The 72089-nt window shown below is 31.8% G+C and overlaps 1 protein-coding gene across 2 annotated transcripts; it reads right to left on the bottom strand.

Moving 5' to 3' along the window:
- Positions 1-5028: 5028 nt before the first annotated feature.
- LOC120205798 (ACT domain-containing protein ACR6-like) lies at positions 5029-17886 on the bottom strand. Of its 2 annotated transcripts, XM_039205601.1 has the most exons (9): positions 17875-17886; positions 10608-10778; positions 10234-10279; positions 9854-9968; positions 9683-9750; positions 8958-9554; positions 8557-8661; positions 7932-8399; positions 5029-5039 (listed from the first exon to the last, which is right to left on the bottom strand). In XM_039205601.1, exons 2-8 carry the CDS (start codon positions 10652-10654, stop codon positions 8055-8057), a joined length of 1323 nt encoding a protein of 440 aa, XP_039061532.1. In that variant the 5' UTR covers positions 10655-10778; positions 17875-17886; the 3' UTR covers positions 5029-5039; positions 7932-8054. The 2 variants fall into 2 exon arrangements, with proteins under 2 accessions (XP_039061532.1, XP_039061531.1); XM_039205600.1 differs by lacking the exon at positions 17875-17886 and having other exon boundaries at positions 10608-10870.
- Between the last annotated feature and the right edge of the window lie 54203 nt (positions 17887-72089).

Below are 72089 nucleotides of genomic sequence, written 5' to 3' on the forward strand. Positions count from 1 at the left end.
AAGTAGAACTAGAAGAATTGTCTTATATAGTTAGACTTATATTTTAGTGCTTAGTTTCCATTGGTATAAACATAATACTTTTTAAATGTGTATATTAATACAGAATAATACTTCTTCGAGGGTAGAGCAAACTGCTAGTATACAAAGTTTTTCATAAATGATGCTTGTTATGCTACTCTTATGTTATATGTCATCATAAATATTTGAAATGAGTCTATTCTATTATATTGGCATAATAGTTATGATAGTAATCATATGATGAGAAATGATTTTCATACGCCAAAAAGGAAAGTGATAAGTGATGTTTCCATGATATACATATGTTATGTGAAAAATGGAATATTTAGGGTATGAATTGTCCAATGCACTGTTATATGATATTTGGTATGTTAGTATCTAAGAATAATCCTGATAAGTGAATGGTATATGATTCTGATATAAAATCCCCTTGTATGTGCATTGAGAGTCTTTGATGCATTGTGCATGCCATGAGGTAGAGTTTTACCGATCGATTATGTTTAGTGCATTCGTGCATTCCAGTTCTAATACACTTGTTGCACTCTTGTTTTAGTGCCTTGGTGCACTTCAATAATAGTGAATTTGTGCACTCCTATATTAGTACCTATGTGTACTCCTGTATAAGTGCCTTTGAGCACTCTTGAATCGATGCAATTGTGCACTCGTGTACTAGTGCGAATATGCACTCCTGTATTAGTGCATTTGTTGCACTCCAGTATTAGTGCCTTTGCTGCACTCCTATAGTAGTACATATGGGCACTCCTGTATTAATACCTTTTGGTGCTCCTATGTTAGTACATTCATATACTCCTGGCACTATATGTGCAATTATGGTGCTCATGACGTTTTTATCCTGTGAACTACCATCCTGATTATTAGTACAGTGATATTGTGTTCTACAGTACCTATGCTCTTGTGTAGCACTTAATTTGCATATGACCGATGTGGCAGTTTAACTACATATTGTGTACACTTGATTGACTCACATACCATGCATTCTTATTTTATATACATTGGGCTATGATTGGAATAAGTGAAATGTGCAAGTTATGTATTGATGGAAAGACTTTAAAAAGCTTGTTGTGCATGTCATATGTATTTTATATGATATCTAGGGTTCCTTGATTATTAAGATGTTTCATATTTTTAATATGACATACTTTATTCTATATTGTTATGATATTATCTGACTATGTGTATACTTAGTGTGTTATGATTTTCATGCGAAGGTAAAAGAAACGAGTACAATAAGGAGCTGAGCTTGGCATCAATCATCGAAGACTACTTACCGATATCAGTAATGACATCCTACTATTGTTTTAAATTTCTAGTTGGAACGTATCATGTAAAAACAATTTGTATTATTTTAATGTGTTTTGACACATGTTATAGTAGGAATATATTTTATTATTAAGTTGTGTTATTTAAGAAAAAAAATTTTACTGGTTTCATTTTAGTACAAAAAATGTTTTAAAAAGCATCTGACATCTCTGACTCATATACGGGATAGGGTTTTACAATCGGGTATATAGTAAGTCAGGTCGGTTCGAGTATCGGGTCGGGTCATATCGGATCGTTTTATTTCAGGTAGGGTCAAATCGAATCAGTTGATTTTCGGGTTAGGTTATAATTCAATCAATTATTTTTGATTGGGGTAAACTTTGGATCTTCAGGTCAATTCAAGTTGAGTTTGGTATAAGTCAAATCTAGTATATATAGAATTGATATATTTTTGTAAAAAAAATTGGGTTTGGGTAAATTAAATTCGGCTTAATTTTGGTTAAGGTTATTTTTGGTTCAGTTACTTTCAGTTTGGGTTAATTTCAGATTGGTTAAATTCAGTTTGATTTTGGTTTGGTTTGGTTTGGTTCGGTTTACTTTCGGTTTGGCTAAAATTCAGGTCAGTTTCGGTTCGATTCGGTTTTTTGAGTTTTGGGTCAAATTTGGGTCACCATGTTTGGATCTATTTTGGGTATCGATTCGGATAATCAAGTTCGGGTCAAGTTTGCTAGGTCTATTTGAAGGAAAGGTCGATTACCAATCCACTATTGGCAAAAATCAAGAAATAAATATGAAGATATTAAGCACTCTTTCAACTCTCACGAAACGGATTAAGTTGTCTCTCAGCTATCAGTTAAATAAAGTTTAGCTAAGCATGATGAAAATCGTACTTAGCATGTAGAAGAAAGAAAATAAAATAAAGAAGATAAAGAAAAAAAATCTTTGTAAAAATCCCAAAACTAATTTAAGCCAAGAAAATAGTACATCTGACAAGCTTCACCCTTGTGGGTATTTATAGTTTGAGAAAACCTAAAGAAAATAAAATATCAACTCTTAAGAACATTAAAAACACTTAATTCCTAATAAACTAAAAGTCTTAATAATAAAAAATTAAAATCCTAAGCAAACTAGAATCCTAATTAATAAATAATAAAATCTCAAATGTTTTAATTTAATTACAACTTTTAATTCCTAAAGAATTATGGTTCGCTCGGCTTTCCTCCGTTGATCTTGAAGTTCACACTGGCTAGCTCATAGAAAATATGAAAATCTGTTTAATTTTATTTTTAATTGTTGTTTCCTAGAAAATAGAGTCCTACACAAATGTGAACATTAATAACCCAAATTAGCACTATTAAAGAGGTAACACGGATTAATTAATCATAAAATATTAACAAAATAAAACACTCATCGGTGATGAATTGATTGCCTCAACCAAGTTCGTTGTCATGCGACCATACCGTCTGGCCCCATCAAATGACCAAAGCCATTTCTCATTTGGGGTTTTAGCAAGGTAGTTGTAGCCTTCTTGATTCATGTGTCTCAATTATTCAAACAAATCCTTAACCTCGCATACAGAATGTGAATGACCTATCCATTAAAAAAATGAGAAGATATTTGAATCCAAAAAAATGAAAAATGTATCCATTCAAAGCACCATTACGCGTTTATCTTCGTTCTTAAACTTTTGTAAATAATTTACAACAATATGGCTTAAACAATACCGGTGATAAATATGCCGAGGCTTCCAAGTATGTCTCATACACTCGATTGTCTATCTAATCCCTAAGACTATGTAAGAAATAAGACATATCCCACCAGTACGCTCACGCAAAACTTGTGATAGAACATATTTGTGCAAGTACTTAAAGAAGAATTCTCAATAGTCTATATCTTCCTTTTTGACTATTGCAAATACGATGTGAATTCTTTTCCTATTGCCGTCTTGTGCCATTACCAACAACGAAGTTTTCCTTTCTGTTTCTCCAGCGCATTGGTATGCATTTATTATAGAAGGCAACATCTACTTCTCCTCCTGTGTGCTAAAATTAAAATGTACACACCCATAGCTTAAGATAAATTTTATAGTTGTTTACACCACATTAAGTCATTTACATAAATTGTACCCCACTTATAATTTCTGAAATCTGTCTATATCAGTTTCAATTGAAATATAAATTGCAATATTACGCTTCTAACCTCAAACATTTTCACAAATGTTTTGTTTAACTTCCTGAAATTACTCAACGAAAAATGTATATCAACCCATTTTGGTTTTTAAAATTATAACGCCATATTTTTTTATAAATTGATTGATTTTATGGCTTTTTTAAAAATAAATAATGCGATTATATCTATAATTAAGACCTTGCGTTTTGCAACCAACGAGGTCAATTATGTGACGTTGGATTTTATTCGATTCAGATTTAACACATCTCGCATCATGTGTAACGCGAGTTCTTGTTTGAACCTTTAGATATTATTCGATTTAAAGCGTTCTTTTCAATATACCTCGCATCCTGGGAAACGTGAGGTCCGTCGAATCCTCGCTTTGGGATGGGTGCCAGGACTGTTATAAATAGGAACCCATTTTGGAAGGTTTCCTAAACATGTTTCAAAGCAAAATGCCAAAAACTGTATTTTAATATTGTCGAATTATTCCTGAGAGAAGTGTTAACAAAAATTCTTCTTCATGTTGCTTCTAACTCCATCATCGATTTCTTCTACACGCAGTTAAGTTGCAAGAGTTTTCATAAAGTTGCGGATCAGAATAACATTTTTCGAAACATTTCGATGAAATATTGTAGCATGATACCATGGTATCGACTCGAGAAGAGGTTTCATGAAAAATGTCTTGCTGCTAATAATCCTAAAGCTTTATATAGAGAAGGCATGTAAAATTATTTTAGTAGAATAAATTCAGAGTTCGGTCTACATTGTTTGAAGCATGAAGCAAGCAACTGATAAAGGTAACATCATCGCCATGTATGTCTACGTCTTATTCTAATTTGTTCTGGGGGCGAATTAAGGAATGAAGGACTTCGAATCGTGAGGCTCTCGATCTCACAAAAATAAATTTAGAAGTTATTCGTCCGGAGATAAATATGTTTTTACATTTAAAGTCGTGGCATCGTCACAAAATTGCCTTCCTAGAACAAATCAAAGTCTGCAATTGCCTACTAACTGTGGGTGTAATTCATACCATCAACATTGGCAAAGATATTATAACAATCTATGTACTTATGCTTCTTGTTTTTGGAATCATTAAGCAAGTTTGTTTTGTGACGTTGTATATAGAGGTCATGTTGACCATTAGTATTGTCTATTTATTACAATCTACTTTTTACGTTATTTTACTAAATATTATGTAATAAAAATATTATGTTCAAATTTTACGTAACATAGATGTTATGTTATTTTATTAAATATTATGTAATAAAAATAAAATGATTAAATTTAACAATAAAAACAAAATTATTAAATTTAATTCGAAAAGGAATACATACCTCAATTTTGGAAAATGTGAGGTATGTTGAAAACCACTCGCAATAATTTTTTCCAGACAGTTCAATATCTCCGAAACCTCGCGTTCTGCATAACGCGAGGTAATTAAGTCTAATATTAAATTGCATCATCTGAAAAGTAGGTCCACGTAGGACATACCATGCGCCTTAAACGAAGCGAGGTTTTCATGCCTGTTTCGTAGGATGCGAGTTAGTCCTACATAGAAGGATATTTTTCTAACAATCTAGTTTGGGGTATTTAAAAAAATGAATTATTGGAGTTTTTTTTATATAATAACGCCAAATAATGTCCCAAACGGGAGCGATCAGGTCATCTTCGTTAAACCATCGGTAACCCTGTTACTATTCTGTGGTACATGTACGAATCTTAGATTCCAGTCCCGTTAGAGAAAAAGAACAAATATTTATTAATTTTGATAAAAATAATATTTTAATAAAATATTTAAAATATATTATTAATAAAATTTAAAATATAATATAATAATATTATTTTAATTTTTAATATAATAATAATAATAATGTTTTTAAACAAATATTTAATATAATAAATAATACTCATTATTTTAATAATATATTATATTTGTTTTAATAAATAATTGGTATAATTCATAATATTTTTATTTTAATAGAATATTATAATATTAATATTTTTTATTTATAAAAATATAGAAATAATATTTTTAATAATAATATAAATATAAATAATATTAAATAAACTATTCAAATATTTTAAAAATAATTATATTGAGTTTTATAATAAATAACATTATTTAGTATATTTAATTTTTATAATAAATATTTTTAAAAAATATATCAATTATTGGAAAATGATTTATACAATATCATTCAAACTTTATAAAAATATTTTTTAAATATAATTCATTTTACGAAAAAAATAGAAAATATTTTTTGTGAACATATGACCTTTAAATACTATTAAATAAACTATTCTAATATTTTAAAAATAATTATACTGAGATTTATAATAAATATTATTATTTAGTATATTTAATTTGTGTAATAAATATTTTTAAAAAAATTATCAATTATTGAAAAATGATTTAAACAATATCATTCAAACATTATAAAAATATTTTTTTAAATGTAATTCATTTTACAAAAAAAAATTTAAAAAAATAGTTTTTGTGAACATACGACCTTTAAATACGTGTAGTAGTAATATGGTAATTATTTTGTGTATGTATGTGTACGTACAATTTAAACTTGATTTTTTATATTTTTTTTAAATAGTACAATATTAAACGAAACCTTAATCAAGTTAGTTTAATTATTGATTTGATATGAACCTATGAATGGAGATAGCTTTAGCTGTTGCATCATGGTACCCATTTATTTCACCTCATTGGCTCAGACAGTGCAGATTTAAACTTTATTTGCATATGAAACACATTCAAGTCCACAAAATTCTCTGCAACCAAGTTTCCATCTTACTCTATATATAAACTCAACCATGAGTTCCCATGGACCGAAGCAAACACAACTCCAAAAGTTAGTGTTAACTATTCAAGATTAGCCACCTAAAACACTACTCCATAAGGCGGCAGTGGACCCTAGTTAGAATCAGAGCCGTAAACGAGTCGAGTCGAGTCGAGTTTGAGTATTGTTGAGCTCGATTCGACTCGGCTCGACAACTCGCGAGCCTAAAACTTTTAAATTCGACTCGAACTCGAAACTATGAATTAAAGCTCGTAAGAACTTGAATGAAAAAAAAATCTTAAACTTAACTCAATTGAAGTCTCAAACTCAAACCCGAATCTAAACCTTAAATACATGAAAGCCTTATATTGTATTTAAAAAAAAGAAATCAACATATAAATGTTACTCCTTGTGTCCCACTAAAAATGTCTCTTTTTGTTTTGAAAATTATCTCATTTAAAATATATTATTAAAAAATCAACAAAAAACAACATTTATATTTCATTTTTTACCCTTATATGTCCCTCTTTAACACTTATCAAAATAAATCTATCAATCACCTTTTAAGATAATTTTGTCATTTCCCTTGATCAAAAATATCTCCTAAAACTATGTGCATAGTCAACATCAAACACAAACTATAGGACACAGAGTGTAATATTATTAATAATTTATTTTTTTTAAAAATAAAATTTTAATATATTATATTTTCGAGTTGCTCATGAGTTTTTCAAGTTTAGAATCAAGTAGCTCATTTTGGCATGTTAAGAACTCGAACTCAAGTCGACTCGATCTGAGTAGAGTATTTATCGAGCTTGAATATGCGTGCTCACATTATATCAACTTGGAAAATGGATTTTATTTAGGATAATTCTGGCGTACGACAGCTTAATTTAAGGCTAAGAAACGACAGAGAATGAACGTAACTGAATATATTATAAAAAATATTTTTTTTATTGAACGCAATCTAAAGTGTTAATTTTATTCTAATTTTTTTAACATTTTCGATATGAAGAATGTAACATTTTCGATTGTCAACAAAAAAGTACGAAGAATTTAGCATTTTCGGTCTAACAAAAAAGTTAGAAAAAATCAATATTTTAGGTTACGTTGAACTGAAAATATTATGATTTTAATAACATTTTTAGTTGCGTTTATTTCATGTCGTTCCTTAGTCTTAAATTAGGCTACCTCTATAGGGTTTTATTATATATAAAAAACCTCCATAAATTCATTTATTGGACCAGTACCACTCAAACAGGTTTTTAAAAAGTATATATACTCTCAAACTACGCATGTAAGATAACTTGTCGCACGTTTAATGAACCTCGTGTTTTTTGGACGCGAGATCCATCAACTTTTCAGATAAAGTAACTTTTTTTTGGATGAGATAACAAATAAATATATGAAACTCACTTTCATAAAACGCGAGATATGATCTCACTTTTTGCAGAATGCAAGATCATTCTACTTCCCTTGAAAGAGATTATTCAGTTTGTTTTTCATCTTCATTTCAGTCTACTTCCTATACAAACTTGTAGCTATGTTTATTATTAAACTGTACAGATAATTACTTTCAAGAGATACAGTGAAGATATACAAGTAGCAGCAGCAGCTTCTACATTATAGTGACTGGCCAATGCCTTTTCTTTTCCTTTATATTATCACAACATTCGTAACCAAGCAAGGGAGAAGGAAGCTAAATATTTACAGAGTTTTCTCCCCATGTATATCTTTCAGGTTGATATCCCATATTCATGTACAAGTATAGCCTACTTAAATGAGGAAGTGATATCAAGAGTAAGATCTGATTAACTTGAAATTCTGAAAAGTTCGAGCTTTGAATATGCTTCCAAAGAAATGACCCACTGTTGTCTCTTCATGAGGTTGTTTTGGTGCAAGACTCGACTTATGCTTCACCTGCAATGCAGTATGTCCAATCTGTGCACGGATCGAATCGATGATCTTTGCATCAACTGGATTCCCTGTCATGTCCGTGACATAGAAGGTATCATTGGCCTTGCCACCTTTTGTTGAAATTAATGCTCTCTTGATGCACAAGCTGTTTTCGCGGAATATACGAGTGATGTCGGACAAGAGTCCAAATCTGTCTTCTGTGCACAATTCTAGTTCTATCCCCTGCATCACAAAATGGTTCAGGCAGGGTATTGTATCATGAAAGCATGCTTATCATCCATGATCACATTTCAACATTCCTTTTGGTTTTATTTGTTCCGTGCATGTGCATGTGAACCTGTGTGTGCATGTGGAGTGTTGGAGAGATGGTTTCTTATACCTCAGACCCCCTCCTCTCAATGGCTGCTTCAAGACATTGAATAACACGGACACGCTCGGCTTCCGAGCTAATGGGGAGCCCATCTAAATGTCTGATATAAAATTCCTAAAACAAAATACAAGTTCTGTTTAGCAGGAAAGAGGAGAAAACAAGAAGTTACAGTCAAGCAAATATCAAATTGTGCTCGACTGAGTAGAATTCCAATACAAATTGGATTACACCGTCAGCATCAATCTTACACTAGTGGTTTCAAATTTTCAAGCACCAACTTGTCAACTTTTTAAAATTGAACAATGTGTCGTATGAACTGGCTAGTAAAACTGCAATACAAATGTTCTGGTTTTGTCAAAAAGGGTTTGCGATTGTCATTTTATCAGGCTACTTTACCAGAACTAACTAACCTGATAAGCTTCGATCCTTCCTGTGTTAACCATTCCATGAAAAACAACATATTGCATATCTGTGAGGGTGCAGACTATATCAAACAATAATTTTGGCCGATCTTTTGACCTCATGGTAATAACAGTGTAATCTTTTTCGATATTCAACAGAGTGACTTGGGGTCTTGAGCTCCCCTCCCCCACTTCCCTAACTCCTCCCCTCTCGTAGTCCCTGTCCGCAAACATGATTTGATGCAACCTTCTCTCCCTGTGCATAACACCTGGAGCTGAAAGCATTGTTTTCGCTGTTTTCAAGTCATCACTTCCTTTGAGAACATTACAGAGTAATTCCTTTATCGTTGAGAGACGTTTCGGATCATTGATTGCACAGTTTGTTGAATCATCTGTCACATGAACTACAGCAGCAGCCCTAGTATTATGGGTCCATATCTCAGCATTTACAACATTGCAACGGAGGTCCGCAAGAACCGCACATACTTCTGATAGTAGACCAGGCCTATCAGTGCCAGCAAGTTCAATTGATGTATGCTCCTCCGAAGGCATCACACCTACAGTGCCTCTCCGGGAAGACACGAAGCCAGCACCAATTTCGATTCTCTGCACAATTCAAGGAGCAAGATGAAAAGTTCCACCCAAACATTTAAGCTTTATGAAGAAATAAGATAAGCCAGTAGTTGAACGAATTGAACAACAAAGATGAGGTAATCAATGATGTAAGCGCTTACACTCTGAATATAGTCAATAGCTTCCTTATCTCTGATTTTGTTGCCATCATTGTCAACAACATTAAAGACTGAAACATGTCAATATATTAGAAGAAAGAAAGATAAGTAAACTGGTTAAGCTTGGATTTAACATATCATTCAAACAGTTTTAAGAAGAAGAAAAGAACTTACCATCCATAAACCATCCACCATCGGATGATATGTATGCCTTTGTTATTGCAAGATTCATATCAGTAAGCACTTGGACAACTTCAAGGAGAATTCCATGTTTGTTGACGCTGTCAACCTAACCAGAAAAATGATATGTAAACCATTATATATCTTGAACAAATAAACAAACGAAAAGCATCAAATCGTCGATTCAACCGATAGAAAGGGCTCGATAACTGATGGAACATTGGCTTGACCAATCCCTTCCCATTTTTCTTTATTCCCAATTCAGTTTTAAGGAACTGAATCCATATCCACATTAAAGCTTTTTAACCGAGATCTAAGGAACTAATTAGTCGCATATGTTAATTTACAGTAAAGCCAGAGCCATGAAGCTATACCTGTATAACAGTGGCATCCTCACAAGCATCGTTGTCAATCACAACTCTGCAACAAATATAAGCATGCATCTCAAACTAATTCTACTTTTTCCCAAACTTATCAAAGAAAGGCAAACAAAAAAAAAATAACAGAAAATTTAAGAAGATATTAACCTTCGAACCGCTGAAGCACCAAGGGAAAAAAATAAGATTTGTTTTTTTTATAAAAAAATAACGAGAAAGGATAACTGCCCAAAAAAACGAAAACATTATTTTTCAAAATAAAAAAAAAGAAACTTGAAGGGAAAAAAAAAAATTGGCGGACCTTTCAAAAAATTACAATAATGCAACCCAGAAAACAAATTTCATAAAACAAGAAGAAGAAGAGACAATACCTAGGCTGGTTCACCCTTCTGATAAGCTTATCAAATTCATCATCCATCTCTCAGAAAAAGAGGGGGTGGAAGCCAACTTTCTCCAAACAAAAACCTACCCAAGTTACCCTAGAAAAAACGGATTGGATCACAAACAAGCAGAACCCAGAATTCCCAAGGCGCCTTTTATATCTTCTCTTCTGGTACTATTGGAATTATGAAAGAAAGGGCTTTTCCAATATTGAAGGAAAACACAAGAGAAAGAATACAAAATTAAAAAAAAATAGAACTACTATAAAAAGTAAAGTAGAACCTTAGCCATTTAATATTTTAACAGACACAAACAACATAATTAATCCGAACTTGAGATATATATGTAATGAAGCAATAAAAAAATAAAAAAAAAAGAGCATGTTACCTTTTTGCCAGTGAAGATGTATTATTATTGTGACGTGGCAGTAACTTATTCGTTGGACGGACGGTTAGTTATGCCCCTGGTCAGTGGTCAGGCTCGTGGGAGTCTTAAAATCATTTTTCTTGTAACTTTTACTCAAAGTGCTAAATTAATTTACGGCGCTACCTGAGATTTATGGGCACAGCATGTGAGGGAGAAATTAGGGTATTAGAGTTTTCAGTAAACTATAATATTGGTCATCAAACTATTATCCTTTTTCTACTTTGGTGATTGAATTAATTTCTTTTTGCAAACTTGATTAGTAATAATATAATATCACCTTTTTTATTTTTGTCATTAATTATTAAAAAATTAATGAAAATCTGGTATAATAATTTTAATCTTCAAAACATGCATTCTATCAATTTTAATTTTAATTTTAGAAAAATAATAAATTTAATTATTGATAATTTAAATTTTATCAATTTAATTTTTATCTTAATTCTAAATTATTTAATAAATATAAATTTCTAATAATATAAAAATATGTGTCATCGCTTTAATAAAAAAATAAAAATATGTGTCATCGCTCGGCTTTTTTAACCCATTAATCCAGGTGGGTGGATTATTTGGCCCAATAGGGTAACATGATATTTATTTTGGATCTACGGCAAATACCATAGTACCCATTTAACTCGTCATGCTGACATGACCCGTTCCATCGGAGATATTTTTTAATGAGCCGTGTCACGTGGGTCCCATAACCCGAATTAATTTATTGTTGATGGCCGATGTGACGAGTTCCCACATGTATAATTTTGAATTTGTTGACCGTTGTTTAACGGGCAAATTTTTTTTATAAAAAAAATTCAATAGAACTTGTCATGTCGGTGTGACGAGTTCCAACGGCTATTTTCAATTTGAAAAAAACTAGTCGTTTATAGTCGTTAGATAGAGTAGTATATATAGAAGTTTGGGCTGGATTGATTTTTCACTTGGAATCAAACATTCCATTGAGAGTAAAAACTTTTGTTTTGAAGATTTTGTGTTGAAATGGCCTCAAAAGAAGAAATGTTACGTCTTGATGATGTTCATATTTCGTCGACCGAGTTGAATACAGTAAATTTAATTTGTTTTATTTCATTTTAGTTTTGAAAAAATTATAGTATTAATAATAATTATTTATGTAATTGTATTAAATAATTTATATTTCAAATTGTAGCGAGAAGAACGAGCCATTCGTCATCGAGAAATGACGAATGAAGAGCCACATGAGCGGATGGTGATATATCTTTCACAATCCGGATTATATGGAACAACGTTTCTTCGTGAATTTAAGGTGATGTCAGCACTGATATCGGTGTTGATTAAGCATTGGAGGCCCGAAATGCATACATTTCATTTTCCTTGTGGTGAAGTGACGATAACATTGGAAGATGTCGTGTATCAACTTGGCGTTCCCATTAATGATATGCCATTGGTGCTTCGCAACACTTATTCGCTAAATTATGTTATTTCAAATTTATTGGGAAATGAGGCTTTAGCCGATGTCATTAATGGGTTGCAGATACGGATGAAGTGGTTGGAAAGAGAATTTAGAGTAGATGAACATTCAAAGGAGCAAGAGGTGATATATGCAGCTCGAGCATATCTTATGACGTTGATTGGAGGGATCTTTCTACCGGATAAATCGGGCAATTTGGTGCACACCCAATATAGTTGGGGTTCTACAATTTTGACTTTTTTGCATCGTGAACTCTGCAAGGCGACCATAGTAGTTAGAGGGAAAAAAACGGATGTAGCGGGTTGTTTAGTTTTGCTCCAATCATAGGTATGGTATCGTCTCTCATTTACGATGCCTATTACATCTACTCCTATGGAGTTTCCTCTCGCTGTAAGGTAAATTCATATATTTAAAGTTTTGATATTTTATCATATTAATTTAAATATTTTTTAAGATGACAATAAATAATGTAAATATTTTTAGATGGCGACACCGAATAACCGATACAAAGTTGTCGGGCACAACCAAGATAGATATTCGGATGAGGATTGATATCGCCGGTAGACATGCGGTAAATTTTAATATTTTTTGCATTAACTTTGAAATTGTAATATTAATTATTTAATTATACTAACATAATACTTTTGAGAGTTTAATTGGATGCCTTATTATGAGTCGGATAAGCAACGGTGTCTACCGCCAATATTCTTTGAAGGAACGGAGACATGGTGTGTCGTAACACCATTGATCCATTTCGTAATTGTTGAGATTCATGCCGTCGATAGAGTTTTGTGACAATTTGGGTTTCACCAACCGATATAAATGTCCATATTTAACATTGATGATTTGCATAAAATAGATGCGCGTGGGAATCATAGTGAAGATTGGACGAGGAAGCATGCTATATTCATACAACAATGGCAAAATAGTCATTTACGATTGTCTAATCATTCCAAGCTACAACCCGAAGATTTTGATTTCAATGATTCTCCCTACCTTCAAAAATATGAAGCAAATGGGAAACCATACTTGACAACGACGGAGGAGCGATCCGAGTGAGAAATAATGAAGGAAAAATATGGAAAAAAATCATTATCTTCATTAACATCTTCATCTTATGCTTCCACAAATTATTATCCATCGCAAGAAAGTTATGGTGGATATGGTGCATATCAACCATTGATGGAGAGTCGAGCAACTTGGGAATGAAGTGGTGTGATCAAGTGTCACCTTCACAACAATTTTTCTCAGAACCGAAAGAAAGAGGTCCATGGGATCATCTTCTTCATCACGAACAATCTCAATTTGAGGCGATGACGTCAATGATGACGTCAAATACCTTGAATACTCCATCGTTTTCACCCGAAGATGTAAATCAAATTGGTGGAGTATGTTAATTACACCGGAACTAGAAGAAGACAAAAATGACGAAGGTGGATGACCTCTACGAAATCGACAAGCACCACGTCATTACTATTCTACCACTCCTCAACATCGGCAAAAATTTCTCAAATATAAGTAATAAATTTGTTTATTTAAGTTTTTGTACTCAATATTTAATTGTATAAAAAATCATTGATAAGTAATAAATTTGTTTATTCGTTTTCACCCTTAAAAATGTTTAAAATTTGTCAATAATTTTAGTTTTATTTAAAAAAACTTTGAAAAATATGTAAACAAAAATAAAAAAAATATTTAATTAAAAAATAAATTTTAATTTAAATAAAATTTAATTACAAAAAATCCATTCATATTTAGTGTAGTTTATAAAAGTACAAGGAGCATCGGTACTCCTTTTATGGGTATCAGTACTTCCATTATTATTTTAAATAAAACTAGTCGTTACTACCTGTTGGCGCTGACGATATCGATACTGTGACCATGGTATCGATACGACTATGAACATCCAAATCTAAATGTTTGTGGTCTTGTGTCAAGGAGGTCATTGTACATGCGTGTTGTGCATTGAACCTTGTGACTTCACAACATTTGGAGCATTCTGCAATCCATGACATCTTGAAAGAGCTACCTCCTATACATCAGCCTCAACATCCACACCTTGTCCCTTTGAAGCAGCCTCAAAAACATCAGACTCGTCAACTAATGGTGTGTCGTCATCGTCTAGCAATGGAACAATATCTTCATCATCCTCCCTAAATTCAGCAAGGCTTTCACCGAAACCTCCAACAAGGTTATCATCAGCATCACTTGCATGTGGTTCATAGGGTCATATTTCTTCTATTCTTCTAGTTGGTACTGATGAGGTCAGAATAACAGTTTCAATTATGGTTTCGGCATAAATCTCCACCATATTATTAATTTGATTATTGATGAAGTCCAACCATAACAGCGACATCGTCGTCATCATCAAGCTGGACTTTTCTATATGTGATTGGATTTGAGGAGATCAGGTGCCGATAACTTAAACATGAAACAATAGCTCCAAGTTTTCTCTCAATTTTTTGCTTCATTTGGTGATGAGATACATCTACATGGAATATCATATTGATGGGCCTATGTGACTTAAACACAACACCAAATCAGTTTGTAGAATTTCACTATTATAATGGACAACTGTGAAGAATTTATTGCTCATTGTTTGAAATGTAGTTGGTTAGAAGCAATGAGTTTGTTGTGTAAGAGATTGAAGATGAAAGGAGTGTTTTGTGTGTGTAAGAGATGAAAGGAGTGTGTTATGTATGTTAAATTTTTAGCAATTGAAACTCGTCACACCGGCGTGGCGAGTTCCATTGAATTTTTTTAAAAAAATGTCCATTCAACAACGGTCAATCCAACGATTAACAAATTCAAAAAATTATACCCGTTGGAACTCGTCACACTGGCGTAACAAGTTCCATCAGTAATAAAATAATATTTTTTACAATACTTTTAAAAATTTCAACAAAAAATTATTTTTTTATTGAGACTCGTCAAGCTCGCGTGATGAGTCCCTTTGACGAGTCCCTTAGGATATATTAAATTAATTCAGGTTGTGGGACCCACGTGACACGTCCCATTAAAAATATATATCCCATTGAACTCATCACGCCAGCATGACGAGTTCCATGGGCACTGTAGCATTTATCGTAGATCCCAAAATAATCTTCATGTTGCCCTGTTGGGCCAAATAATCCACCCGCCTGGATTATTTGCCCAATTCCCCCGTCATCGCTCCTCATCTTATTAGTGAAAATTAAGAAAATATAGATGAGCTTGCAGGGATCAAATTCATGACCTAAAATTATATTGTAATACCTCAAATTTCGATACTCAAACTTAATCGATCGAATTTAAGATTCTGAATTAAATATTAAATATTTGTTATGTTTAAAGGTATTTGATTGATTTTTAGGAAATCTAATTTTTAAATAAAATATCAAATATTTTTATGAATTATTGTATATTGAATACCTCGTAATAAATTTAAATATCAAGTGAATATTTCAAAAATTATTCAAATATTGAGTAAAGATTAAAGTGATTTATTATTATATTTTCGTGTATTCAATTTTAAAATGAAGTGATTTTGCATGTATTTATATTTATGTTTGATTTTATAATGTAAATGTATTATATTTGTGTGATAGACATATAGATGTGATTTGTAACACCCATAACCTGTATAATTATACCTATACAGATTATAGATGTCACTCGAATTACTAAAATCATTTCCACTTATTCAAGTGATTTAAAATTTATTTTCTTAAAATAGTAATTGATATTATAAAAACATCATATCATATAATTTATATTTTGTTATAACAAGTTTAATTCAAAAGGTTTTTTATGAATAGTGATGAGCAGTGACTTGAACAGTGCATCGATGCACCAAAACATCAAATTAATATTGTGCATCGATACGCTACAGTAATTGCTACAGTGCAATGATACACTACAGTAACTGCTACAGTAATTTCCGAAATTACATATAAATTCATAAAAATTTACCATTTATCACTATAAAAATTTCCAAAATTTATTCAACAAATAAATTGAACATTTTCAAATTACATGCCACTATCTAAAATCAAATTCCATCGTAGGATGTCTTACTGATATTGAAATATACCTCTCGATGCTTGATGCCACTTTGAACTCTTTATTCTATTATTGGCTTTTTACCTACGCGTGAAAATCATCACACACTAAGTATATACTTAGTGAGAAATTAAAACAATAAACAGTGTAATACAATTCATGCATGATTTTCAATGTCAAAATCAAATTTCCATAAAATCATTTTACTAATATATCCAATATTTTACCATGATCAATATAATATAAAATCTTTTTCCATTTATTCCATAAGCTCGTAAGCTTATTTTACCAAAATACTTACCATTTAAATTCCATAAGCTCATAAGCTTATTTTATACAAAATACTTACCATTTAATCTCATAAGCTCGTAAGCTTATTTTACCCATATACTTGTCATTATTCCAAAAGGTCATAAGCTTATTTGTATACTTACCATTTATTAAGCAATAAACCATAAACCATAGCCTAAAGCCCAATATACAACCCTGAGGACCCTGGGTGTTCGAGTACTATTTGCACCGTAGTGCTACACATAAGGTCTTGCCCATCATATACACCGAAGTGTATTACACACAAGTTCGTGCCCACCATATACACCGAAGTGTATTACACATAAGGTCGTGCCCACCATATACACCGAAGTGTATTATAAACCTGCAGCTACTATACTCTATGACATGCCAACTATACCATGTCACTCAATGACTTACTTGGGCATATAGTCTATTTTATTCAATCCATCCATGGCAAAGTATATTATCAAATTTAACATTGGGTAGTTCATACCCGAAAACATTCATGGTAAAATATCACATTTTCCATAATCAATGCATTATAATTTCATACTATGACATATCAATGTCATGTCAGTTTATAAAAATATGACATAATATCATGCTCATATAAACAAGGTAGACTTATCGCAAGTCTTCCTTATGATGTATAAAACATCCATGTATAATTTCATGCATGTATTGCACTCACCTTGACACTTTATAATTTTCCAAATTTGTGCCTCACTATTGTCCACAATAAACCCACTTGACTTGCTTCAATCGCAAATCAATCATAATCTGTATAATTCATAATTTCATAACGATACATATGTTAGTATTTTACTAACATAAACATATCCCAAAATAACTCCATAATATATATTTGATACTCATTATCTATTAAAATACTCAACTCTTAATAATTCCTATTAACATTGGAGCCAACTTTTCCAATTTACCCAAAATCGTCATTCACCATTTTACAACTTAAATTCTTAATACCAGAATTCCAGCATTGTAATTACTATCATAAAAATTCTTTACAAAGGCATAATTACAATAACATTCCCAACAATTCAAAATTTGTATTACAATCACCAAACCTTCTAAAATTTCCATATTTTGACAACTTGTACTACCTTTAAAGAATCAGTATTATGTACTGATATACAAACTGTAATTTAATTCTGTTACTTCCATTGAAAACTAAACTCGAATACGAATATCTCCATATAAAGAACTCCTTCTAATTCATTCTGTACAATTTATGGTGAATTTTCAAATTTGATCAACAGAATCTGTTTTGCAGAATCTGCTGTCCGATTTTTCTGACATTTCCTTGGTTAAAAATTCATATCTTTTTATATACACCTTGAAATTGATCCTCGTTTATTTTAAACAAAACTAGATAGATATATGAACACAATATATAAAAATTACCTCCAAATTATTTTATATAATTTCTGGTGAATTTTTGAACCTACTGCCAGATTCAAACTCCAAACTGTTTTCTTTAACTTCATTTTTAGGTTCTTCATCAATTCTTACAACCAATTCTTTAAAATCACTTAACTCTTTAAAACCCATAAAACACAAGAATCAACATCCCTTTTCATAAACTCATGATGAACTTGAACATGAACCCTAATAATATTCATGTCAAGACGTAGAGAATTGAATGTAGAACATTTTTCCTATTCACATCGAAGTCTAATTCTCAACAAGATTGCTTCAAAATTCAAAACAAGAATACCTACCTTGCAAGCTTGGGGGTGTCGGTCTTGGATGAAGAAGAAGCTGAAATGTTCCCCCAATATTGTTATTCTAATATTAATTATATCTATCACATGCTTAATATAATAACATAATGGAATATTTTATTCCATTCCATAAGAATTTCCAGTTTTGCCCTTAATGAATCTCCATAATCACCATAAAACCAAGCCATCTGATCCTTATCATATTACAAAGTCAAATATAAATTAATTTGACTTTGACTTACGAAAATGCCATGAAATTTTCAGAACTTACGTTTTAGTCACTAAATTCCACTGTTTCGGTTAAATCTAAAAAATTGCACAATTCCAAACCAAATTTCTCTGATCCAAAATATTAAAATAATATTTCCAACCATTTTATAACATCCTTCAAATTTTTGTAAAATTCCAATTCGATCGGAATTACCGATTCCTTATCAGACTTTGACTCTTTCTAGTTTTTTTCTTTACTAAAATTCCAAATCCAAAAAATATGATTTCCATAAAACTCCACTCTCAAGAGTAAACTATCCATTTATGGAATAAAATTATTTTTAGGAAATTATCACTTAATTCCCTAATTTTTTTTCCAAATTTGCTACTTTGACCATCAAACTTTCCAAATTTTCATTTTGGTCATTGTCTAGATTTTTGGGGTATTACAATTCTCCCCTCCTTAAGAAAATTCATCCTCGAATTTTAAAACCTTCTATGAAAACCCTAACTCCTTTTTCTAAGGATTACCCTTTCCATTGTAAATTCATAACCCTAATCTAGTGTTACATTGACTGGTAAGACGTGCTCACACCTTAACTGATACTTCTTCTTGTCTTGCCAACTTCTTGAATTCCAATTTTTCCACCTTAATTTGAGAATTTTGTGAAGATCATGCTAATCATTAGATCTGGAAGCTATTTAATCCAAATCCTCAATCTGATATGAAGATGTGAAGATATTATTTCTTCATATCATCCTCTCTTTCCCAAGTAACGTTCTCGACATTATGATTTTGCTAAATCACTTTGACTAGAGAAATCATCTTGTTACACAGTTCTTTAATTTCTCAAGCTAATATCTGAATAGTTCTTCTTCATAATTCAAATCTGGTTGGATTTCCTCTGATGAAATGACATATGAAAGATCCATTTGATAGTTTCTAAGCATCGACACATGAAAAATATGTATACTTTATCCAACTCTGGATCTCAATTACCTCCAGAGTTAATACTAATTGATAAACCATCAGTCTAACTCTTTTTAATATCTCATAAAGTCCAATGAATCTTAGACTTAATGTTTCTTTGCGTTTTGGTGCAAAATCTTTTTCCAATGTAATACTTTAAGAAAAACTTTATCACATTCATGAAATTCAATCTCTTTTTCGCTTCAAGTCTGCATAAGTCTTTTGCCGATCCAATATCATCTTGAGATTATCTTTACTTTATCCTTAACCATTTTCAATAAATCTGAGCCAACAAAATTTCGATCTTTAACTCGAACCAATTTAATGGTGTTCGACATATTCTCCCATATAAAGCTTCATACGGATCTATCTTGTTACTCAATTGATAATTGTTATTATAGGAAAATTCTACTAAAAGTAAATACTTTTCTTTTCTGATGAATCCTTGAAATCAATCACACATGCACTCAATATATCTTCTAATATATGAATAGTACTTTTTGACATACCATCCGTCTATGGATGAAAGATCGTACTGAAATTCAATCAAGTACCTAAAACTTTATGCAAATATTTCCAAAATCTTACAGTGAACCTTGGATCCCTGTCTGATATAACTGACATTAATATTCCATGTAACTGAACTATCTCTTTGATATATAACTCTGTATATTTATCCAACGCATAGTCCATTTGCATCGAAATGAAATGTTTCGATTTAATTAACCGGTCACTATCACCCAAATGGAATCCTTTTTATTTGATATCAAAGGTAATCCATTAACGAAATCCATTGTGACTCTTTACCACTTCCACTTTGGAATAAAAATCAGTTGCAACAATTACGAAAGCACTTTATGCTCAGCTTTTACTTGTTGACATGTCAAACATGTAACAACAAACTCAGTATTGTTTCTTATCATACCTGGCCGCCAAAATGACTCTTTACAACCTGATACATTTTGTTCCCACCTTGATGCATAGTCCGTAGACTATAATGTGCATCAGAAAGAATATCTTTCTTCAACTTATCATAATGAGGAATACAAATTCTTCCTCGATAAAATAGACACCCATCAGACTTGACTTCAAAGTCTTTAGTCTCGCGGTGTTTTTTTAAAGCATCTCTCATTTCATTTTTTTTCTTTTTCTTTTTCTTTTTTTCTTTCTTTTTTCTTTCTTTTTCTTTTTCTTTTTTTTTCTTCTTTCTTTTTCTGTTTCCTTTTTCTTCTTCTTCTATTATTTTTTTATGTCATCTGTCGAGACTACATGACTAAGAAAAATAACTTCTGATAGCCAAAACTCACACTTTGACAGTTTAGCATATAACTTTTTATCCTTAAATATTTCAAGTACAATACGAAGATAAGCATCTTGCTCTATCTTTGTATTCGAGTATACCCGAATGTCATCAATACAACCACCTCAAATTAATCCAAGTAAAATTGAAATACTTGATTCATCAAGTCTATGAATATTTCCAGAGCATTTTTCAAACCAAACGGTATTACTACGAACTCGTAGTGTCTATACAGTATTATGAAAACTATCCTTAGAACATCTTCCTTTTTAATAATTAACTGATGATATCCCGAATTAAGATCAATCTTAGAGAAAATAGATTCTCCTATAAGTTGATCAAACAAGTTATCAATCCTCAAAATAGAATATTTGTTCTTGATAGTTACTCTATTTAACTATCGATAATTTATGCATGATCGCACATATCCATTTTTTTTATAAACAACACCGGTTCACCCAAAGGTAAAATATTCGGTCTAATGCATTCTCAATTTAGCAGTTCTTGCTATTGGTTCTTTATTCTCTTAACCCAATTGTAACCATTCAATACGAAACCATAGATACATGATTAATGCCTTGATAACCCTCAATATTGAATTCCACCTCTCAATCTGACGGAAACCCAAATAATAAATCTAAAAAGACATAAAAATTCCCGAGTTATGGAAATATCATATGATCTTACTTCAGATACTTGAGTATCTATCACTTTAGCTACAAAAGCTATTCATCCTTTTTACATCATCTTAATCATACCCATTGATCGCAACCATTGTTGATCTCACTTATTGATGATTTTAATTTTTCATCAATCATTAAAATTTTAATTTCTCCGTATTTTTCTAAATTAATCACTTCTTGCGACCATTAGCCCAACCTTAATGCAGAGGCAACCAACTCATGATCAAAATGATCTAAAACTCTTTAATGATAATCTTATAAGATTCACATGTAACATAAGCTCCTAAATCTTTATTGGACATTTACTATTTGTCCAACTAACACTTGTATTATGACCGTGACCTATGGGTATTCCGCTATAATATCACTCGATATCAAGTAGAATTGAATATTTCTACTTTGGAATTCCTTATTTCATCTTAAGGAAATCTGTATAACTTATCCAGATCATAGATAATATTTTCAAACAGTTGAAACATTTTTCATCTCAACTGAAAGTCTCAATGTTGACATCTTTCAATAAGAAAACTTGATAACTTTTTGTAGCAATAACTTCATAGTAGTTAATGCTAAAATCACACTAGTAAACAAATTTACTCTTTTTCCTTATCATTACAAACTTGACTTTTTTCAAGTTCTTGAGAATCCATCTCAATCTAAGCAATAATTCATTGTAGCTTGGAATGATTAAACAATCCATTTTCGCATATTTACCTTCACAAGGTAACTCTATCCAGTTTTATGGATTTGATATCTATTCTCAATCCAACCCATAACCATTTGATTCACTAATAACTCAACTTTCTTTAAACTTTTATCGAAAATCATATTTACCGCTTACTCAAATTATCTTACTTAAATCAACAATGATTTAAACACTTTAATGCTTAGCTTAAATATTTCTCAATTATTTAAGCTTACCTGGAGAACCTCATAATCATCACTAGATTCAAAAATCTCCCCTGAATCCTCATCCGATTCGACTTTTGTTGTAATCCATTAATTTTTTTAATCAATTCTTCCAATTCAGAATCTTCATTAAAAACTGGGCATTTCTTCCACAAACTGGAGAAAATCCTTTATAACATCCACCCTTCTAAGGTGTTTTACATAAGTCATATCGGGTCCCATTTTGGTTGATTTCAATCTCGATCTTCTTTTCAACAATTTCGACTTTCTTACCTTTGTCTTTAATTCCAACATCTGAACATAGTCAGAATCATCATACATTAGTAAAGATTAACTTTACTCCCAATACGCATCATCACAGTATATATACAACTATCAGTAACTTTAGACATCCTAATGGCATGTATACAGTTTTTAACTCAAAATAACCTCGGTTTAGTCCTAGAATCGGCTAAACCTGTAGCTCTGATACCAATAAATGTAACACCCATAACCTATATAATTATACCTATACAGATTATAGATGTCACCCGAATTACTAAAATCATTTCCACTTATTCAAGTGATTTAAAATTTATTTTCTTAAAATAGTAATTGATATTATAAAAATATCATATCATATAATTTATATTTTGTTATAACAAATTTAATTCAAAAGATTTTTTATGAATAGTGATGAACAGTACCGTGAACAGTGATGAACAATACCCATGAACAGTGAACAATGTACCGATGCGATACAGTGACTTGAACAGTGCATCGATGTACCAAAACATCGAATTAATATTGTGCATCGATACGCTACAGTAACTACTATAGTAATTTCTGAAATTACATATAAATTCATAAAAATTTACCTTTTATCACTATAAAAATTTGCAAAATTTATTCAACAAATAAATTGAACATTTTCAAATTACATGCCACTATCTAAAATCAAATTCCATCGTAGGATGTCTTACTGATATTGAAATATACCTCTCGATGCTTGATGCCACTTTGAACTCTTTATTCTATTATTGGCTTTTTACCTACGCGTGAAAATCATGACACGCTAAGTATATACTTAGTGAGGCAATTAAAACAATAAACAATGCAATACAATTAATGCATGATTTTCAATGTCAAAATCAAATTTTTATAAAATCATTTTACTAATATATCCAATATTTTACCATGATCAATATAATATAAAATATTTTACCATTTATCCCATAAGCTCGTAAGCTTATTTTACCAAAATACTTACCATTTAAATTCCATAAGCTCATAAGCTTATTTTATACAAAATACTTACCATTTAATCTCATAAGCTCGTAAGCTTATTTTACCCATATACTTGCCATTATTCCAAAAGCTCGTAAGCTTATTTGTATGCTTACCATTTATTAAGCAATAAACCATAAACCATAGCCTATAGCCCAATATACAACCCTGAGGACCCTGGGTATTCGAGTACTATTTGCACCGTAGTGCTACACATAAGGTCGTGCCCACCATATACACCAAAGTGTATTACACATAAGGTTGTGCCCACCATATACACCGAAGTGTATTACACATAATTTCGTGCCCACCATATACACCGAAGTGTATTATAAACCTGCAGCTGCTATACTCTATGGCATGCCAACTATACCATGTCCCTCAATGACTTACTTGAGCATATAGTCTATTTTATTCAATCTATCCATGGCAAAGTATATTATCAAATTTAACATTGGGCAGTTCATACCCGAAAACATTCATGGTAAAATATCACATTTTCCATAATCAATGCATTATAATTTCATACTATGACATATCAATGTCATGTCAATTTATAAAAATATGACATAATATCATGCTCATATAAACAAGGTAGACTTATTGCAAGTCTTTCTTATGATGTATAAAACATCCATGTATAATTTCATGCATGTATTGCACTCACCTTGACAATTTATAATTTTCCAAATTTGTGTCTCACTATTGTTCTCGAGAAACCCACTTGACTTGCTTCAATCGCAAATCAGTCATAATCTTTATAATTCATAATTTCATAACGATACATATGTTAGTATTTTACTAACATAAACATATCCCAAAATAATTCCATAATATATATTTGATACTCATTATCTATCAAAATACTCAACTCTTAATAATTCCTATTAACATTGGAGCCAACTTTTCCAATTTACCCAAAATCGTCATTCACCATTTTACCACTTAAATTCTTAATACCAGAATTCCAGACTTGTAATTACTATCATACAAATTCTTTACAAAGGCATAATTATAATAACATTCCCAACAATTTGAAATTTGTATTACAATCACCAAACTTTCTAAAATTTCCATATTTTGACAACTTGCATTACCTTTAAAGAATTAGTATTCTGTACTGATATACATATTGTAATTTAATTCCGCTTCTTCAATTGAAAACTTCACTTGAATACAAATCTATCCATATAAAGAAATCCTTCTAATTCATTCTGTACAATTTATGGTGAATTTTCAAATTTGATCAACAGAATCTGTTTTGCAGAATTTGCTGTCCGATTTTTCTGACCTTTCCTTGGTTACAAATTCATATCTTTTTATATACACCTTGAAATTGATACCCGTTTGTTTTAAACAAAACTAGATCGATATATGAACACAATATATAAAAATTACCTCAAAATTATTTTTATATAATTTCTGGTGAATTTTCGAACCTACTGCCAGATTTAAAATCCAAGCTGTTTACTTTAACTTCATTCTTAGGTTCTTCATCAATGTTTACAACCAATTCTTTAAAATCACTTAACTCTTTAAAACCCATAAAACACAAGAATCAAAATCCCTTTTCATCAACTCAAGATGAACTTGAACATGAACCCTAATAATATTCATGTCAAAACGTAGAGAATTGAACGTAGAAAATTTTTCCTATTCACACAAAAGTCTAATTCTCGACAAGATTGTTTCAAAATTCAAAACAAGAATACCTACCTTGCAAGTTTGGGGGAGTTGGTCTTGGATGAAGAAGAACCTGAAATGTTCCCCCAATATTGTTATTCTAATATTAATTATATCTATCACATGCTTAATATAATATCATAATGGAATTTTTTATTCCATTCCATAAGAATTTCCATTTTTGCCCTTAATGAATCTCCATAATCACCATAAAACCAATCCATCTGATCCTTATCATATTACAAAGTCAAATATAAATTAATTTAACTTTGACTTACGAAAATGCCATGAAATTTTCAAAACTTGTGTTTTAGTCACTAAATTCCACTGTTTCGGTTAAATCTAAAAAATTGCACAATTCCAAACCAAATTTCTCTGATCCAAAATATTAAAATAAAATTTCCAACCATTTTATAACATCCTTCAAATTTTTTGTAAAATTCCAATTCGATCAGAATTACTGATTCCTTATCGGACTTTGACCCTTTATAGTTTTTTTTTCTTTACTAAAATTTCAAATCCAAAAAATATGATTTCTATAAAACTCCACTCTCAAGAGTAAATTATCCATTTATGGAATAAAATTCTTTTTAGAAAATTATCACTTAATTCCCTAACTTTTTCCCAAATTTTCTACTTTGACCATCAAACTTTCCAAATTTTCATTTTGGTTATTGTCTAAATTTTTGGGGTATTACATGATTGGATTTGATTGATTGGTTTTAAAATATAAATAGGGATAACTATTGAAATGGTCACTTTTGGGTGATTTTACGATACAACAACTTAATATAAGGATAAAGAAAAATGCGACTTAAAATGTTATAAAAGCATAATATTTTAGGTTACGCCTAACTTAAAATGTTAACTTTTTAACATTTTCGGTTCAACCGAAAATATTATGAAAAATATAACATTTTAGGTTGCAACCTAAAATGTTACGAAGAAGGTTTGCCTTGAAAAAATTATGAAAAAAGTAATATTTTTTAGAACCAAAAATTATATTTATGTAACTTATGTTATTGATTGATTAAATTTTAGTCATTAACGTTATTTATTGTTACATTTTGGTTTCTAAGTCTGTTAGGCTCGAACGATGTCATACTTATAATAAATTAAAACAAATTTAATACTCCAATCAAATGATGTCATATTTTAGTGGTGCCATTTGTCGTGCCATGTGTCACTATTTGATTGGAGGACTAATTTTATTTTAATTTAATATATTTATTTTCCACCAATTTGCTTTGCTTTGTTAAATTAAAATAAAATAAAATAAATAAAAGTTAGTCTTCCAACCTAATAGTGACACATGACATGACATGACATGTGGTATCAATTACAATGGCACATTCGATTGGAGGATTACATTTATTTTAATTTATTAAAAGTATGACTATATTGAGAGAATATGTAAATAATAGGAACCAAATGTGTGATTATACTAAAATATTTAACAGTAGTTAACTTGTAGTGATCACATCTTAATTAAATAAGAACAAAGGTGACCATATCTTATGTATTTTGAAATCAGAGACCAAAAGTGGACAAAGCACAAACATAAGTAATCATTCATGTAGTTAACCCTTATTTTAAACATAGAAAATTCAAGATTTCTCTTCATCTTTCTTTTGCTGCTATGAGATTCTCTTAGGTAAGGAAGAAATTTCTTTTTTTTTTAAACTTTTTAAGCCAATTTTATTTGGAATTTGGATGGAAGCATGAAATACAAAATTAATCTACATGAAATTCCCTATCATTTGGTACCATTTTTTTTTTCATGTTTTCCATGCTAGAAACTCTAATTTCTTGAATTGGATGGATGAAGCAGAGGTTATATTTTGATGTTTTGAGGCTTGATTATGATGTAGTTGTTGTAGAATCATTTCCATGCTTGAAGGATGATTAAAAACCATTAGAAATGGTGTTTATTCAATTTCACAATTAGGGTTTCATGTAGAAATTGGAAGTTTGAATTGCTTTTGATATGAGATTGATTGTAAATGCTTAGACATGATATTTGAAGTTTGAATTCATGCTTGAATCAAGTTGGAAATCAAGTCTAAAGTGACCCTTCATATTTGGCCTATTGAAGAAAAATAGGAAAAATTATGGATTTTTTTATTAAGGTTAGATATGATGAATGGATGATTATGCAAGCTTTAGAATGTTATTTGGAACAATTTAGAAGTATGTAAAGGTTAATAGACCTAATGGCATTATGTAGGAATAATGGGCTTGTTGTGAAAATTGATTAGAAATTGATGTATGCTTAATTGAATGGTTGTAAACTTGAATTTGAAGTAAAATGGTAAGGGGCCATTTTGAATATTTGGAAATGTTAGGATGAATACTAAAAGAGTTCAATCTGATGCTTAAATTGTTAAATTGGAAATAGTTATTTGAATTATTCATTGATTTGAATATCGAGGGATTTGAAGTTGTATTTTGAAATGAATGTGTTTTTTTAATGATGAGCGTGTAGATCATGACCAAAATTTAGATCAAATCAAATTTAAGGCTAAAGAAAAATTTCATGAGTAAGACTTGAAATTGAGAAGAAGGTTTGATAGTAAAGTATACCATGTGAGTACATTCTTATTTATATTATTATATGTATGATATGTGGAAGACTTGTGACGAGTCAACATTGAATGTTTTAGAAATGAAAAAAAATATTTGAATTGTATTATGATGTATGTTCTTAATGTTTTTCTAAATGGTATTTGAATGATTTCGGGTATAAACTGCCCAATGCACTATTATATGATATTTTGATATAACTATCGATATTGATATCTTTGATACATGGATGATATATGATATTGATAAAATGCCCATTGTATGTACATTGAGATTGTCTGGTATAGTTGGCATACCATTGAAGTCGAGTATCAGTAGCAGCATTATGCACGCAGTAATGTGATTTTGGTACTATTATGCGTAGTTGCATTGAGTACATGGTAATGTGATTTTGGTACTATGTTACTCTAGGGAATGTAAAACATAGTAATGTGATATTAATATTATAGTATTCCCTATTGTTGATAAATGATGTTGTGTTCTACAGTACTTGTATATCTATCTAACACTAAAAATGCAATATGTGGATACTATGTGACTAATGTACCTTGCATTTTCATTTAATATACATTGGGCTATTAATTGAATGAATATGAAAAGTGCAGGCTTGATTAATTTGTTTGAAAGTAAATTTTTCATTGAATACTCTAATTTGGCATAAAATGCTTTATTTCTAAACTATTGATTTTCAGGTCAAATTATGAGAAAGTGACTTTAGTATGCCAGTTTTATGTTATTATATGATGTTTTTCGAACCATGATATATGTGATGTTTTAAATGATATTTTTTGCACTATGTCTTATACTTTGCTACATGTACATTTTGATATATTTATTTTAAAGTTATGGAAATGCCTCACTAAGTGTATACTTAGCGTGTGATGATTTTCACTCGTAGATAAAGGATATCGAACGGAGTAATGAGCTTTTAGTCTTTTAGCATAATCTATCGAGGATCATCTCCCCAGTATCAATATGAAATATTTTTGATATTTTTGATTTTCTAGTAGACATGTATAACTATGTGTTAGTAATGCTCTGATATGATTATGCTTTATACTGGTTTGTAACATTTTATATGTGATAGTTTATCATGAATAATAGCTATTACTATTAGTTATAAATAGTGGGTTACTGGTTAGTATTCTAGTAAATTAGATTTTAATTGCTATTAAGATCAATTTTAATTTAAGCAATTTCACTTTCTATATGGTATGATATTAAACTGTTATGTTGTTGATTAAAATTGAGTTCAATTTGAATGTTAAAATATTATATTTGATTTTACACTATTTCATTATTTATGATTTATATGAATATTTTTTAAACGAATAAATTTGTATTGATTTTTTAGTATTGAATGTTTTGAAATTGTCATGTGACATATTTGACTCGTACTTGGTGACAAATACAGGAAGGGGGTGTTACGTGGCTAACATAATTTTTTCTTTTAAAAATAACATCATAATAGACATTAAAAATATCATCGTTTAAAGCATACATTAATACATAAGTAATTAAGTTTGCATAAGTGGGGAGCTCCCAATACATCTCAAAATAATGTATATCATGTATTTCAAAATAAAGTCACGACTCAAGTATACAAGACATACTTTATTCTTCAAGCAATCTGGAATATAAGTTGTGTGATAAGCCCCTCAATAATCGTTCTAGGGACCTATGCACGAAAAAAATTCTGAACGTTGAGCTCTCTACCACACTGATAAATGGCTATACTACTTGCGTTTATCATACGGTCATGCTAGCAGGTAAAGAAATAAGCATACAAGTACACTAATCACACATGTTGATGTAGGCATCATGGTGTGGTTGGATGGTTTCCTGCATCTCAGGACTCACACCCCTCTATCCTACCTATAGTACCTTCAGGTACTATATCTAGAATTTCTACATTAGAAACATACACCCGGCTAACTTACCCTCGTGAGTAGTTAGGGAATCTGGCCCCGGTTAGCAACTAAAGTACTGTAATACCCCAAATATCGGGTCAGTGATTATAGTGAAAGGATTTAAAATTTGATGGGTTAATTTGAATAAATTGAAAAGTACATAGATTGATCTAGGAAATTTTGTTTATGGCTTATTATTAAGAATAGAAGAGTTGAGGGTCATTATGGTCCTTTAGAAGGAAATGTGTTGAGTTAATCGATTGATGGAATTGGCCAAGAGGGGGGTGAATTGGCAATACAAATTTTGGTGGAAGCTTTTGCAGAAAATTGAAAGAAATTGCACAGCGATTTAGAGTGGTTCGACTTTCTCAACCAAAGTCTACGTCCACTACCTTAGCTATCCACACTAAGGATTTTCCACAAATTCACTAATTTGTCTTTCTTTTGAGGACAAAGAGTAACCTTACAAACCCTCAAGAATTATACCCCAAATTCTTGAGAACACACTCTCTCAAAGAGAACAATACAAATTTGCAAACTTACAAGGAAATCCTCACAAGGTAGATTGTTTGCACAATTCTAGAACAAAAAAAAGAACACTCAAGAATGAATACAATTGAGCACAATAAGTGTTCTTGAAAGCAAAATGAATATTGAATGAAAAATAGGCTTGAAATGCTCAAACTTGAGGTTTGATGCTTTCTCTTTGATTCTCTCTTGATTCTAGTTGCTTGATTTTTCTTGTTGTTGATCAATGGCTTCTAAGCTTGCTTAAATACACCTTGAATCACTTCTGAACGTTGGGGATCATTAATGAAGATAATATAGTCGTTTTAGTGTGAAATCAATTAATAAAACAGTTTGGAGCGTGGGGGAAATCGATACCCCTTAAGGGGAATCGGTTCCCTAAGTGTAAAATTCAAATATTTCGACCGTTACATATGGGGAATCGGTACCCCCTTGTGGGGGAATCGGTTCCCTCCTAGCATAATGGAATTCTTGGAGCCAAACCATTCAGGGCTGAATCGGTACCCCCTTGGGGGGGAATCGGTTCCCTCTGAGCAATCTGGAATTTTTGGCTTTGAAATGGTTCGAAATATTTTGTAAAATCGTTTTGAAATTATTTTAAGATTAAAACTTAATTTTACACTTGAGTAAGGATTAAAAATGACATTTGAAAGATTTGGAGAAATATTTTGATATTCGAATAATTATATCGAATATACTTAGAAAACCTTTGTGGAAAATCTTAAAATTCATTTAACTTAATTTGTTATATCGAAATATCAAAATGTTTTCAACAATCTCCCCCTTTTTGATATAACAAAACATTTTAGTAATTTTAAGATTTTGAAATCAAAAACGACGATTTTGAAAAATTACCCCCTTACTTTAACATTTCTCCCCCTTTAAAACACTTAACACTTCTCCCCCTTTTTTTTAAATCAAAAAGACTTATAAAAGAATTTAAACAAGTTTTTTTAAATCATATAGCCAATTGAATATATATAGTTTAAGCTGCTAAGATCACAATCAAGAGAAATGTTAGCCATTAGTTTCATAATCAATATTCATAATTTTTGTGATATGGCAAAATTGGTCATATTGCTAAAGTGATGTAAATGATGCAATAATGAATAAATTTAACCACACAATATATAAGTTTAAACATCCAAACAAATCCAAAGTCTAACAATCCACAAAATCAAACAATCCAAAATATTCAAAATGTTGAAATAATAATCTTTTAGTTCAAAGTTCTAAAGCTAAACACAGAATTAAACATCTGGATCGGGAGGAGGAAAACGAGCTCACATAGCGGCCATCTCGTGTGAGAGTGCATGAATACGTTCATTCATCGAAGCGTTGTTTGTGCGCATATCTCTGAGGATTTCTAATTGTTGAGCTCCCATTGTGGATAAATGGGACTCTATAGAAGTAAAGCGCAATTCTATGGTAGCATATCGAAAATCGAATGTCTCCATAAAAGATTGAAAATATGGAGGCATTTGATGCGTTTGTTGTGCTTACTCCTCGGGCTGTTCAGGCTCATCTTCGGCTTCATCGATGTCTCGCATTAATTGTTGAAGCCCGGGATCGTCGTCAATTTCTGGTTGAGCTCGTGAAGAACTAGCTCCCGGAGTATTTTCAGACGATCGAACCCATTCACCGGTTTCCTTATCCTTTATCCATCCCGCTCTCGTTAAAGAAAGAAGATTAATTTGTTTTTTTAGAGGAAAAGAGGAATCTAGACCTACTCTAAGCCCGGCTTTCGAAAATAGATTACTCAAAATGCAACCGTAAACTAGAGAAGAATAGAGTTTCTTGTTAGGAAAAAAATTTACGGTTTCAACAATTTCAACAAAAATGATCTGAGGTAGGTTTATTTTAATATTGTTTTCGAAACAATGTAACCACCAAAGATCCAAGGCTCTAAGAGTAGAATAACGACCTCCGGATGGTCAAAACCACCAAGAAATCATTAGATGAAGAAAATGTTCATGAAGGTCTAAGACACTTGCACTATCCCTTCTTTTATAACGAGATCCTAAAATTTGTTTTTCATTTGAAATATCATCATTATCTAATCCGAATGCATTGGCTATGTAAGCCGAGTCAATATATAAGAATTTTCCTAGGAGGTAGGAACGAACTCCTATGGTTTCGGTTTCAGTTTGGTTTTTAACACAAACGGCATTAGAATAGAAGATACGAACAAGTTGATGGTAGACAATGGGTTCAAGTTCAAAGAGTTTGTCAAATTTCTACTCTTGTAAAAGAGGAAGATATTTAAAATTAATATCTAACATAGCTTGACGAGAAGGGATACGTTCTTCTCTAATTTTGTAAGAGTCGAAATATTGATAATACCAAAAACGATGATTTCTAGGACCAGGATGATTGAAGCACGAGTTTTGAATAGACAAAATAGGATCAATGGGATTAGGATTAGGAGTTGGATTTTCAGGAATAGGAGGAGGATTTGGAGGTGGATTTGGTTGACAGTGTGAGCGACTAGATGATGACCTAGCACGTTTAGGATTGGACATGGTTTAGGAAATCAGAATAGAATGGATAACCTGCAATTTAGAAAACACATGTATGCAATTCAATCAATCCCAAAACTCAATTGAGTCCTCAATATTTCAAGGTTCTCTAATTCAATCCTAATGAGAAAAGTTTTTGAAAACTATATAAAAATAAGATTTTGAAAAACAATATAGTTTTCATAACAACAACATAATTCAATAAAAACACAATAATTTGAAAAACAATTTTTTTATTATTTCGAAAATTTCAAATATTTTGGAAAATTCTTGTGTTTTTGATTAAATTAGTTGTAATATCTAGTTTCTAATCACTAAACAATCAATGCCCGATCACTATTTCTACCTAGAACTAATTAAAACTAGTCATATGTTCAAAATCAATGAAATAGAGAGTTTAGAAAATTTTACCTTGAAAGATGAGATTGAGTGGATTTTGATGTTGTTTGCACGAATTTAATGATGCTAGCAGGTTTAGAAGATGATGTTTGAAGTGAATTATGATTAAAATCGTTGATTTGAGGCAAAATAGAGATATAAGAGAGTAGAAGAGGAGAAACGGCGTGAATGAGAGAAGAAGAGGGTTTGAGGTTTTAAGGGTTCTACCCGTGTTAAAATCTAGAACCCCAGGGGGTATCGATTCCCCTGTGGGGGGATTCGGTTCCCCTTCAAAGGGGAAATCGGTTCCCTCATGGGGGTATCGATTCCCTCTGCACCAAAATGCTAAAATCCGATTTTAAACACACAAAATGCTAAATTAATTTTCTCTAGTGGTATTGGCAACTCATATATTGAAAATTAATCATGTTTAAACAATCAAATTATTCTTTAAACGATATTTGAAAATAAAATTAATTTTTCATCAAGAATCATAAACTCCCCCTAACTAAAAGCAATGAATGCAATAAAAAATGAGCATTTTTCATTTAGTCTTAAAAGTGCACCTAATTTTCTCCTAAGTGTCCAAAATCTTTCCTTGTCTAAAGGTTTTGTAAAGATATATGCTAATTGGTGCAAAGTATCAACAAATTCTAGAACTACATCTTCCTTAGTGACATGGCCTCTAATGAAGTGATGTCTTATTTCGATGTGCTTAGTTATAGAGTGTTGGATGGGATTTTTAGTGAGACAAATAGCACTAGTATTGTCACACTTGATAGGAATGGTATCTACTTCAATTCCATAATCAAAAAGTTGTTGTTTCATCCATAAAACTTGTGCACAACAACTACCAGCTGAAATGTATTCGGCTTCAGTGGTAGATAATGCAACACAATTTTGTTTCTTTGAAAACCAAGAAATTAGCATATTTCCAAGGAATTGGCAAGTACCGGAGGTGCTTTTTCTATCTAATTTGCATCCTCCATAATTCGCATCAGAAAAGGCATGCAAGCTAAAGCTAGAGTCTCTAGGATACCAAATTCCTAAACTAGGAGTGTCCTTAAGGTATCTAAAGATTCTCTTAACAGCTAGTAAATGTGATTCCTTAGCGCATGATTGAAATCTAGCACATAAGCAAACACTAAACATAATGTCTGGTCTACTTACAGTTAGATAAAGTAGAGATCCAATCATTGACCTATATAATTTAACATCTACACATTTACCTCCTTCATCTAAGTCAAGCTTTGTTGAAGAGCTCATTAGAGTGTCATGAGGTTTTCCATTTTCCAGTCCAAACTTCTTAAGCATGTCTTTGACGTATTTAGCTTGATTGATGAAGATGCCATCTTTCTTTGCTTGATTTGGAGTCCCAAGAAAAATGAGAGCTCCCCCATCATGCTCATTTCGAATTCACTTTGCATTAGCTTAGAAAATTATTGGCAAAGAACATCATTAGTAGAACCAAATATTATATCATCAACATAAATTTGAACTACTAATAAATCTTTACCTTTGTGCTTTAAAAACAATGTAGTGTCAACCTTCCCTTTTGAAAAACCTTTTTCAATTAAAAAATTTGACAATCTTTCATACCAAGCTCTAGGAGCTTGTTTTAAACCATAAAGCACTTATGTCAATTTAAGAACATGATCCAGAAATTTTGAATCTTCAAAACCTGGAGGTTGTTCCACAAACACTTCTTCCTTTATAAAACCATTTATAAATACACTTTTAACATCCATTTGATATAATTTAAATTCATGAAAACATGAAAATGCTAATAACATTCTAATTGCTTCCATCCTAGCTACGGGAGCGTATGTTTCATCATAGTCTATGCCCTCTTCTTGAGTATACCCTTGAGCAACAAGTCTAGCCTTGTTTCTCACTATATTACCACTCTCATCAAGCTTATTCCTAAATACCTATCTAGTACCTACAGTAGATATATTACTAGGCCTTTCAACTAATGTCCATACTTTACTTCTCTCAAATTAATTTAATTCTTCTTGCATAGCCATAATCCAATGTTCATCATTTAATGCTTCTTTAATATTTTTAGGCTCTATGCATGAAATAAATGCAACATAATTACAAATATTTCTAAGAGAAGATCGAGTTGTTACCCCTTTGGATGAATAACCTATAATCTCACCATCCTTGACATAGTTGTACTCTCTTGGATAAGATACTTCCTTTTCTTCAATGGTTGGATTCTCGAGGGGATCATGAGTTTCCTCATCTTTCGTTTCTTCTTTTGATGATGATTCTCCAAAGTCATATCTAACGTCATTTATATTTATAATACCTACATCATCATTAACACAAGAATCCTTCCTCGGAAGAGGATTATCATAAAAAACAACATGTATAGACTCTTCTACAACTAAAGTTATTTTATTAAATACTCGATAAGCTTTAGAATTTAAGGAATAACCCAGAAAAATTCCTTCATCACTTTTAGCATCAAATTTGCCAAGGTTTTCTTTACCGTTGTTCAAAACAAAACATTTACATCCAAAAGGATGAAAATAGCTAATGTTAGGCTTTCTATTTTTGAAAATTTCATATGGAGTTTTCTTTAAAATTGGCCTAATCATTACTCGATTTACAACATAACAAGCGGTATTTGTGGCTTGCGCCCAAAAATATTTTGGAAAATTATTTTCTCAAAGCATGGTTCTAGCCATTTCTTCTAAAGTTCGATTTTTCCTCTCAACAACTCCTTTTTGTTGAGGGGTTCTAGGTGCTGAAAAATTGTGACTAATACCATTAGAATTACAAAACTCAGTAAATCCAAGATTTTCAAATTCAGTTCCATGATCACTCCTAACACTAGTTATAGAGTAACCTTTATCGTTTTGGATTACTTTTGAAAACGTGATGAATTTTTCTAATGCTTCATCTTTAGTACTTAAGAATAGAACCCAAGTATATCTAGAATAGTCATCTACCAAGACAAATGCATATTGTTTTCCACCCAAGCTAGTAGTCATAGTTGGCCCAAAAAGATCTATATGGATCAATTGTAATACTCTACTAGTTGATACGTCATTAATGAATTTAAAAGAAACTCGCTTTTGTTTTCCTTTAGCACAAGCATCACATATTTTATCATTATCAAATTTAAGCTTAGGCAACCCTCGAACTAAATCACCTTGAGTTAGCCGTTACAAAACACTCATACTAGCATGTCCTAGTCTCCTATGCCATAACCAACTATCATGTTCATCCTTAGCAACTAGGCACAAATTAGTCATATCAATAGAATCTAAATGCACCATGTATATGTTTCCTATTCTATGACCAACAAGCATAATCCGATTAGATGCAATGTCAATGACTTTACAACCATTAATATCAAACATGACATTGAATCCCTAATCAAAAAATTGACTAATACTCAATAGATTATGCTTTATTCCATTCACATATAAAACATTCTTAATTTGTATGGAAGAGGTATTACCAATAGTACCAATACCTTCAATGTGACCTTTTGAATCATCACCAGAAGTCACTTCTCCTCTATTTTTGGCGTTAAGCTCAATGAACCGGTTTTTGTCTCCGATCATGTGTCTTGAGCATCCACTATCAAGGTACCATAAATTTGGATTTGTTTCTCGTGCCTTGTAGAAATGCTCCTTTTCCTACAAACATAGATTAATTTCTAATTTTTGGTACCCAAATTCTTTTGGGTCCATATTCATTAGTTTCCAAAATCCTAGTCCCCTTAGGTATCCATTTGTGTAGGATATCCTTATCTTTAGTAGTAATGAGCTCTTTAGGAACCCATATACTTCTAACGATTTTTCCATTAGAGGTTCTTTAGGGACCTCTATGATTGTAGTTTTTAAAACTTTTTCTAACAAAGTTGGATTTTGAATTTTCTCCATTTTCAAAATGTTTTGTTTCAACTTTATCAAAAGAAGTTTTAAGATCATCAATTTTCTTTTGATGATCATCATTGACCTTTGAAAGTAAATTTTGCAAATCCAAATTTTTCTTTTCAAACTCTTCTAGTTTGATTTGTAAATCTTTGATTTTACTTTCAAGATCGTTGTTGGTTTTGGATATGAGTTTATTTTTTTTTTCAATTTTGAAACATCATTTTTATATTTTAAAAACAATTTCTCATAATCCGTAGCCAACCCATTATATTCCTCTAATAACTCATCATAGGATAAATCATCAAAATCAGATGAGTTAGAGGTTACCTTAGAATCTTCCCCGAATGCCATCAAGCACAAGTTTGCTACTTCTTGTTCCTCTTCATCGGAACCTTCTTCATCGCTCCATGTAGCCATATGAGCCTTGTGCTTAATTTTTGATTGACCCTTTCTCTTCAGTTGTGGGCAATCATATTTGACATGCCCCGGCTTTTTGCATTCATAGCAAATGATCAGGTCATTCTCTTTTGGTTCATTTTTGAGGCCTTCATTTCGTTTGAATTTTCTTCCTCGGTAAGGTCTCATCATTTTTCTGAACCGTTTGGCAAACAATGTCATTTCCTCGTCATCGTCATCTTCATCCGAATCACTCTCATTTTTTATGGATTTGAGAGCAACTCCAATGTTTTTCTTCTTCTCCTTCTCCTTCTCCTTTGGTGTCTCTTCAATTTTATCAAGGTCCACCTCATCTTCAAGCATCATTTCATGAGTGAGGAGTGAACCGATTAGCTCTTCAAGAGTTAAGGATGTTAGATCCTTAGACTCGATGATTGCCGTCTTCTTTGATTGCCACGATTTTGGGAGGGAGTAGACTAACTTCCTCACAAGCTTTTCATTTGAAATGATCTCTCCATATGATTTGAGACCATTGACAATCGTTGAGAATCTATCCATCATAGCTTTGATATCTTCATTTGGTTTCATACTGAATTTTCAAAGCCATGCGTTAGAATACTAATTTTAGATTTCTTTACCTCATCGGTACCTTCATGAGTGACTTGAAGTTTGTCCCATATTTCTTTGGCGGTTGTACAAGATGAAACTCTTCCATATTCATCTGGTCCAAGAGCAAAAAATATGATATGGATGGCTTTGGAGTTGAGCTGGAACATTTTTGTCTCTCCTTCACTCCATAATCTTGGATGAGTGAGAGGCTTGAAGTATCCTTCTTCTACGATATTCCATGCTCCCATGTCACTTGCTTGAATGAAGTACATCATCCTATTTTTCCAATAGGAATAATTAGCCCCATTGAAGAAAAAAGGCTTGTTGACGGGCATCGAATCGAGATCAGAGTCGAAGTTTGAAGTAGAGGCCATTGATGACTTTGATTATCGATGTAACTCTTCCCGAATCAACTCAAGAGGTGATTAAACCTTCAAATGAGTTAGGCTCTTATACCAATTGTTGAGTTAATCGATTGATGGAATTGGCCAAGAGGGGGTGAATTGGCAATAAAAATTTTGGTGGAAGCTTTTGCAGAAAATTGAAAGAAATTGCACAGCGATTTAGAGTGGTTCGACTTTCTCAACCAAAGTCTACGTCCACTACCTTAGCTATCCACGCTAAGGATTTTCCACAAATTCACTAATTTCTCTTTCTTTTGAGGACAAAGAGTAACCTTACAAACCCTCAAGAATTATACCCTAAATTCTTGAGAACACTCTCTCCCAAAGAGAACAATACAAATTTGCAAACTTACAAGGAAATCCTCACAAGGTAGATTGTTTGCACAATTCTAGAACAAAGAAAAGAACACTCAAGAATGAATACAATTGAGCACAATAAGTGTTCTTGAAAGCAAAATGAATATTGAATGAAAAATAGGCTTGAAATGCTCAAACTTGAGGTTTGATGCTTTCTCTTTGATTCTCTCTTGATTCTAGTTGCTTGATGTTTCTTGTTATTGATCAATGGCTTCTAATCTTGCTTAAATACACCTTGAATCACTTCTGAACGTTGGGGATCATTAATGAAGATTATATAGCCGTTTTAGTGTGAAATCAATTAATAAAATAGTTTGGAGCGTGGGGGAATCGGTACCCCTTAAGGGAAATCGGTTCCCTAAGTGTAAAATTCAAATATTTCGACTGTTACATAGGGGGATTCGGTACCCCCTTGTGGGGGAATCTGTTCCCTCTGAGCATACTGGAATTATCGGAGCCAAACCATTCAGGGGGAATCGGTACCCCCTTGGGGGGGAGAATCAGTTCCCTCTGAGCAATCTGGAATTTTTGGCTTTGAGATGGTTCGAAATATTTTGTAAAATCGTTTTGAAATTATTTTAAGATTAAAACTTAATTTTACACTTGAGTAAGGATTAAAAATGACATTTGAAAGATTTGGAGTAATATTTTGATATTCGAATAATTATATCGAATATACTTAGAAAACCTTTGTGGAAAATCTTAAAATCATTTAACTTAATTTGTTATATCGAAATATCAAAATGTTTTCAACAAAATGAATTTAATATTCATTTCTTTTAGAGATATTTAATTCTTGAATAGGGGAATAAGAGGATAAGTCTGGAAATTGTTCTCTATTCTTCTTCTTCTTCTTCTTCTTCTTCTCTTCCCCGTACCCTCCATAACTAAGGTAAGAATTCTTCAAATTGGTTTTTCCTTTTGTTTATGGATTGGTTTTGAAACCTTAAGTGATATATAGGCTTAAGGAAAGTTTAAGGATGATTAAAACTAAAAGATTAATTATTTATTAGAGATTTAATAAAATGGGTTTTTAAGTAATTTGATGAAATATGGTCAGTTATTGGAGTTTAAAAGCATATTTGATTTGTCAAATAAGTAAATAAGATATTTGAAGGCTTAGAAGTGTTTAATAACATGTTTGAAAATTTGATGCGATTCTTAGTTGAGTGTTATTTGGAGATTTTGGATGTTATAAGGAGATTTTTGGATGTAAGTAAGCTTGGATAAGTGATAATGAGTTTAATGATATGGTTGGAGATAAGAGTAAGAGATTTAGGTGAAATTTGTTTAAAATTCAAAGTAAAAGAGGTAAAATATGGGTAAGGGCATCGGTACTGGAAGAACAATACTGATACTATAAGGTTAAATTAGAGGATTCAGATGAACATCATCGATACTGATTTAAAGAAGTACCGATACTGAGGTGTAGGTATTGATACCTTCCTCTTGGTATCGACACCGTAATCAAAAATGAAATTCCAGAATGCTTGAATAGTATCAATACCGAAGTGTGTATCAGTACCATAGAAGAGAAGTATCGATACTATTCAGTCTGAAATGTTAAGTTTGGATGAATTTTAATAGAATTCAAAATTTATAGTACTTTTGAGCATTATTACTTTTGAGTATTATTACTTTAGATAAGTGTTAATAAGTATACTAACATCATATTTGTATGTATGATTATGGATGCTTGTGTAGATCGTAATCAAGCTCCTGAGTCAAACAAGAAAAAGGGCAAGGATAAAGTTGTCGAATAGTTGGACATCATTAAGGCATAATAGTGAGGCATACCAGGTGAGTACATTTTTATGTACTTATATGAGACGAGGATGACTTACGATGAGTCAACCTTAAATGTTTTGATAAAAGTATGATTTACAGTATTTTGATATAATTTTATAATGGTTATGGAAATGATTTAACGACTAAATTTAGAGTATGAACTGCTCTAAAATGAATGGATGAAATTTTATATGGTTTTTAAGAGTTATTGATGTTTCAGAAATAAATGTTTAATCTATGAATTTGACCTAAAGGCCCACTGTATGTGCATTAAGAGCTATAGGTTCATTTCGATATACAATGTATATGATGGTTATCGATCGATTTTGTTTAATGCATATGTTGCATTTTCGTATCAGTATTATGTGTACTTTCGGCACTAGATGTGCAACCATGGTATTCATAATAAGTTTTTTAATTATCATTTCGACATATATTTCTGTATGAAGGTTTTCGATCGATTTTGCATAATGCACATGTGCATTCTCGTATTAGTACTATATGTACTTTTGGTACTATGTGTGCATCCATGGAATTCATAATAAGTTTGTGAATTTCCATTTCGACACTTAGGTGCAACGCATGTACCTTGCATTTTCATTCAACATACATTGGGCAAATAAAAGGATAATTTGGAAAGATACTGAATTGTAGGTATACTGGGCATACTAAATATTATTTTGCAGGTTATGGGAATGAACTTGGTTTACCAAGCCAGTTTATGTATTATTATGATTTATACGATTTAAATTCATATTTTGATATTTTATGATATACTTATGTTTAAGTTATACCTCATTTGTATTATTATGCCTCTCTAAGTGAAAACTTAGCGTGTGTTAGTTTCTCCAGTATGCATTAATACGAGCGGAGTAAGGAGTACAATTGATATCATCAATCCAAGGTTGCCTCATCTGTAACTGTATGACATATATGTCTACTTTTGATATTTTTAGATGGCATGTAATAGACTTAGGAAAATGCTCTGGAATGTATTTGACTTATGATGATTGTAATATTTAATATGTTATAACTTTAGGACTATTTTACATACTGAAAGTTAACGAATGTTTTATTATTATTATATTAAAATGTTTTATTTATAGAAACAAAATTTTATGGGTTTACAAATAAGGAAATGTTTTTAAAAGTCATGTGACACCTGTGACTTGTGTATGAAAACGTATACAAGAAATGAGTGTTACATTTATTAGTATCAGACCTACAGGTTTAGCTGATTCTTGGCTAAAACCGGGCGTAAAATGGTTTATATGCCACTAAGATGTCAAGATTACTGATATGGTGTAGTTAGAATATGATTGATGTCACTCCTTACTAACTTGAGAGTTATCTTTATGTATGTTATATTAGATGTTGGAATCTACGAATTCATGGAGAGCAACTAATCAAGAAGTTAGAGAAGGGTCGGGTAGCGAGAGCAATGAAGCTAATTGTGATCATCCAATTCCGTCCGAAAATGTTGGTGCACTGGCACATCAGGGTATGCCAGTGCCAAAGTTTGGAGCTTTATGCAGGCTCTCGATGCAATCTTGACTTGATTTTAGCCTCCTCTGCCTCCCCCTACTCCTCCAGCACCACATATGTTAATCCCAAAAGAGCTGAAGAGTTTGGGAGCTCCTGAGTTCCGTGGAGAAGAGGATAAAGGTCCTATAGATGTTGATTTATGGTTAAATGACATTAAGATGATGCTGGAAAGTCTTCACTGCTCAGATTCTAAAAAGATGGGAGGATTTTAATCTTTACTTAAAGGATCAGCTCGAGTGTGGTGGATAAATACTACTATGTATGCACCACCTGAGCGAGTAACATGACAGTTCTTTCACGATAAATTTAAGAACAAGTACATCGGTTAGCAGTTTAGGCGAGCGATGATGCTGAAGTTTCTTAATATGAAACAAGGTGATCGAGAAGTACATAAGTACAAGGCTGAGTATAATAAGCTAGGTTATTTTGCTACTGAGGTAGTTCCCAATGACAAAGCTCGACATGATTGGTTCATCGAGGGTTTGAAGCCTAATTTGAAAGAGATGATGTTGGCTTTAAACTTGCCTAGCCTAAAAGAAGTCATTTAAAAGATCTCAAGATGAGACTCTAGCAACGAACTAGGGTAAGCAGACGGGAAAAAAGATTTGGAACGTTCTCAACTTCCTATCATGCTAAGAGAGGCAAAGGTTCGAGCTCTCGATATAATAATAGAGATGGTTCTGCTGCAGCTTTGCATAAGAATAAGCAATAACATTCTTTTGATGTTAGTTCGAGTACAACGTATGGAGAAAGAACTACTCCTTGTCAGACGTGTGGAAAATTTCACCGTGGTATATGTAGATTACTTAGTGGAGCTTGTTTCCAGTGTGGTGAAATTGGTCACTATGCTTGAAATTATCCTAAGAGATCCAGGGATAATTCAGTGCAAACTGAGAGATCAATAGTAGCATCTAATAGAATCAGAGGAAGAGGTAGATCCAGAGGATAATCTGAGTCAATTGCAGGACAAGAGACTCAGGGAGTAGCTATAATTTATAATATTAAGACTAATAAGGATCGGGATGACCCTGATTCTACAAACTCTTATATTAGTACAAAGATGATTAGAACTAGAGGAATTCTTTTAGAACCAATCTTTAGTGAGATGATAGCGATAAACCCTATGGGTCATAGTGCAAGAGTAATACGGGTATGTAGAAAGTGCCCGATAAAGATTCAAGGGGTTGTTTTCCTGGAAAACTTGATGGAATTGTCTTTCGATGAGTTTGAAATTATTTTGGCCATGGATTGGTTATCTCTACATCATGGATGGGTTGATTGTCGCAATAAGTAATAATTTTTTTAAGGATGCTAAAGGCTCAAAAATCATAGTAATCGGTGAAAAGCAAAATCACCATCCAATGTGATATAAGCATTGACTGTAAGGAAAAATGATGTTGAAAGGGTGTATAGCTTTTCTGGCTAACGTGATAGACACTAGAATACCGGAAGTTAGATGAGATGATATTCTAACAGTTAGGGAGTTTCCGAATGTTTTTCCGAAAAAATTATCGGGCTTACCTCCAGACCGTGAGATGGAATCCTAGATTGATGTTTATTCGGGTACTAAACATGTTTCTATGGCTCTATATCAAATGACTTTAACTGAGTTAAAAGAATTAAAGGCCTAATTGCAGGAGCTGCTCGATAAGGGATTTATTAGACCCAGTGTGTAATACCTCAAACATCGGGTCAGTGACCATAGTGAAAAGATTTAAAATTTTAGTGGGTTAATTTGAATAAATTGAAAAGTACAAGGATTTAATTAAGAGATTTTGTTTAAGACTTATTAGTAAGAATGGAAAATAGAGGGGCACTATGGTCTTTTGGAATGGAATGATTTTAATATTCATTTTATTTGGGATATTTATTAAGGGTTGAATAGTAGAAAAGGTAGAGAAAGCTGAAAATAACTTGGTTCTCTTCTTCTTGTTCTTCCCGTCGTCCCTGTGCCCTCTATAACCAAAGGTAAGATTCCTTCAAGTTGGTTTTTCCTTTCATTTATGGGTTGGTTTTGAAGCCTTAAGTGATATAGAAGCTTAAGAAAAGCTTAAGAATGAATAAAACTAAGAGATTAGTGATTTATTAGAGATTTAATAAAATGGGTTTTTTAGTGATTTGATGAAATAAAGTCGATTATTGGAGTTTAAAGGCATATTTGGCTTGTTAAAGAAGTAAATAAGAGATTGGGAGCCTTAGAAGTGATTAAAAACATGTTTGGAATTTGGGTGTGATTATTAGCTTTGAGTGTTCTTTGGAGATTTTGGATGTTAAAAGGAGATTTACGGATGCAAGTTAGTTGGATAAGTGATAATGAGTTTATTGGTATGGTTAGAGAAAAGAGTAAGAGATTTAGGTGGGATTTGTGTAAAATTCGAAGTAAATAAAATATGGGAAGGATATCGGTACTTTAAGAATAATACCGATACTATAAGGTTAAATTTGAGGAAAGAGGATGAACACAATGAACAGTATAGATACTTATGCAAGTAGTATCAATACTGATCCAGAGGTATCAATACCAGGAAGAAGGTATCGAAACTGTGATTGGAAAATGGATTTCAGAATGCTAGAATGGTATCGATACTGAAGTGGATATCGACACCATACCAAAGGAGGGGTATGATACTATTCAGTCTGAAATGTTAAGTTATGGTGAATTTTAATATAATTCAAATTTAATAGTACTTTTGAGTATAATACCTTGGATAAATGTTAGTAAGTATACTAACATCATATCTTTATGTTTGATTATGGATGTTTGTGTAGATCGTAATCAAGCTCCTGAGTCAAGCAAACAAAGAGACAAGGATAAAGTAGCAAAATAGTCAGACTACATTTGAGCATTATAGAAAGGCAAACCAGGTGAGTGCATTTATTATGTACTTATGATAGTCATAGATGCATTTTATTTAATGTATATGTGTGCAACCCCACGGAATTCATAGTGAGTTTATGAATTTCCGTAGTGGCACTTTGTGTGTAACCCCACAAAATTCATAATTAGTTTATGAATTTCTGTATTGGCACTATGTGTGCAACCCCACGAAATTCATAATGAGTTTATGAGTTTCCGTATTGGCACTAAGTGTGCAACCCCACGAAATTCATAATGAGTTTATGACTTTCCGTATTGGCACTATGTTGGCAACCCCACGAAATTCATAATGAGTTTATGAATTTCCGTATTGGTACTATTTGTGCAACCCCACGAAATTCATAATGAGTTTATGAATTTCCGTATTGGCACTATGTGTGCATCCCCACGAAATTCATAATGAGTTTATTAATTTCCGTATTGGCACTATGTATGCAACCCCATGAAATTCATAACGAGTTTATGAATTTCTGTATCGGTACTGTGTGTGCAACCCCACAAAATTCATAATGAGTTCATGAATTTCCGTATTGGCACTATATGTGCAACCTACGTATTTCACAATGAGTTTGTGAATGACCGTATCGACACTATATGTGCACCCCAGGGATTTCAAAATGAGTTTGTGAATTTCTATTTTGGTACTTATATGCAAATTCATCTACCATGCATTCTCATTCAACATATATTGGGCAAATAAAAGAATAATTTGGATAAGTACTGATTGATATGTATGTTGGGCATACTAAATATAGTTTCGTAGGTTATGTAAAAGAAACATGGTTTACCAAGCAAACTTTATGTATTTATTATGATTTATACGAGTTAATTCGTATTTTTATAATTATGATATACTTATGTTTTGATTTCACTTCATTATTATTATGTCTCACTAAGTGAATACTTATCATGTGATTTATTTTCACTTGTAGGTAAAAGCCAGGATTAGAAGTAGAGAGTACAAAAGCAACTCCAAGCATCAAGAAATATACTATAATATCAATAAGACATCATATGATGAAATTTTGACTTAGTTTATTGGCATGTACTCATGAAAGTCCTATTAGGTCTATTTAAATATTTTGGAAACTGGTTTGTAATAGATTAACTGAATCATCTTATGTTGATTTTAAATATAAATAATATGAACTAGTATTGTTAATTGGAGTAAACATGTTTAATATATATATATATAATTGAAGAATATCTTATAAACTATATTATTAAATGGTTTTATCTAAAGAAAACGAAATTTTACTGATTTTCAAGTACCAAAAATGTTTCAAAACTCATGTGACATCTGTGACTCGTGTACAGAAACGTATACGGGAAATGGATGTTACATTTCTTGGTATCAGAGCTACATGTTTAGCCTTTTCTGGACATGAAATGAGTATTAATTTTGTTAAGAATGTATACATGTCACTAGGATGTCAAAAGTTTACTGGTAGTTGTATATATATACTGAGATGGTGCTTATTAGGGAGTAAAGATTATCCATTACTAATGGAAGATGATTTTGCATGTGTTTAGATGTCGAAAACTAAAGATAAAGGTAAGAAAATTGATAATGTTGAAAAGAAGGTCGAGATCGAAATAGACCCAAAAGAATCCAACACGACTTCAGTATCACGCCTTAGAAGAGTAGAAGTTACTAGGGATTTTACTCCATTCTATTGAAGAAATGCCCCAACGTTTAATGATGTTTCTGTATTTGAGGAATCCATTAAAAAGTTTAAACTTTTTACAAGAGAAGTTGAATCAGATGAGGATCCAGAGGAGATTTATGAATCTAATGATGACTCTGAGGTTTCATCAGGTAAGCTTAAAATAATTGAGAAATATTTAAGTTAATCATTACATGGTTTAAAGCATTATTATGTTGAGTAAGAGGAAATGAGTGATCGATAAATACATTATCCACCAAAAGCTTAAAGAAAGTTGATTTATTAGTGAATCAAATGATTATGAGTTTGTATGAGAATAGATGTTAAGTTTTAGGAACTTGATAGAGTTACCTTTTGAAGGTAAATTTGAGAAAGTGGATTGTCTACCTATTCCATGCTACAATGAAATAATGCTTAGATTTAGATTGACTCTCAAGGACTTGAAAAGTGTCAAGTTCGTAATGATAGGAAAAAAGAGTAAATTTGTTTACTAGTGTAATTTTTAGCATTAAGTGCTATGACGTTGTTGCTACTAAATTGTCAAGTCTTCTTATTAAATGATGTGGGTATTTATACTTTCTTAGTGGAGAGGGAAACTGTTTCAACTGCTCGAGAATATTTTCAGTGGATCCAAAAAAGTTACACGGATTACCTCCATAAATAAATAATAAATTTTAAAATAAAGGTATTCTATTCAACTTGATCTCGGGTAAGATGATAGCGGTAAACCCTATGGGTCATGGGGAAAGTATGAGATCATATTGGGTATGGATTGGTGTCTCCGCCTTATGGTTGAGTTGTTATCTTAAGAAATGATTACTTTAGAAAGATACGGAGGATTTGGAAATCATAGTTATTGGAAGAAAAACAAAATCATTGCCCCATGTGATATCAGCAATGATTGCAAAGAAATTATGTCAGAAAGATGTATAGTTTTTTATGGTTAGTATGATAGATAATTAAGTATTTAAAGTAGGATTTTTTGATATTCCCACAAGTCAGAAATTTATAGATATCTTTTAGATTAATTACCTGGGTTACCTCTAGATCGAGAGGTGGAATTCATGATTTATGATTAATAGCGTATTGAGCATGTTTTTATGGGTTCGTATCAAATCGTTTTAATCGAGTTAAGAGAACTAGAAGCTCAATTACAAGAGCTGATTGCTCAAGATTTCTTCAAACTGAGTGTTTCACCTTGGGGAGTATTTGTACTATTGGCTAAAAGCAAGATGAATTTATGTAGTTATGTATAGATTATCGACAATCAAAGGAGGTAACAATAAAAAAATAACAAGTACCCTCTTCCGATGATTGATGATATTTTTTGGTGTATTCAAAGTCGAGAGAGGAGCAAAATGCTCATCTTTGTATTGTTCTTCAGATTCTTTTAGAGAAGCAATTGTATGTCGAACTGTTCAAATGTGAATTATGGTCAGTAGAGATTGCTTTTCTTGGCCATATAGTCTCCTCAGAAGGAATAAGAGTACATCTCAAAAAGATTCAGGCTATAGAGGACAGGAAAACCCCAATGAATTTTCTGAAGTTCAGAATTTCTTGGGGCTTGTTGGTTACTAACGAAGGTTCGTGAAGAACTTTTCGATGTTAGTTTCACTGTTAACCAAGTTTTTAAGGAAGGATGTGTCTTTTTTAAATGGAGTAGTGCCAAGAGAGTTTTGAAATGCTAAAGAGGATTTTAATAGAGGCACCAGTGCTTGTACAATGTGAGTGGGGTAAGGATTATGTGGTTTTTAGTGATGTATCTTAGAATAGCTTGGGATGTGTACTTATGCAAAAAGGTAAAGTTATGGACTATTCCTTGATAAAGTTAAAGAATCATAAAAGGAATTACTTTACGCATGATTTAGAGTTGGTAGCAGTCGAGTTGCTTTAAAGATTTGACGTCATTATTTGTATGGTGAGTGGTGCTATGATTATACAAATCACAAAAGCTTAAAGTATTTGTTGACTCAAAAAGAGCTGAACTTGAGAACATAAAAGATGAATAGAGTTTTTAAAGGATTATGAAGTGATCATTGATTATCATCTAGGAAAGACAAATGTTGTTACAAATACACATAGTCAGAAAAACTTTTGCAGTTTTGCGAGTTATGGATGTACGACTAGTGTTGAAAGAAATTATACTGTTGGATGAATTAAAGATAAAGCTGATGTTTTTAGATTAGAAAAGAGAATTACAAAAGAATGATGAAAATTTCTTGGTAATAATTGCACAAGTAGAAAATGATAAGACTATGAACTTTTGAGGTCAGGTCCGATGGATGTGTGTACTATCATGGGAGACTTTGTATTTCCAATGATAAAGATCTAAAGAAAGATATTCTTTTTGGGACATCAAGTCAATTGACTATGCATTCAGGTGGAAACAAAAAGTACCAAGTTTTAAAGAGTTGATTTGGTGGCCTGATTTGAAAATAGCCATCTTGAAAATTATGGCAAAGTGTATGACGTTCCAATAGAGGAAAGCTGAACATCAAGTATCTTATGGATTGTTTCAATCGATCTCGATTCATGAATGAAAGGGGAAACGAGCCACTGTGGGCTTTGTTATAAGGCTACCTTTGACACCTAGTAAGAAAGACTCAATATGGGTGATTGTTAATAGATTTACCAAGACAACTCACTTCATTTTGGTACGAACATATTATTCGATGGATAAATATGATGAGTTATGCATATAAAAGATAGTTCGGTTGTATGGAGTACGATAGTTCAGTTGTATGGAGTGCCAGTATCGATTATATCCGAAAGAGATCCAAGATTCACTTCAAGATTTTGGGAATTTATTGCATAAAGCTTTGGGTACTCGATTGAATTTCAGTACAGTCTTTCATCCGTAAACGAATGTTTAGTCGAAGTGTACTATACAAATATTGGAAGATAGGCTGAGGGCATGTGTGATTTATTTCTAGGGATCATGGGAAAAACATTTGCCTTTAGCAGAAATTGTCTGCAACAATAATTATCAATTGAACATCAAGATGATTCCTCTAGCTAAAGTGTTTTGGTAAAAGCATAAAGTCTTAAAATTTGAGGATGAATTTTCTTAAGGGGAGAATTGTAATACCCCAAACATCGGGTCAGTGACCATAGTGAAAGGATTTAAAAATTTAGTGGGTTAATTTGAATCAATTAAAAAGTACAAGGATTTAATTTAGAGATTTTCTTTAAGACTTATTAGTAAGAATGGAATAATTGAGTGGCATTATGGTATCTTATAAGGAAAATATTTTAATATTCATTTTATTGGGATATTGATTAAGGGTTGAATAGTAGAAAAAGGGAAAAAACTGAAAATAACTTGGTTCTCTTCTTCTCCTTCCCGTTGTTCCCGTGCCCTCTATAGCCAAAGGTAAAATTCCATAAAGTTGGTTTTTAATTTCATTTATAGGTTGGTTTTGAAGCCTTAAGTGATATAGAATCTTAAGGAAAGCTTAAGAGTAAATAAAACTAAGAGATTAGTGAATTATTAGAAATTTAATAAAATGGGTTTTTAGTGATCTGATGAAATATAGTCAGTTATTGGAGTTTAAAGGTATATTTGACTTGTCAAAGAAGTAAATAAGAGATTGGGAGCCTTAGAAGTGATTAAAAACGTGTTTGGAATTTGGGTGTGATTATTAGTTTTGAGTTTTCTTTGGAGATTTTGGATGTTAAAAGGAGATTTATGGATATAAGTTAGTTTGGATAAGTGATAATGAGTTTAACGGTATAGTTGGAGAAAATAGTAAGAAAATTAGGGGGAATTTGTGTAAAATTCAAAGTAAAAGAGGTAAAATTTGGGTAAGGATATCGGTACTCTAAGAACAGTACTGATACTATAAGGTTAAATTTGAGGAAAGAGGATGAACACAATGAACGATATCGATGCTTATGCAAGTAGTATCGATACTGATGTGGAGGTATCGATATTGTGATTGGAAAATGGATTCTTGAATGCCAGAATGGTATCGATACCGAAGTGGGTATTGGTACCATAGAAGAGAAGTATTGGTACCAAAGGAGGGGTATCGATACTATTCAGTCTGAAATGTTAAGTTAGGGTGAATTTTAATAGAATTCGAATACAATAGTACTTTTGAGTATAATACTTTGGATAAATATTAGTAAGTATATTAATATCATATTTGTATGTTTGATTATGGATACTTGTGTAGATCGTAATCAAGCTCCTAAGTCAAGAAAACAGAAAGGCAAGAATAAAGTCGTAGAATAGTCGGACTACATTTAAGCATTATAGAAAGGCAACCAGGTGAGTGAATTTATTATGTACTTATATGTTATGATAGTCATAGATGCATTTTGTTTAATGTATATGTGTGCAACCCCACGAATTCATAATGAGTTTATGAATTTCCGTATTGGCACTATGTGTGCAACCCCATGAAATTTATAATTAGTTTATGAATTTCCGTATTGGCACTATGTCTGCAACCCCACGAAATTTATAATGAGTTTATGAATTTCTGTATTGGCACTATGTGTGCAACCCCACGAAATTTATAATGAGTTTATGAATTTCCGTATTGGCACTATGTGTGCAACCCCACGAAATTCATAATGAGTTTATGAATTTCCGTATTGGCATTATGTGTGCAACCCCACGAAATTCATAATGAGTTTATGAATTTCCATATTGGTACTATTTGTGCATCCCCACGAAATTCATAATGAATTTATGAATTTCCGTATTGGCACTATGTGTGCATCCCCACGAAATTCATAACGAGTTTATGAATTTATGTATTTGCACTATGTATGCAACCCCACGAAATTCATAATGAGTTTATGAATTTCTGTATCGGTACTATGTGTGCAACCCCACGAAATTCATAATGAGTTCATGAATTTCCGTATTGGCGCTATGTGTGCAACCTACGTAATTCACAATTAGTTTGTGAATGACCGTACCGGCACTATATGTGCACCCCAAGGATTTCAAAATGAGTTTGTGAATTTCTATTTTGGCACTTATGTTTTGATTTCACTTCATTATTATTATGCCTCATTAAGTGAATACTTAGCGTGTGATTGATTTTCACATGTAGCTAAAAGCCAAGATTAGAAGTAGAGAGTACAGAACAACTCTAAGCATCAAGGAATATACTATAATATTAGTAAGACATCCTATGATGAAATTTTGACTCAGTTTAGTGGCATGTACTTATGAATGTCCTATTAGCTCTATTTAAATATTTTGGAAACTGATTTGTAATAGATTAACTGAATCGTCTTATGTTGATTTTAAATATGGATAATATGAACTAGTATTGCTAATTGGAGTAGATGTGTTTAATATATATATATATATATATATATATAATTGAAGAATGCCTTATAAACTATATTATTAAATGGTTTTATCTAACGAAAATGAAATTTTATTGATTTACAAGTACCGAAAATGTTTCAAAAGTTATGTGACATCTGTGACTCGTGTACGAAAACATATACAGGAAATGGGTGTTACGCATCGTTTCTCCTTGGGGGGCACCTGTGCTTTTGTGAAAAAAGAATGACATGTCTATACGATTATGCATAGATTATCATCAGTTAAATAAAGTAATAATTAAGAATAAGTATCCTCTTCTGAGGATTGATGATTTGTTTGATCAACTGAAAGGTGTATCAGTGTTCTCTAAGATAGATCTTCGGTCAGGATACCACCAATTAAAGATTAAAAAAGGGGATATTTCAAAAAAATCTTTTAGACTCAGTATGGACATTACGAATTTGTGGTGATGACATTTGGATTGACTAATGCTCCTGTAACATTTATGGATTTGATGAACCAAGTTTTCCAACCTTACCTGAATCAATTTGTGGCGGTCTTTATCGATGATATTTTGATGTATTCAAAGTTAAGAGAAGAGCATGATGCTCATCTTTATGTTGTTCTTCAGACTCTTCGAGAGAAGAAGTTGTACGCCAAACTATCCAAGTGTGAATTCTGGTTAGCTGAGGTTGTTTTCCTTGGTCATATAGTCTTCGCAAAAGGCATAAGAGTAGATCCTAAAAATATTCAAGCTATAGTCGATTGCACCCTCCAAAGAATGTCTCTGAAATTCAATTTTTCTTGGGGCTTGCTGGTTATTATAGATGGTTTATGAAAAAAAATTTGATGTTAGCTTCACCACTAACTAAATTGTTATGGAAAGATGTACCTTTTTTTGGTCGGAGAAATGGCAAGAAAGTTTTGAAAAGCTAAAGAGGATTGTAACAGTGGCACCAGTTTTTAGTGATGCATCTCATAATGGGTTGAGATGTGTACTTATGCAAGAAGGGAAAGTTGTGGCCTATGCCTCGAGACAGCTGAAAACTCACGAGAGAAATTACTCGACACATGACTTAGAATTAGCAGCGGTCGTGTTTGCTTTGAAGATTTGGCGCCATTATTTGTACGGTGAGTTGTGCCATATTTATACATATCAAAAAAGTCTAAAGTACTTACTGACTCAAAAAGAATTGAATTTGAGGCAGAGAATATAGATCGAGCTTTTAAAAGATTATGATCTGATCATCGATTACCATCTAGGTAAAGCTAATGTAGTAGCTGATTCACTTAGCCGAAAGACTTTTGCAGCTTTATAGGTTTTGGATGCACATATGTTGTTAAAGAAAGATGGTGTTTTGATTGTTGAGCTTATGTTAAAGTCGATGTTATTGGTTCGGATAAAAGAGTTACAAGGAAAATATGGGAAATGTTTGGCAAGATTTGCACAAGTAGATAAAGGTGAGACTGAAGACTTCAAAATCAAGACTGATGAATGTTTATATTATCATGAAAGACTTTGCATTCTAGATAATGAAGAACTGAGAAAATATATTCTCTCCGAGGCACACTATAGTCCTTTGACTATGCATCCAGGCAGGAATAAGATGTATCAAGATATAAAGAGTCGTTATTGATGGCTTGGCATTAAAAGAGCTATATCAGAGTTTGTTGCAAAATGTCTGACATGTCATCAAGTGAAAATTGATCATCAAGTTTCTTTCAGATTACTACAACCGATATCCATTCTTGAATGGAAGTTGAAACGAGTTACAATAGACTTTGTTTTAGGGCTACCTTTGACACCTAGTAAAAATGACTCAATATGGGTAATTGTGGATAGAATGACCAAGACAACTCACTTTATTCCAGTTCGGATAGATTATTTAATGGATAAATATGAAGAGTTGTACATAAAAGAGATAGTTCAGTTGCATGGAGTACATATATCGATAGTATCTGACCAAACCCAAGGTTTACTTCAAGATTCTGGAATTTTTTGCATATGAGGCATTGGGTACTCAATTGAATTTCAGTACGGCTTTTCATCCGCAGACAGGTGGTCAGTTAGAGCGAACTATTCATGATTGGCGGATATGCTGAGGGCATGCATGTTTTAGTTCAAAGGATCGTGGGATAGATATTTGCCTTTAGTAGAATTTGCATATAATAACAGTTACCAATTAAATATTAAGATGGCTCCGTATAAAGCTTATATGGGAGGAAGTGTCGAACACCATTGAATTGGTTTGAGCTAAAAATCGAGATCTATTTGTCCCAGATTTAATGAAGAAAATGGAAGATAAAGTAAAAGTTATTCAAGATAATCTTAAGATAGCTTCCGATCGAAAAAGTCTTATGGTGATCTAAAGAGAAAAGAGATTGAATATCAAGTGGGAGATAAGGTATTTCTGAAAGTATCGCCTTGGAAGAAAGTATAGCGGTTTGGGCACAAAGGAAAGCTGAGTCCGAGATTTATTGGACCTTATGAGATTTTAAAAAGGGTCGGACCAGTAGTTTATCAATTAGCTTTACCTCCAGATATGAACAAGATCCATAATGTTTTTCATGTGTCGATGCTCAGGAAGTATCGATCAGATCCATCGCATATTATCACACTAGAGCAAATAAAGATCCGACCAGATTTGACTTACAAAGAAGAACCATTGTGGATTTTGGCTCGAGAAAATAAGGAACCGCGTAACAAGAAGATTTCTTTAGTTAAAGTGTTTTGGCAAAATCATAAAGTCAAAGAAGCTACTTGGGAAAGAGAGGAGGAAATGTGGAAGCAGTTTCCACACCTCTTCGCATCATGTACGTCTTAAATTTCGAGGACAAATTTTTTTAAACGGGGAGAATTGTAATACCCCAAATATCGGGTCAGTGATTATAGTAAGGATTTAAAATTTGATGGGTTAATTTGAATAAATTGAAAGGTACATGGATTGATCTAGGAAATTTTGTTTATTACTTATTATTAAGAATGGAAGAATGGAGGGGCATTATGGTCCTTTATAAGGAAATGAATTTAATACTCATTTCTTTTAGAGATATTTAAGTGTTGAATAGGGGAATAAGAGGATAAGTCTGAAAATTGTTCTCTACTCTTCTTCTTCTTCTTCTTCTTCTCTTCCCCATACCCTCCATAACTAATGTAAGAATTCTTCAAGTTGGTTTTTCCTTTTGTTTATGGATTGGTTTTGAAACCTTAAGTGATTTAGAGGCTCAAGAAAAGTTCAAGGATGATTAAAACTAAAATATTAGTGATTTATTAGAGATTTAATAAAATGGAGTTTTAAGTGATTTGATGAAATATGGTAAGTTATATGGAGTTTAAAACCATATTTGACTTGTCAAATAAGTAAATAAGAGATTGGAAGCCTTAGAAGTGTTTAATAACATGTTTAAAATTTTGGTGTGATTCTTAGTTTTGAGTGTTCTTTGGAGATTTTGGATGTTATAAGGAGATTTTTGGATGTGAGTTAGCTTGGATGAGTGATAATGAGTTTAACGGTATGGTTGGAGATAAGAGTAAGAGATTTAGGTGAAATTTGTGTAAAATTAGAAGTAAAAGAGGCAAAATCTGGGTAAGGGTACCGGTACTAGAAGAACAATAACGATACTATAAGGTTAAATTAGAGGATTCATATAAACAGTATCGATACCGATTTAAAGAAGTATCGATATTGAGGTGTAGGTATTGATACCTTCCTCTTGGTATCGATACCGTAATCAAAAATGAAACTCCAAAATGCTAGAATGGTATTGATACCGAAGTGTATATCAGTATCATAAAAGAGAAGTATCGATATTGTAGGATGGGTACCAATACTATTCAGTCTGAAATGTTAAGTTAGGATGAATTATAATAGAATTTATAGTACTTTTGAGTATTATTACTTTGGATAAGTGTTAGTAAGTATACTAACATCATATTTGTATGTATGATTGTGGATGCTTGTGTAGATCGTAATCAAGCTCCTGAGTCAAGCAAGAAAAAGGGCAAGGATAAAGTTGTCGAATAGTTGAACATCATTATGGAATAATAGTGAGGCATACCAGGTGAGTGCATTTTTATGTACTTATATGAGACGAAGATGACTTGCGATGAGTCAACCTTAAATATTTTGATATAATTTCATAATGGTTATGAAAATGATTTTACGACTAATTTTAGAGTATGAACTGCTCTAAAATGAATGGATGAACTTTTATATGGTTTTCAACAATTATTGATGTTTCAGAAATAAATGTTTAATATGTGAATTTGACTTTAAGGCCCATTGTATGTGCATTGAGAGTCATAGGTGCATTTCGATATACAATGTATATGATGGTTATCGATCGATTTGGTTTAATACTTATGTTGCATTTTCGTATCAGTACTATGTGTATTTTCGACACTAGATGTGCAACCATGGTATTCATAATGAGTTTGTGAATTACCATTTCGACATACATTTGTGTTTGAAGGTTATTGATCGCTTTTGTTTAATGCATATGTGCATTTTCGTATTAGTAATATATGTGCTTTCGACACTATGTGTGCATCCATGGAATTCATAATAAGTTTGTGAATTTCCATTTCAACACTTAGGTGCAACGCATGTACCTTGCATTCTCATTCAACATACATTGGGTAAATAAAAGGATAATTTGAAAAGATACTAAATTGTAGGTATGCTGGGCATACTAAATATTATTTTGCAGGTTATGGGAATGAACTTGGTTTACCAAGCCAGTTTATGTATTATTATGATTTATACAATTTAAATTTGTATTTTGATATTTTATGATATACTTATGTTTAGGTTATACCTCATTTGTATTTTTATGCCCCACTAAGTGAAAACTTAGCGTGTGTTGGTTTCACACAATGGTATTAGTACGAGCGGAGTAAGGAGTGCAACTGATATCATCAATCCAAGGTTGCCTTATCAATAACTGTATGAAAAATATGTCTACTTTTGATATTATTAGATGGCATGTAATAGACTTATGAAAATGCTTTGGAATGTATTTGACTTATGATGATTGTAATATTTAATATGTTATAAATTTAAGACTATTTTACAGTTTCGCCAGCTAGGTTATCGGTGATCTCATTAAGATGACTGTTTCTTTTGTCCCGCGTTATAAATATTCAGGCCACATAATTGTTTAAACTAGTGAAACTAGTTTTTAAAATAACCAATATTTTTATTCACGCTTTTAAAGTATTAGATGAAATCAAACTTAGATTAAATTCATATATAATATATTTTTAGTTGTCTGGAGCGATTATAAAATAATATTTATTTATGATTTTTAGTAATTGATAATACACTATGTAATTATAATTGTTCGAATCTAAGACTTTAAAAAAAAATATTTTTTAATCACTAAGACCACTAGATAAATTTAATTTATATATAATGTTGACAATAAAGATAATCGTTTAAATTGGATTCAATTTAAATATTAAACGTTAAATTATGTACAATTTCATCAAGATTTGCAAATGATTAATGTAAGTTGGTTTAAGTTTGTTCACAACTTTCTATATAAAATATGTTATTCTTTTAATTCGATATTCAGTAAATTTACACATGTTTGATTTAGTAAACTTTTAAGCATAAACAAAGTAACGTAAGGATAAACATTAAAATTATATATGAATTTTGATCAAATATATAATATTATATATATATATATATATATTAATGTTATATAATTATACATATAAAATTCTAATTTAATTATACACGTAATATTTTGATTTTTATTCAATTATATAATTATACAAACAAATAAATAATCAATAATCATCTTTTATATGGTAGGTTCTTTGCCTTTATATGTCAGATTTTTCTTCTATTTATTTCGTATATTAGTTTTTTAATCATTTATTTGTACTGATATTCTTTGTTTTAGACCATCGGATTGATTAGATACGCGTTTTGTATTCGTAGATAGTTTTCTCGTGTCGCTCTCTGATTTGAAATTTATCGAAGGTCTTTCAGTAGTTTTATCCTCTTTTGTGGTTCGTTTGACGATATAGTTAAATTTGTTCGTATCTTTATTTTGTTCGAGCTTTTTGGTTAGGTTTTTTTTTATCCTTTTCCTTATTTGGTCTCTATGTAATCTAGATGACTAGTTTTTTGTCTCAATGATAATAGGAAAATATCATAATTATATTTTAGGTTTGTAATTATGCTTATAAATCTTCATTGTATTCTTGAATATTTTTTATTTTTAATAAAACTATGGACTTTCTATAAAAAAAATATTTACATATCATTTTTTTAATTATTATTATGAAAATTTAAAAATATTAATTGAAAGCATGAATCAACTCATTTCAATGGTAAAAAGAATTATTGTTATTTTTAGAGGTCGCGTGATTAAGTATCAGCGTTTGCAATATGATGATTAAGAGTTTATTACCAAATGTTTAAAAGTATTTAGAATATATAATACTTTGTAATCACATTATCTTAACGGTAAAATATATAAACTTTCTAGGCAAATACTAAAGTTGGAGTATCCAGGTAAATAATAATAAATTTTAAAATAGATAATTTTAATATATATATTATTAATGGGGTTACGTGGGTAAGAGAACGGGGGATTGGAAGGGGATGACGTGTTAAACGTACACGTGGTGAAACAGTTTGTTCGGAGATTTATGTTTGTCCCTGATTTTGGCGGGATTATACCCCACGTCCTTTCAATGCCTAACGGGAAGCACCCGTTTTCTTCCTCTATCCTTAGTGATTTTTAGTTATATTAAAAAAAATTATTTGATGTGTTAATGTAAATTTCTCTAATTATATATATATAAAGTTCAAGGAAATCTTCTATCACTATATCAAACTACTAATCTTTTTTTTTCTAAAAAAACTAATAATCTTATCAGATTATTATTAAATAAATTATATGAGGAATAATTTTGAAAAAAAAATCCCTATCAATATAACTTAAAATTATAAGAAATAATAAAAAAAGATAATTGGTAATCTTTTTAATAGTCTAGAATGGTATTGATTATAAGATAGCATTTATTAGAATCTTTCTTAATCATTAATAACACACAAATATCCTACAGACGTAACTGTTCGAACTCAATATCTTTAGGAGAACAATACTTATTATTATCAATATTACCGCTCAATAAATTTTAATTGGTAATTTTTGCTAACTCTTGTAGAAATATATAAAACTGAACATCTATATTTGAATTAAATTTTCATAAATATTATATATGTACATGGAATTCAAATCCATTAGGTAAAGATTAGTAGAAAAAACATGGTATTTGTAATACCCTAATTTTGTTCGAAAATTAAAATCGGATTGAAGATAATTGAGAATTATTTTGAAGATGGTCGTGCACGATTGGTTCAAGTGGCATTGGTGACATGAACGAAATAGAATTCGTGAAATTCTACATATGAGGCGTCTAGAGACTTTGACCGAAATGATGATTTTTTAGCGAATATTTAAGTTGTTTTAGTGTCCATTTATTTATTCAAGGATTTGAAAGATTCCAAACTGTAAATTTAGTGATGACTAAGGACCAAATTTTATTTTTACCATTTTATCTTTGAGTTGGTTATAAAAACCCAACTTTGTACCAAGGAATTTTCTCCCCCAAAATATTTGGAATCAAAAGGTAAAATATTTTACTCATCTTTCTTTCATTTCTTTCAGCAGAAGTTTGGAAGATTGGAGATTGATTTTCGAGCAAGGAGAGGGGGAGTGTTGTGTGCTGGAAGTGGCTTTGGGGCTGGTGGCCGATGTGAGAGGGTCGAAGCCGGTGTGAGAGGGTCAGTGTCGGTGTTAGGAGTCGACACTAGGCCTTCCCGGCCACGCGAAGAGAGTAACAAGAAAGAGTAAGGAGTTTTGGTTTTGGGTCCTTGTCTATCGTTGGAGCACCGATCGAGGGGAAGAAGGCCATCATTGTGGTGGCTAGTGTGTAAGGGTCGGCGCCGGCGTGGGGTCGGGCTCGAAGCCTTCCAGCCACATAAAAAATATGAGAAAGGGGGAGAATGCGGTCGTTTAACCCCTTCGTTCGGCCCTCATTCGGTCATGGTAGGGGTCGCCAGTTGGAGTAGGGTGGTCACCAACCCGGTGGCTTGCATACGAGGGCATGCATGCGGTGGTCGATGATGAGTTTTGAAGCTTTAGTAAGCTTCTCGGCCGAACTGTGCAAAAAGGGGTGGAAATATTTTGTGTTTTAAGAAAAATGGTAAATCACGCCTAGGCCCCCTCATTTTAGTACCCCTTTCGATTATGGCCACATGTTTTAGGGGAGAACTACACTCCAGTCCTCCAACTTCAACCATATTTTCGCATATTGGTCACATGTTCATAATTTTATTTTATTTAAAATTATGCATATCTTTATGTTCATTTCTATTTTAGTCACCACATATGCTTTTCTGTTTATTTTAAGTTAGATTGCAATTTTATTTTATTTTGTTTTGTTCACTGGTTCTTTAATAATTATTGCTTATTAATATTCGAATGTTTATACAACCTTGTGGTGACCCGAACCGGGGTACGATCCATATTATTATGGTCCAGACTCTACTAACATTTTTAACGCTAACCGTTAACTTCTAACCACTAACCACTAACTGCTAACTTTTTATTTATTTATTTTATATTCAAATTATAGTTCGACTTTGCGATGACCCGCCTCGGGGTATGACTCGCATTATTTACGGTTCGAGTTAAATATTAAAATTAACCACTAACATTTTATTTTATTGCTCTTTTACTTTTGTTATTGAACTATATGCACATTTAATTCTCTACCCTTTGTTTTTTATTTATATAATTTCAGTCCTCTAATTTCATTACTTCAGTTTTCTGTTTATTTTAAATTTTTGTCCTTTATTTTTCAGAACTTTAATTTAAGTCCTTTAATTATTGCACTTTATTTTCTATTTATTCCATTTTAGTCGCTAATGGGTTATGCTTTGTTATTTTATTTCATAGTTTCAATCTATGCATCTTGGTTATCATTGTTTCCTGCTTTTAATTATTTTTATTTTTAACTTTTCATTTTGTTTCATTCTAATATGGTAACTTATTTTTTATTTTTAAATATAGTAGTCCTTTTATATATATATATATATATATATATATATATATATATATATATATATATATATATATAATATAACCCATGTTTTAATCATCATTTGTTAAAGTTGCAACTACTCTTATATACAATATTAATACTTGGTAATATTTCATTATACTCGTATGTTTTCAATAACACTCGATCGCAGAATGGGTGTGAAAAGCACAACTTGATCGAAGTAGTGCGATTCAACATGATATTCGAACGAAAAATGAACTTGAAATAAGTTGAGTTTTTTTTATAAAAAATGATAATTAATTTGTTTTTATTCACATGACGCAATGAATGTTTTTTATTAATAATTTATTTTATGCAATTATCGATAGTCTATTTATATTCGATTTGTGTTTTTTCATAACATTGGGGAGGGAGACATTTTTCGTATAAAGGAGAAATATATGGGATAGCCTTCCCATTGGAGGATGTGCAAATCCCGTGATTTTTTCTCAAATTAAGGAATGTTCTCTAATAATTAATTCGAAGCAAATTATTTGATGTTCAATAAATGGATCGTGCTTTAAATATTGATGCAAATTCACGATGTCCACCATTTACAACAATGTGTAAGCGATTAAGTACCATATTTGGGCACTGTGGGGGTGCTAATCCTTCCCTATGCGTAATCGACTCTCGGATCCTAAAAGATGAATCTTTGATAACGCAGACCAATTTTTGTCAAAATGATTTTTCTTAAAATTGTTTTAAAAGACGTTTTTAGGTATTCGACCAACCTAACCCAAAGGTTAATGGAAACTCTTGTTCAAAATAATTCAAAATCCCAAATTTTCAAATGAAGTCATAATTGTTTTTTTAAATAATAATAATTTTTTTCAAAAATGGTTATGACAGCTTGGCGACTCCACTGGGGATTGTTTTATAGAGAGTCAGGCCGTAATTGCTTAAATATTTTCATGGTGGTGGAAATTGTGTATTCGAGTCCATAATTAGTTTATGATCTTTTTTGTTGAACATTGGTTAATTTATTGTTCATTTTTATGTAAATAATTGTACTTGTGTTTGACTTTATGGTTGCAGCTTCATTGATTTTCTCTTTTTGAAGATGATTATCTCCTTGTTGTTTAACAAAGGTTTGTAAGTTCCTCCTCACACATCTCACGTGCATTTGCATGACATAAGCTCTATACCCGAGCTTCTTCCCAAATAAGCAAGGGTGAACGCTTTCCTCTCGTAAGAATTTATTCTTCGTATGAGCCTTAACAAATAACCTTTGGGGTACACATGCCTTATACCTTCGTATGGATTTATTCCTCGTATGGGCATAAGAAATTGAATCCCCTCGAATTGAACTCGATCCGTTTAAGCTTATAATAGGTGAGGATTGAGGGCTTGGCAGCCCAATGGGGCACTGACAATAAGGACAATTTGAGTATTTTTCCCTGTTAGAGTCGAAACTATGCATGTAGTGAACTATAGAATGGTAACCCTAGGTAGAGTCATACAAAACCTCTGTCCATTAGTAGGTACTGAAATAAGTGTACATGAAGGAGGAATGACTCTAAGCCTTTACATTTTGCTTTAATTTCATATAATAGATTTCTTTCTGATTGAAAGTTGTGAACTGGATACCATGCGATTAGGATCAATTTTTGGAAAATAAAGCATGTCGGGCAGAATACATGTCTGGGTAGGATTTCTATTTAGTAAAAGCATGCTAGGGTAGATACCATGATGGGGTAGGTGTTATATTCATATCAGAATAAAAATTTTATCTCTATTGATTATCTTACTTGTACTAACTCAATTTTTTATTTTTTGTGTTATCTTTCATCCTTTTTGTGTTGTATTTCATTGACATGACATAATATGAAAGTATTGATCCGTAAGAGGATATTTGAATGAAAATTTTACAAGGAGAGATAAAAGTTTTCAATCAAGCAGTCGTGTACACATATATGCACCGAGGGCTAAAAGAAGTTTAGAGAGTACAATAAGGAAACTTGCTTGAAGGTCATGCAACATTTGAGAATGGAAAGATGATCCATTGATCCGAGAAGTAATCCAGTAGTAGTAGAGTCTTACGATTGTTCCATCACTAATCATCAAGGAGTGACGCGTGACTTCAACATCGCAAGGGTATTAACTGAGATAGGTTATAGTGCACTTGAGGGGCATGCTTTTTAAGGATGAAGCTCTGAAATGAAGTATCAACCCCTTTTAAACTCAACGTCTACGAGAAATCATGTCTGTAAAATTTACTATCTTATGATGTGGAGACTTTTTATCTCTGATGAAAATTATTATATGATATTCATCGCACTTTTTGCATCTGCATTTGCATATTTACATTCTGCACTACATTTATTTAAACATTTTCACATCAATCATTCATGAAAACATGGGTATTAATTCAAGCAGAATTCGATGACATTGGTCCTTATCATGTGACGTAATGGAAGCAAAATTCGAAAAATGGAAGGATGAACTGCAAGAGAAATTAAAGATAATGCAACGAGATTGGGAAGCTAAATTAGAGCAATCACAAAAGGCTATCATAGAGCACATCTTGCAAACCCAATCCAACATGGTCGATCAGATTGTTGAGAAATTGATTGGGCTAAATAAGGAAAAAGGAAAAGAGCATGATTTTTCATCCATGGAAACCTCTGAGTGTGTGATGGCACGGGCTAATCCATAACTACTCATTTCACCGAGAGGCTTCCAAGCCACCGAGTAGGCTTCTGCACCACTAAGACTCAAGCAACTATGTTAGATCGTTAGGATAAACCTACTGATCACAACATGTCTAATCCAAATGAGATGGAAAAAGCCAAGAATAAGATCCTTGAGAACTTAAAAATTGATGCAGAAAGACATTCAAAGGAATGAAATGACAAAGCTTTCATAATGAAATGGATACAAGTGAACTAGTCTTGGTTCCTGACTTAGTGCTCCCGTCCAAATTCAAAATGCCCAATTTTGAAAAGTACAATAGAACCAGTTGCCATACTGCCCATCTCATGATGTTTATTCAAAGAATGACTGAATACACCAACAATGATCAGATGTTGATCCACTGTTTTCAAGACAAATTGATTGGACCCACTTTTAAGTGGTATAATCAACTGAGTCGTATTCAAATTCACTCTTGGAATGATTTGGCTTATGCCTTTTTGGGCTAATACAAGCACATGACTGATATAGACCCTGATCGAACAATGCTACAAAATATAGAGATGAAGTGTAATGAGAGCTTCCGACAATATGCACAACGATGGAGGGATGTTGCATCTCAGGTGTATCCACCAATGATTGAAAGGCGATCGAGAATGGTAAAATGAGGAATACAAGCAAAACTGACACCAAGGAGGAAGTTGAAATCAGTACGGTGGGAGCCTATTCAGTTGGTCATAGGGCTGGGCCTTATAAGATGATCTGAGAAAAGAGTCAAATGATCCATTTCCAATGACATATGAGGAATTACTTCCAACGCTGGTTGAGAATAATATTGTAACTCTAGTTCAGTCCAAGCCAAAAGAGTCCCTATATCCTGAGGCCTACAATGTTGGTGTCATATGCAAAAATCACATAGGAGGTTCAGGCCATTCCACTGAGAATTGTAAGGCACTGAAGCGTAAGGTGAAAAATCTGATTGATTCAGGGGCATGAACATTCGATGAATGATGGGGCATTCTGATGCTAATCAAGAAGATATATTTACATCTACCATGAAGCTTTCTTGCACTTGCATTAAAAGCATTTTTTTGTTTTAACTTATTTTTGTTATGTCATTAATATTTGCTTAAATCTGTTTAAATCTTTTGATAATTAAAATTATACTACCTTCTAAGGTTGTGAACAATTGAATGAGTTTTAATCTTATAGTTCTTTGAATATCGATTGAATTGTATATTCTTTTAATTCTTTAAGAATTATAGATTTTTGACATATGGAAAGCTTAAATCTTTCTTATCCCGTCCAAAGTCAAAAATAAAACCTCCAGATTTTTTACCTAAAATAATTCATGTTCGCTATCAAAAGACCAAATTTTTACATTTATCTCTCTTTGAGACTTTGAAATATTACCTTTATCTTTTTCAAGACACAAAAAGTCATACCATTACCTTTCATTGAGCCAATAAAGTCACACCATTGTTCTTAGACGCAAAATCGACATTTTTCTACTAGTAAAACCTAAAAGCAATGAGTACAAGATGTTTAATTGTACGAGAATGGTTTTGCATGGGAAACAAGATAGAACATCTCGAATCAACTTTATAAAGATAAGCCTAAATAATTGAGACATGCTAGAAGCAGGAAACAGAAAAAAAAGAAATTAATTCGAAATAATTCTATCATGCATTGTTTTCACATGAATAAAATTAATCATGAAAATCTATCCACCTGGGGATACCTCTTCTACAAGGACTTTCTTGTATGAAATGATGAACGAATTTCTTTCATTATTCTTTCGCAAAATGAGAAAATATATATCAATTGTTATCCCTATTTAAGCCTAAATTATTTTTCTTCTGATTCAACCCTAACCAAGAATCACCCTTCATATTGTAGGGCAAAGGTGAAGGAAATCTGCTCCTAGGAGTAAAAACCGTCAATTAATGTCGTAGTGAAATAAAGTGTGAAATAACAAGGAACCGCAAAGTAGATCAAATGCAAGGTGCGAAGATCGAATCCAGTCAAGAACAATGAAAGAAGTTACAAATACAAGAAATAAAAAAGACTAGAAGACATTCAAATCAATTGACGTCTTAAACTCATCAACTGAAGAATACAAAAAGCACATGCAAAGAGTCCCTCAAGTCAAATAACACATCAAGATTCAAACCATAAGATTGACCAAGTACAATCGTTTCAAAGATCCAATTCACCAGAAGATCATAGAACATCAAGAAAAAATAAAAGACACATAAGAGTAGATTCAAATCGATCAAGACAAGATTGAAGACCAGAGAACAAACTGATCCTTAGTTCGATAACCCTTAAATATTTGTTTGGGCCTATTTATCTCTTTCTTTCATAAACGTGAGCTCTGGCTTACAATACGTGCCTTAAAAGTCCCTTCTAATCATACATGGATTTCTAAACATAAGAGACTATCTTCAGATTTCATCCCGTCCATCAAGATTAATCTTTTATTTACAAAAGTTTTTCTAAAATCTTTAATGCATGATAGAGAAAAATGACAAAGGGGGTTCAAGACATAAAATTTTGAATAGCGTCTTGAAACCAAATGAGGATTCGAGTTGAAAAACTGAAAAAGGTGGCTCGGATATGAAGATTTCACAACTATTGTACAGGAGGCGATCTCACAAATCCCTTGATAAGGTATCGCACAACCCGAATGTGCTCATGAGAGCTGAGAATCTGATAACATTTCCAGTAGATGAGCATAGAAGCTACTCCATCATATCAGTGAACATCAAAGAAATGGAAATGCCCATATCTTGACCAAATAAGTCAATTTGAGACACCTTATCTTTCCTTACTTAACCCTACCTCAAAATTAGCATTAATCTTGACACTTGGTAAATAGTTATAATTTTGTGAAGGATTAAAGTGTAATTAATTCTTTGATATCCATTGAACTCTTGTTTTATGATTTGTCTCAATTGTGAAACCTAGAAAAGGGCAATATTTTCTCAAAATTTTTTATTAAACATTTTTCAAAATTCTTTTAATTGATCTTTTTCAAAATGTGAGAATAAAAGAAGAAGAAAAACATTTTTAAACAAGATAATATCTTTGGAGTAGATCTTGGTAGTTGACATGTGTCTCTCGGACACAGAGTTTATGCTTATAATCAATGTTGGAGCAAGAAGTGATAAATTTGGGGCATTGTTGAAGGACCATATTTTCTAGGAAGACAAAATCATTGAATTGAGCGGACATTTATGAGGCAGAAAGGCATGAAGAATGAAAATGGTTAAGTAGAGACAATTGAGCTTATTACTATATATGATTGTCTTGTCCATCATCACAACATACAATTACATTATTCTGTTGATTTAACGCGCATTAATGATAATAGAGGCCAAAAGAAATGGGGAATGCATCACGTATTAGTAATTATGTTGTTAAACTAATGATTCAATCATATAGGGTTTCTAAAGTCCAATTTCACTCAAGTGGAAGGTTGTGTTTTGCCTGTGTCAATGTTAAAAATGACGAATTTTTCTTGTCGCAAAATGGGTAATGAAATTCTAACAGCAAGAAACCAGTAGAGCCAACTAAGATTGAGTGGTGTGTTGTTGTTAACTTCTCAGCACAATGTGATACAAATAGCTTTGTTCGAGATCTGATTAGATGTGGAGACATGGAAGGAATTAGGATAGACCCTCCCTCTGATGTGTTTCAAGAGTCAAATAAGAACATACATTGTTCTCCTGTTGTTATAGTGGATAAAATGTTTGAGGACATCCAATCTAAACTTCCTAGAGCTCCACAGTTCCTCTTTTGTGTTTTACCTGATGAAAAGAATTCTAATTCTTAGGAATCTTGCCGAGTTTGGCATAGTCATACAAGTGTATGGCTCCAACCAGGGTCAAATATCAGTACCTTACGAGTTTGCTTCTAAAAATCAATGCAAAGCTTGGAGGACTGAATTTGATGTTAGCAGTTAAGAAAACACCTTCAATTCAAGTTGTTTCTAAGGTTCCAACCATCATCCTTAGTATGGATGTATCTCATGGCTCTCCTGGGTAGTTTGATATTGCATCAATTGCTACGGTGGTCAGCTCCAGGTAGTGGCCTTTGATTTCCCGCTATAAGTAGCAGCATGTACATAGTCCCCAAAACTTGAAATGATGGATCATATTTTCAAAGAAAGGATATAAGCTCTTTTACATTTTTATACAAGTTCAGGCAGAGAAAGCCAATTTTATTAGGGGTAAAATATTGTTGGGGTAAGAAAAATTGATACGAATCAAGAATTACAATGATGCACGCTGGTGCAAACAAAGAATGAAGACGACCAAATCAGGGATAGAATGAAGACTTCCCATGCAATCATTCCCATTGTTGATCCAAAAAATATGCATCAACATAAACATATACGTCATATGAATTTGCACCTTTGCATCATACATTCATCATCGCATGCAATAAAAAAAGGTTTTTCCTTTCTCGTAAGGATGCTTTATAATATATTTTGAGAAACTATATTTGTCTTTCTCAAGATTGTTCATCTAAAAGCATCAATCTAGTATTTCTTAAGAATATTCTCCCGAAATCCTTATTTCATTTTTATGAAAAGGCCATTTTCTCCTCTCAAGAGGACATCATCTAATTCTCCTCCCGCAAGACTCTTTTCTCCTCTTATGAGGACAAATTCAAAAAGTTATTTTAACAAAATAAAGACCAAATCAATTACATGAAATAAACTTAATCTAGACATCCATGAAAACATCCAAGATAATCATTCAAAAAATGAATCAATTTCCAACACGAAGGAACAACGTCGTTCACAAATTTAACGACTTGAAGTGAATGATAAGATCTTCTAAAGGTGACTAGATCTGTAACATCCCCAAAATAGGGTGAGTGATAAAATTATAAGAATTCAAAGTTTAGTGGTTTAATTAGAATAACTTGAAAACTTTAAGGATTTATTTTATAAATTTTTTTAGGACTTGATATCAAAGATGGATGATTGGAAGGGTATTATGGTCTTTTCAAAGGAACGATTTTTATCTTCCCTCTTTCAGTGATATAAAACATGTCAGAATTGGGAGAAAAGCTTATCCAGAGCCTTCTTCAGTTTTCTTCTTCCTCTCCACCGTGGGTTCTTGCATAAGGTGAGTATATTTCTTAGTGATTATTCCTTTTATTTTAAGGTTGGTTTTGGTTCTTGGAGTATTAGGAAAGCTTAAGGAAGCTTAAATAGAATTAGAAACTAAAAGATGGACAAATTATGAGTGATTAAGTAAAATACGTTTTTGAGTGAATTGTTGAAAAAGAAAGAGTAAATGGATTTTGAAGTTGAATTTTACTTGTCATGAGTTGAAATAAGAGATTCAAAGTGTTAGAAATGAATTTGGAACATGTTAATAAATTGGTAAGATTTTTAGTTCCAAGTGTTCTAATGAGATATTGATTGTTTGGATGTGTTAAAGTGATAAAAGATAGTTTGAGTAAGTATATTTGAGTTCAAGGAATTGAAAGAAGTTAGTAGACTGGAAGTTAAGTAAGTTTTGGAAAATTTTCAGGTAAAATAAGTAAGTTATGGGCATGGGGTATTAGTACCGATACTTTAAAGCTAAAGGAGTATACGTTAAGCTTAGGGTATCGTTACTGAAGGAACAGTATCGATACCATATAATATAATCGATGAGATCTTTAGGAAGCATCGATACCTATAGAGCAGTATCGGTACTGATTAAAGGGGTATCAATACCAAGTGTCTAGTATCGATATCATTATTAAGTTATATTGATTGGTTATAAGTAATTCGAACTCTGATATTCATATAAATCATATATTTATATAGATATCGATCGAAGATAAGTTCAAGACAATTTGAAGGTTTAAGAGTGTGCAAGAGTAGTACGAGTTTGAATGAACTAGTGAGGTCAGGTGAGTGCTTAATATTAAGTGTATGATATTATATGGAATAAGACTTGCGATGAGTCTATTTTCCATATTAGGGTACACTAATAGAAGCATGCACTTGATATGATTCTTATGTATCATATGTTATTGTATGTGTTACATGTGATACTATGTGTGTTCCATGAGCTATGTGAATGTATGTCAGAGTGATCAGTTATGTTAAATGATATAATGAAACTTTGATGATGATGTGAACCTGGAATATAAGTTATATGATTATGAGTTATATAAATAACAATGACTTAAGTAATAACAAGAGGAAGTGGTGTAAGCTATGTGGTATAAATATCAATGATTATATGGACATGTAATATAAGTTAGGTAATGAGGATCTATGTGTCTATATGTATATGAGAAGAGATAAGAACAATATGTAAACCATGTAATATGATTTTACGTAGCTATGTGTTATTGACTTAAGTACTTATGAGAATATGTGATATGTGAACATGAACCCTATGAAATGTTCTAAGTTTAAGGGAACTATATGGTATATATAGTATATTGTATGATAATGGTTTAGGTGAAATGTGATAACAAAGTATAATTTATATGAATTAGATATATGTGAACTAATATAATGGACATATGTGATTAAACAAAGACTGAGATAAGTTAAGTAGCATTGATATATATATGATAATAAAATAAGAATCAGATATAAGCTAGGAAATACTGGCATAAGTTATTATATTAATTTATAATATTAGTTGTATGGTAATTATATAGGGAACCACATGTGAATACATATTTAGGTAACAAAGTATGTGAAGCTGAATTAAGTGAATATATGAAACTAGTATAAACTTTATATGATATAACTTATGTGATTACATGTATGTATTAATATATCTTGCTAGCATTATATGTTATGTGATATGAAATTATGTGATATGTGTTATAAGACAATGATCTAAGTGAATACATGAAAATGTTACATGAACCATGTGATATATGCTATGAGATATAACCCATGTGACTACATGTGAAATGATATAAGTTATGTGATAATTTGTGTGACTATGTGACTATGTGAATATATGATAAGAATAAATGATAATGCCCATGTTATGTGATATTACAACTAAAGGTATAGTTGGCATGCCAAAAGGCGAGGGTTCTATGTGGTCCTTTAGGACAAATATATGGTTATTCGGGATAAATATGTGGTCCTTCGGGAAACATTCTATGTGCCCCTAGTGGGATTTTATATGAGCTGTGGTGACAGAATATGTGCACAACCTCAATGTACTCACATATCTTTAGTTCTAACAAGTATAGCATGGGTAAATAAAAGATACAATATAAGAAGCCTTGTATGATATTATGTGTTTTGCCATGTGAAATGTAGGATATGATGTGTATAAATGTTAAGTACAAATTAGATGATAAGATGGATTAAGGATAATAATATTGATAATTATAAGAAGGTGAATGATCGATTTGATGAGACATGTGTATGTATGTATTTGCTACATGAAATAGTACATGATTTTGTATGATATGATGATATGAAATGAGGTTAATGATGATAATGACGAGATATGGGTAGGTCTACATTTGATTATATGAATATTCTATGGTTTTGTGTGATATCATAGTATGAAGTGTTCATGTAATGTTAAGAACTTAGAGTTTCCATTATATGTTATATGTCACACTAAGTCATCGACATAGCATGTGAATGTTTCACATGTAGGTTTTGAGAAGGTTAAGGAGCAAAGAGGGTTTAATCAGGTCAGTTTCTCCTTTCCGAAGATCAGATTAGAAAAGAATATTGAATTGTATGTATTTGGCTATAATGAAGTAGTTGGCATGTAAATAAAGATTTGAACAAGATTTGCTCTTATCGGTTTGGTAAAATCGTATTATTGTAATTAATATAAATTATTCAGTTTTGTTTTTAATACGAACTGTAATTTTAGTTGTTTTGTAAAAGTAAATGTTTTGAAAAGTCAATGTGACACCTCGGATTCATGTTTGGTCAGATACGGGTTGGGGGTGTTATATTTAATAGTATCAGAGCTAAGGTTTAGC

This window comes from Hibiscus syriacus, unplaced genomic scaffold (assembly GCF_006381635.1).
Source record: "Hibiscus syriacus cultivar Baekdansim isolate YM2019G1 unplaced genomic scaffold, ASM638163v2 tig00013040_pilon, whole genome shotgun sequence".
Taxonomy (NCBI): Eukaryota; Viridiplantae; Streptophyta; class Magnoliopsida; order Malvales; family Malvaceae; genus Hibiscus; species Hibiscus syriacus.

What these genes read in the sequence shown, in the direction of transcription:
- LOC120205798 (XM_039205601.1), bottom strand. Translation starts at nt 10,654, where the DNA reads ATGGATGATGAATTTGATAAGCTTATCAGAAGGGTGAACCAGCCTAG. An exon ending in GAAGGATCGAAGCTTATCAG is followed by an intron (nt 8,662 to 8,957) that starts GTTAGTTAGTTC and finishes ATTTTGTTTTAG; the next exon opens with GAATTTTATATCAGACATTT. An exon ending in TTGAGAGGAGGGGGTCTGAG is followed by an intron (nt 8,400 to 8,556) that starts GTATAAGAAACC and finishes TTTGTGATGCAG; the next exon opens with GGGATAGAACTAGAATTGTG.